Source organism: Oryza sativa, chromosome 5, assembly GCF_034140825.1.
Source record: "Oryza sativa Japonica Group chromosome 5, ASM3414082v1".
NCBI classification, from domain to species: Eukaryota; Viridiplantae; Streptophyta; class Magnoliopsida; order Poales; family Poaceae; genus Oryza; species Oryza sativa.
Genome location: NC_089039.1, coordinates 14,401,496 through 14,473,584, shown reverse-complemented (window position 1 = coordinate 14,473,584; position 72,089 = coordinate 14,401,496). Strand labels below are relative to the sequence as shown.

General features: G+C 45.1%; 3 protein-coding genes, 1 long non-coding RNA gene and 1 pseudogene across 4 annotated transcripts; 3 read left to right on the top strand and 2 right to left on the bottom strand.

Annotated features, from left to right (window-relative positions):
- Window positions 1-23,260: 23,260 nt before the first annotated feature.
- LOC136356739 (uncharacterized) lies at window positions 23,261-25,182 on the bottom strand (annotated as a pseudogene).
- A 7,046-nt stretch (window positions 25,183-32,228) lies between these two features.
- LOC4338382 (probable calcium-binding protein CML21) lies at window positions 32,229-33,064 on the top strand. Its single transcript, NM_001420336.1, has one exon. The coding sequence runs from the start codon at window positions 32,322-32,324 to the stop codon at window positions 32,913-32,915; it is 594 nt and encodes a 197-aa protein (NP_001407265.1). The 5' UTR covers window positions 32,229-32,321; the 3' UTR covers window positions 32,916-33,064.
- A 1,240-nt stretch (window positions 33,065-34,304) lies between these two features.
- LOC4338381 (reticulon-like protein B1) lies at window positions 34,305-37,735 on the top strand. Its single transcript, NM_001420337.1, has 6 exons — window positions 34,305-34,484; window positions 34,694-34,902; window positions 35,324-35,504; window positions 36,050-36,191; window positions 36,275-36,344; window positions 37,187-37,735. Exons 2-6 carry the CDS (start codon window positions 34,704-34,706, stop codon window positions 37,348-37,350), a joined length of 756 nt encoding a protein of 251 aa, NP_001407266.1. The 5' UTR covers window positions 34,305-34,484; window positions 34,694-34,703; the 3' UTR covers window positions 37,351-37,735.
- Window positions 37,736-37,979: 244 nt separating this feature from the next.
- On the bottom strand, window positions 37,980-38,621 carry LOC136356641 (uncharacterized). The gene has a single exon (XM_066310887.1). The coding sequence runs from the start codon at window positions 38,619-38,621 to the stop codon at window positions 37,980-37,982; it is 642 nt and encodes a 213-aa protein (XP_066166984.1).
- Window positions 38,622-66,872: 28,251 nt separating this feature from the next.
- Window positions 66,873-69,837, top strand: LOC107280895 (uncharacterized). Its single transcript, XR_001545887.3, has 3 exons — window positions 66,873-67,768; window positions 67,841-67,965; window positions 69,591-69,837. It is a non-coding gene; the product is annotated as an uncharacterized lncRNA (long non-coding RNA).
- The last annotated feature ends 2,252 nt before the right edge of the window (window positions 69,838-72,089 follow it).

The window sequence follows — 72,089 nt, the reverse complement described above, 5'->3', positions numbered from 1 at the left end:
AGTCGGGTGTGTGGTGACAGCGGCGACGGTGAGGTGATGGTGACCGTGACGGTGGTGGGAGGAGGCATGGTGGCCTCGGACGGCTTGCCGAGGGCGCGGCAGATGGCTGCATCGGCCGGCACAACATCGTTTGGAGGAGTGGTCGGAGACCGGCTGGACGCAGAGTGGCGTAGCCGATGGCAGCGGAGGCTGGCTCGGCGCGAGAGGCGCGGGCGGCGGAGATGGAGGCCGGCTTGGCACAAGAGGCGCAACCGATGGAGGGAGGCCGGATTGGCGCGAGAGGCGCGTTCGGTGGACGAGGCCGGCTTCGTGCGAGAGGCGCAGCCGGCGGTGGAAGAGGCGACCTCGGTGCGTGGTGGAGCTGCCGGTGGGTGTGGCGCGGTCTTCGACGCACGAAGGTTGGCCGGCGGGGGGGCGTCGGTGCAGGGGCCCCATATGTCGGCAGAGTTTGAGTGGTGGTGGAGCATCGGTGCATCAGCCGTAGATTCGCAGGTGGTGAGTGGCGGGTGAAAACCTAGCCCGGTCTTGGCCGGACCGACAACGATGGTTAATTCCCCCTCCTGAGGGCGTTGTCGTGCTGTCTCACCCCTCAAGGGTGATTGCCGGGCGAAAGCCCAGTCTTGGCTCCTTTGAGCCCTGATGGACGGCGGCGGCGGTTTTCCGTCACTTTTTTTCTTGAAGACGTCGTTTTGGCATCCCCTTGTTGTAGGGTGATCTCGTCTGTGTTCCTTTGTTGGTCTAGCGGTGGCCGGTCCGGTGCTAACCTTCTCCTGGTCGTGTGTGTTGGCGCTACCGGTGTGTGGGTGGTGGTATATTTTTTTCTTTCTCCTGGTTATGACCCTTCAGGATTGTAATCTTGTAATTTTTTCCTACTCTATCAATAGAACTTCACACCGTCTCGTGCGAGTCGTTCAAAAAAAATACTCGAATTTGAACATATGCTAGGTCTAAATTAAATTTATGTACAAAAGCAACTTATTTTGGACGGATGGAGGAGGAAGTAATATACTACATCTTTACTTCTTTAATAGCCTTATCGATTCGCTTATTCGTGTAAGAAGCCAAACGTTATATTTGCAAACGAAAAGTAATTTGTGAATAAAACTTTTATATATGTGTTTTTAGTGATCTAAAAGCAAAGGGTAAAAAATAAATTTTGATGGAAAAACCTTAAATTCGGCATCAATTTTAAAGTTGAAAATTTAAATTTTGGCTGATTAGCACATGCATAAGCGAAAATATGAGGCCGTAAATGTTCCATCTGGCGGTGGTGAGTCTGCCTCACCACCACCATCACTGATATTTAGGTCCCATAAAAGTGGGTCCCACATAAAGTAATAGATAAGTGCTAGGCACAATATCCTACTCTCTTTTCCAAAAAAATAATATAAATAAAAATTTCTAACGGTCCCAGCATTCCACTGATGCTTATACTTGAAAAACAAAATTTAAATTTTATGTTGATTTATGATTTCTCATTGTGAGTTATTTTATAGCCAAAATTTGATTTTTAAATTGAATTTTGATATTGATTTTGTGTTTCTTATCATGATTTATTTTATAGCATTTGCTTGATAAGCATACGCATAAGTGAACCCATAGACATCTAAGTTGTTTAGCACGTTAAAAAAATGTTTTTAGTCACTTCAGTTGTGAGATGCATTTAGTGTAGTGACAAGGGGTGTGGGTTTCAACTCCATGGACCTATATTCAATTCCAATACGTTTATAATTTTTTCTTAAAAAAAGTTAGTGAGACATCTCTTCCTTCAAATCTGTTTTTTTTTTACTTCAGTTGTTAATTTTTGAATTGATTTTCTTGAGAAGAATCTGATTTGCTCTGGAATCATCGAAGTGGTGGGAATCAAGGCAATTAGTGCATATAAATGCTTGTATTGTGTACCATCATTACATAAATGCTTGTATTGCACTCCAATTTAAATAAAATTTCTTTTATATTTTGAAACAAGGGACAGGCTCGGCAATCATCGACCTTTATTGCTGTTTTATTGCTGCTGGTCAGCTAGAGGCTTAGGTGGTGTTTGGATCGAGTGACTTAACTTTAGTCTATGTATTTGATACTAATGTCTATGTATTTAGATACTAATTTAGAGTATTAAATATAAACTACTTACAAAACTAATTACATAAATGAAAGCTAATTTGCGAGACAAATTTTTAAGCGTAATTAATCCATAATTAGAGAATATTTACTGTAGCATCACATAGACTAATCATGGATTAATTAGACTTAATAGATTCGTCTCGCGAATTAGTCCAAGATTATGGATGGGTTTTATTAATAGTCTATGTTTAATATTTATAATTAGTGTCTAAACATCCGATGTGATAGGGACTTAAAAGTTTTAGTCCCATCTAAATAGGGTCTTACTACCCGGTTTCCTAATGCTGCGTTGGTTTCCCCTGTTCCCAACTCCCCTCCTCTCTTTTTCCACGTGCATTTTTTTAAACTACTAAATGATACATTTTTAAAAATTTCTGTAAAAAGTTATTTAAAAAATCATATTGATCCATATTTTAAAAAAAAGCTAATACTTAATTAATCATGCACTGATGGACCGTTCCGTTTTTCGTGTGTATTATTCCGGTTCCGGTTGTGAACCTCCCGCAATGAACACGGCCAAGTTCTTTAGGTTGCTTTCGGTAGTAAGGATGAGAACTTAATCCCTCCCGCACAGAAAACGGAACGGTTCATTAGCGCATGCTTAATTAAGTATTGGCTAATTTGTTTTTAAAAATAGATCCATATGATTTTTGGAGCAACTTTCATATAGAATTTTTTTTCAAAAAATACACCATTTAATAGTTTAAAAAGCATGGCGCATGGAAAAAGAGAGAGTGGGTTCCCAGCTCCTCTTGCCGAACGCAGTCTATGATGTACTCCCTCCGTCCCATAAAAAGAGCATTCCTAGCATCCTAATACAAATTTAATGAGAAGTAAAAATAACTAAAATGACCCTTATTAGAAAATATAGTAATGGTGATAGGTAGGTAAAGAATATTTAAGGGATAAAACTTCTCGTTTTATGTGCTAAGGGTAGGTAGGATGGTAGAAGTTTATTTTTTTTTACAAAATTCAAATTCTAGAAATTGAGTTTTTTTTTTTGACGGAGGGAGTACTACTTAGATAAATCTTGTACTTCTAAATACTAGTAATATATCCGTGCTAACGCTACGACAATATTTAGTATTTAGTGTTAAACCAAATAAAAAAAATACATGATTTACAATCAAGAATTATAAGATATATTTAAGATTGATGAAAAAAGAATATAGAATAATTATATTGTTAATTACATAGCCACGCGTCTAACATAACACTGCAACTTTTTTATCTTTTGAAACCATATAATTATTGATGCCCTTAATAAATTCATGTATTTCAAACAGGAGTATTGTCGTCGTGCGGTGAGAGAAGAATTGCACTACTCCAAACAGCTGCCGAAGCCATGAAAGCATTCTCCTCATGCTTCCCTCCCTCTGATCTAAGCTATCCCTGATCAGCATCACAAAGAAAAGGATCCATCATTTTAGAGTGTTATGTACAACATAAAATCTAATGCAACTGGTGATGAGCCACCCCTGCAACATGAAAATTGACATTTATATTTACATGGATCTATGACTTGTACATATTCGAAAGAAAAAAGTACGAATTACCCCCCTGAACTATCGCGGTCGACTGAATTACACCCCTGAACCCGAAAACCAGATATTGTTCACCCTGAACTTTCAATACCAGACGACTTACCCCTCTCGATCCAATTCTGAGCGGTTTTGTCCTACGTGGCATACATGTGGCAACCCAGTCAGCATTTTCTATTTTTAAAAAATGTGGAAACCACGTGCCCTTCCCCTCTTCCTCTCTCTTCACTCTCTCTCTCTCTCATGGTCATGGGGCGGTGCAGGGGAGGATGTGGGCGGCGGGCACGGCTGGCGGCGAGCGGCGGCGGACGGGTGGAGGGCGGCGGTGCCTGGGGGCGGTGGGCGGCGGTGCACGGGGGTGGACGGGGCGGAGGCGCGAGGCGAGGCGGCATCGCCGGAAGCAGCGGCCCGTGGCTCGCGGTCTGCCCGTGGCCCGTGTCTCGTGCCGGCGGTCAAGTACACACAGAGCCCCGAGGAGGAGTTCGCGGAGGACATCGACGACGAGGAGGAGGCGGTGTCACGCCCTGAAATTCCCGAATAGAATTTCAAGAAAAACGTGCATTAAAACCCCTGTCTAGGTCCGGCCAGTGTACACAAACGATAAAGTTGACATACAGATCCACGTCTTACAAACATTATAAAAGTCTTACATAAATGCAGCGAAAATTAAAAGATAACTGGAGCTAAGCCTTGACTTGGATTGCAGCGGGAACACCACTCCACAGGCATCCTCGACAGCACAGACGAAGCCTACTCCTCGGAGAAACCACCATCGGAAGCGTACTTGAACTCTGAGGGTTGGGAGATAGAGCAAGACTCAGTACTACCCACTGTACTCAGCAAGTCATACCAGAACGGAGGGTATGATGCAGGATATAATCAAAGGAGGCTAAAGGGGGTTCATTTGCGTAAAGCTAGCATTTATAAACAGTAGTTGAAAGTAGTAAAACAGTTATAGTAATTAACCAGTATTAAACCAATCACTGCTCAACGCTACACCACGTTGAGACAGGCCCAAACCATCAACTGAACTAATCAGTTCCATTAAGCTAAGCTAGAGGTGAGACTAATCATGATGAATCTGGTTGACCGCCCATAACCACAGGCACGGCTATTCGAATAGTTTTACTCTGATCAGAGGTGTACAACTGTACCCACAAGACACAGCCCCACGACACGTTCCCGTGCACTGACATGCCACTATGACATACTGGAAAGAGGCCGTGATAGGACCCTTCAGATAACCCCCTCTAACCAAGCACACCACACCTCAGGTTTCACCCCCACTCCTCGCAAGGCAGCGGGCAGTCCCCTCTTGTGCCTAGGTGAATCTGGAAGCGACAAAGGCTGTCGCAGGGCCCATCCCGCTCCATCACGCCCACCCTTGCCTGGATGCGTCAGCTAGAGGAAAGCTACACTACAAGCCCAGCAGTTGCCCATGCTGGCTTGTGGTAAGTACGAGGAATTCTTCCAGGGTTTCCCGCGAACCGGTCCTTAATTGCCATGGGCGCGACCAACAGAACCATGTACCCACAGCCCACCATTTAATATATTTTAATTAACCAACACCAAAGCGGTGGCACTAATCCAACATCAATACTAGAATCTTAAGTCTATGCATTAATGTAATTCCCCCATTGTGTACTAGTTGATCTAAGCATGGCTAAGCGATCCAGTAGGTAGACATCCCATGGTAGCATTATAAAACAATGCAATATTTAAAAAGCATTTGCAATATGGGATCAATATGTTCAAGTGACAAGCATGACTTGCCTTGCTCTATGGCCGGAGGAACTTCGACGACTATCTCGAAGTACACCGGAGCGTCGGGAGAGCTGGAATCTATGCGACATACAAAGCAAACAATGCAAATAGGCTAAAAGACAACTGAAACAAAGAACAAAACCATTTTTAATGGATTATTTGCATTTTTCTTGACTTACTGATACTTGAATGGGCTTAAACAGAGCACGGATGAATTTTCTATGAATTTTAGAAGATTCACTGTGCTTTTACTATAAAAAGGAAAACATTAATTGATTTATTGCGCAATAATTAACCCTAGCGATGTCAGCACAAGGGGGCGCCTACATGCGGGCCCCACATGTCATCGGCTCGGGGACGCCGGTCCACGGTGGACCGAGTCCACGGTATCGGGAGAGGGGATCGCCACGTGGCGCACACGTGGCGCCGACGTGGCGGCCACGTGGGCTTGCCACGCGGGCGGTAACGGACGGCCCCGATCTATCTGAGGGTAGATCCGACGGCGGAGGCGGCACGCGGCCGGGCGCGGCGCTAGCGTTGGCGGCTAGGCGGCTAAGCGGCAATGCTAGGCGGCGCGGGAGAGAGAGGGGAAAAGGGGGAGGGGCCTCACTGACGACGATCGATGACGGCGAGTGGTGGAAGGCGACGGCGACGGCGGGACGGGCTCCGGGGAAACCTAGGGAACAAAATGGGCCAATTTAGAAAGGGCGAGATGGTGCGAAAAGGGGCGGGAACGACGGCCGAAGGCAGCGGCAATGGAGGGGTTCACCGGCGCGCGACGGAGGACGGCTCCCGGTGGCATATTTCGACGGGGAAGGAGTGGACGACGTGGCCTGTGGGCTTGCGGAGCCGACAGAGGCGACGGCGAGGCTTGGCGGCTCTAACGGCGGCGAGCGGCGGCCGGAGGTTGCTAAAGTGGTGGCGGTGGGTGGTGCGCGGCGCTAGGGCGGTGGAGTACACGGGAGAGCTCGGCAAGAACAGGAAAAAGGTGGAGGAGGGGACAGGGGTGCTTTATATAGGCGCGAGGGGGAGAGACGTGGCCGGGAGGGGCGCGAATCGGCCGGCGACGTGGGGGAGGTGGGTTGGAGAGAAAGGCGGGATTCAAAAATTGAATCCCGGCCATCTCGGCGCGGGCGTGCGGGCGGGAGAGGGGGTGGCGGTTGCGGGACGTGCGGGGCGAGTGCGAGAAGTGGGCGACATGGCACGGGAGGCGCGGGAGAGGCGGGCGGCAGCGGCGCGAGGCGGCGCCGGCCGCAGGTAGGGGTTGGGCCCGACAGGTGGGCCCCACCTGTCAGTGGCCCGGAGAGAGGGGGCGCGGTGGCCGCTCGCTGGGCCTCGGCCTCGGGCCGGCCCAGCTCGCGCGCGGGGAGGGGTGGGGAGAGGAGAATGGGCCGATGGCCCATTCGAAGGAAAAAGGGGAAAAAGAAAAAAAAAGGAAAAAAGGGATTTCCAGGGATTTAATAATTGCTTGTGCTCATTTTAAATTGGTTAAAATTATTTATAGAGCTCTAAAAATCTTGTTAGCATATTATGACATGTAGAACCCAAGAAAAATTGCACGTGCCATTTCTGATTATTATTTGCATTTATTAAAATAGGGTTTCTCTCTTGCCAATACACAGATAATTTGTTGAGACCATTTATTAATTAATTTAGGCTTGGGAGAAGAACTTCAGGGTGTGACAGGAAGCGGCGGAGCTAGACCTCATGCTCGCCGTGGGCACCGTCGCCAGTGTCAAGTAGAGGTACAACCGCAACGAGCACCACTCCCCCAGGCAGAGCTTCTCGTCGTCGTCATCGACGGAGTCCGACGTGCTCGTCATTGGCGTCCGGGATTGGTAGGCGCCTCACGGCGGCGTGACCGTAGAAGAGCCGCTTGCCTCGCCCACCACCGGCCGCCCGTCGGCGTCCACTCCTTGCCCGCCTGCCGCTCGTAGCCATCCCTGCTGCTGTCCTCGGCTCCTCGCCCGCCGCCACGCCCGCCTCCGCCCGCCCGGCTGCCGTCGTCGGTTCCTCACCCGCCACCTGCAGCTGCCTCCGCTCCCGCTCGCCGCCCATGCCCGCTAGCTGCCGACCTCGGCTCATCGTGCGCCGCCAGCTGCTCGCGCCCGCTGCCACCTCACCTCCTTCGCCCTCGCCGCCGCCTCCCACCGGCGGCAGCGGCTGCAGGTAGAACCTCTCCTTCACCGGAGGGCGGTGGCGGGGGGCCGAGCTTGATGGGCTTGGCGGCCTCGGCGAGCGCCGCCTGCGCGAGGGCACCGCCGGCGATCCCGGTGACTATGAGGCCGAGCATGGTGCGGCAGCCGGTCTGGACGTCGGCGGCAGCGTCGGCCCTGACAGGTGCGGCCTCTGATGGAACGCTGATGGAGAAGAGAGAGAGAGAGTGAGAGATTGGGAAAGAGATAAAAGAGAGAGAAACTGACAGGTGGGGCCCACCTTTTTTTTTATAAATGAATTCTGACTGGAATACCACGTAGGATCAAAACCACCGCGGATTAAGCCAGGGGGGTTATTTGTCTGGTTTGCAAAGTTGGGGGTGAAGAATATCCGGTTTTGTGGTTCAAGAGGGTAATTCGGTCGACCGTGATAGTTCAGGGGGTAATTCGTACCTTTTCCTATTCGAAATGCATGAATCTATCCTGTAAAATGAGATGTTTTGATAGAAGTTATGAGGAAGGAGTTCCAGGGCAGTAAAATCGATCAATGGAATGCTAGCTTAGTACATAAATTTCATGTAAAACATGAAAAACAGTACCAACTGAAAACCTACCAAAAGATGAAGTATGAATCGAGCCATATCGATCTGAGTGGTGTGCGTGTTTGGCAGAAAATTAAAAAAAAATCCAACTCTTATTATCGTCATTAAGGGTTCATATATTAACATGAACTTAAGTTTTTCAGTTTTCTATCAAGCAATCGGAAAGTGAAGTTTTTTACTCTGAATACCAGTGACAGACACCAGTTTTTGCAAGCGGCCAGGCGCCCGGCCTCCCCAAGTGTATGCGGAATTAATGGAGATTGTCCATTGCTTGTTCTTTTCTTGCCACTTAATCTTTTCATGACGTTCCAACGGTATTGTCCATTTCAGTAGTAAGCTGAAACACGGAGATCAGAAACCTGCATACATCATTAGCACTTATTTAAAAATAAACAAAATTTATCAATCGAAATTTCTAGGCAAGGATTGAACATACTTGTTGGCAGAGCGAGGTACCTGAGTATCCTTGAACATGTAGCTTAGCTTGTGTTCCAGTTCTCATCATCACCTGTTGTCTTGCTCCCATATCTATCCGGGAGAAACACGAAACTGAGAAGTGTATTTACTGATTATTCTCAATCCCTCTAATTATCCTCTCATCGGTCTTTTAGCAATGTACAAACATGCATACAGACACTAAGGCAACAGTACGAATATTGACAAATATATTGTTTGTTTCCAGCAATTATATTCATTGAAAGATTACCCTGCACTGGCCACTATTGCATTGATCATCCGCTGTCCAAGACCAAGTAACTATAGGCTTCCTTATCGCTGCAGGCAAAGGTAAGAGAATAACATAATATGGCCAAGCTCTTAAAAACAAATTAAAAATTCAAGACTGAAAGATTTTATCTGAGATGCTTTTGGACACCTGCCATTTGACAATGCAAAGCACTAAGATGAATTGATAATTCCTGCCGAAAAATTGACAGAATAAACAACTGAATATCAGAGACAGGATGCAGGAAGCAAGAAATTTCATAAGCAGTTATATCATCCTTGTTGAATTGTTGAGATATACACCTGCAATAGATTCAAAAGCATATATAGTGAGATTGTTTCGTTGCAATAGATATTTGTACTGTCATATTTTTTTTTCGAACAGTCAGGCCGTTACCGACGTTTTATATAAAAAAGAATGTGTCTCATTTTAAGGAGAAAACGAGACCAAACCTTACAATGCACAGTTAACTAGGGGAAAACTGCGCAAAAACCACAACACTCTAACTTAAGCTACCAACACCGTGGAAAAAGGAAAAATGTTGGAGCCCAAAACAACTATCGATAAAGAGCTTGTTGTAAGCGACACAAAGGCTTCGACTTCGTGAGGCAAATGTTATCGTTACCGGGCTTGTCGCCTAGCGACATAGCAGCTCCGACTCCACCGCTATCACATCATCATTGCCAAAGGCATCACAGAAAACAAGCAACACATTGATTGTCCACTTTGAACATCAGCCCAAGTTACCAGAGCACCACTTCTTGTACACAGCTAACACCAACACCCCTCGAAAACTACAACGTGTTATCGTTGCCTAGCTTCATCGCACCCCAACAAAGCAGCTCCGACTTCACTTAGAAGAAAACGAAGAAAGTTGGACACTCATCACATCAAGAACCGAACCTAGGAGACGAAGGCCTCGCCGAAAAGCTAGGCTTACAGAGCTTCGACGCGGGGGTCCACGAACGACCATCCATGCATGGGAAAGGTTCTTGGTAGTGAGGGAGATGCCATAACAACGCCTCCAAAGAGGGGAACGAAACCTAATGGTGCCGCCGTCGTCAAGCCAACCAAAGGCCAGCACAGGCTTTCGCCAGCGTCATCCAAAACCACACAACCCATCCACACAACGAACGTCGCCGGACCGCCACATCGTCCCTTTAGCCGCCAAGCCTAGCCCACCACCCATAGCTCAGGCAGGCTCACAAGTCCGCCAAGCCGCCGCCATCCACTGCTGCACCGACCACCGGCCGATGCGGCCATGGGACCGGCTGTCGAGGCTCGGCTAGCCATCGGCACCATGAGCGCCCCGCTGCGTCGCTGCCAAGACGCCGGTGGGCGCAGCTGGTGGCCGCCACTGCCTCCGCACACAAGGGCCACCCGCAACCGCCAGTGGGCGCACCCTCCCCCCGCCTCCATCGCAGCACCAGCCCCCCGCCTCCGTCACGCGCTCGTCGCCCGGCTCCGTCCTCCGTCGCCGGCCTCCCACAGCCTTCCCTGCGCTGGCGAGGGCACACCAGTCCCCACCTCGCCTAGGCAGCTCGCCGTCGTCATTCGGCTAGGAGGGCGGCGGATCTGGCCAAGGGGCACTTGATCCGGCTGCCCCATCACCGGGCTGAGGGCCACCACCGCCTCGCAGCTGCCTCGCCGGCCGGGACCCGTGTCCTCCCTCGCCGCCACTCGCTGCCCCACTCCGGCTCCGTCATGTCGCCCACCGCGTTGGCCTACAGGTAGGGGACCAGATCTGGCCACAAGGGCGCCAGACCAGCTGCCCCAAGCCAAACGGCCGACTCCACCTCCGGGCGCGCCATCGTCGGCCATCTCCGTCCTCCTCATGCAGAGGGCGGTTCCGCCGAGCCGTATGGGCCTTGCCGCCGCATTCCTGGCTCACCGCCGGCTTTGCCGCCGGCGAGCTCCGGTGGCGGTGAGGTGGAGGAGGGGGAAGAGGGTGTGGCGGCGCGGGCGGCTAGGGTCCCCCCCCCCACCCTGAGCCGCCCCCATGAGAGCGACGCGGGGGAGTCTTTCCTTGATGAATAGAGATATACTGTCATATATTTTTATTCCATGATATAGCACAAGTCAAATGACTTCAATGTATACATACACAGTTGAGAAATAACAAACATTTTTCAGCTTAGATATATACTGCATTTCCTTTTTGCATCTTAGATTCTTCTGCTTGTCCTATTGATACAGCTAATAATATTTGCATTTCATTGCATATGAGGCGTGGTACCAGTTATACCTCAATTAGCAGAAAAGTTTAGGCAAGTGTATTCCCTTCTAGATTGGTCCAATCTTATAGAAGAAAATTAATTCAGCCAATTGACATTGCAATTCAATTAGTAATTTAATATAGCATTAAACAACCATTCACAGCTGCTCAATTGTCCAGTAAATCTAATTCTTATATTAGTGTTTTGATTAAGAATACTCTTTAGCTAAACTTTCAAGAAGATAGATTTCTCACCAGTTTTTCTCTCAAAAGTACCAATCATGTTTGTGAATAGGTTTGTGGTTGTGCAAAATAGAATTCAGTTGAAATTCCCCAAGATACTACTGTGATTGACTGAGATATATATGAGTGGAACCCATAATTTGTAATTTTTTTCATTTGCCAGACTAATTCTCACTCTCATCGTTGCAGTGTTGCACTGGTTTCGCAAATGATTTCAGTTGAGATTTTTCTGTCAGGTTTGCCCCTCTTGACATGATGATCATGGAAACAGAAAAGAGAATTAAAACAGTGGCAAGTATTGGTCTGAAATGCCTATCGTATATCATGATCCCTAGTGAGCAGAAAAGGGCAGGCAAGTATATATAGGTCAAAATCTAGTGCATATCGGTGCTATCCTGACCTTTTCAGGTTCTGCAGCAAAAGAAACAGCGATTGCGGTCGGACTGATCTGTTCAGATCGCGACCCGCGGCCCAGCGGCTGCAGATCACGACCGGCTTCTTTTTTTTTTATAATGGATTAAACCGGCCTCTACACAGTCTCAACGAAACATACAAAGAGTATATAGACTCACACCCTTACAAAAGGTTTAACACCATCTGAAGCAACTAGACCCGAGCACTTAGGCTCTAGAAACAACAATTCTTAAAAAGTTAATACAAAGTTTCAACCACTTAGTCTCTAGAAACAACAATTCTTAAAAAGTTAATACAAAGTTTCAACCGTACCACATAAGAAAACAAGATAGTATTAATATCCTAATCTTTTTCTTAAGTTCAATCCCTTCATTGCAGAAAAGCCAAAAACTCTCTTCTCCAGCATCAAGCAACCTTCTCTCACTTTTTGGCCATCTTCCTCCTTAAGTAGGAAAGACCATTGTCTTGTCCAAAAGGCCCCCCTGAAAATCACCTGCAACAAAAAAATTAGTATTGGAGCCATCAAAGACTACATCATTCCGGCATAACCAAACCACCCAACACAAAGTTCCCATCCCCACAAGGATTTGAGCCCTTAACTTGGGCCGAACCCCCTTCTGCCAATTCCCGAACATTCTAGCAACATTCCTAGGCGGGTGAATTCCAAAAGATATATAGACTGCATTCCACATGAATCTTGCCAAAATACAATCAAAGAAAAGGCGCTGAATTGATTCGTTAGAATCACAAAAACAACGCTTAACACTACCCTTCTACTTCCTTTTGGCTAAATTATCCTTTGCTAAAATTACTCCACTCTTTAAGTACCACAAGAAAATTGTATTCTGAGTTTCTAAATCATGTCCTTTTTAGAAACGACTTCCCTATACATGATTGCTTTGTACATTGAGTTAACTGAGAAACGCCCATTCTTTTGTGTCTCTCATAAAAAAGCTATCATTCTGCTCGATGACCGGTAGCTGGGCGGCTAAGGTGGAGATGATGAATGATGCCGGAGAGGAGGGGCAAGCCTTTGTAGCAGGGAAGGCCGGGGGCGGCGCACGGTGGGGAGTGCCAGCGGCAGTGTGGAGGGCATGCGGCGACAAGGGGTATGAGGGAGCCAGGAGCACTTTGAGGGAGGGAGGGCAATGGTGGGGCGTCGCGGTTGGTGTGGGATGCACGAGTGATTTCCAGGTGAGAGAGAGAGAGAGGAGGGGAGAGAGGGGGTGTGTGCGGTGCAGGGAGGTGAGGGGGTCCGTGGGACGATGCGAGCCATTGGATTCGTTCATTTTGGATCGTTGGATTTCATGAATGAGGTTTGTATATAGGAGTGCAGTTGGTGAATTATAGGGAAGATGGGTACTTAGGTTTACCAAGTTTTTTCTATTCTATATAAATGAAAGAAACTCAATATGTATTAATCATACCATAATTTAAATCATGACCATCGGATTGTTCTTATAATGCACATGTAAATTAAAACATTCATTCGATTGTCTAGGAGAGAGATAATTGTTTATCTCGTTGTGTAGCCGAAGAACTGACGTCCTTTAATTCTTTCTATTTATTACTTAAGGAAGAGTTCGAATTACCCTCCTAAATTATTTGTGTCACTCCGAATTATCCCTCTAAACTGTAAAACTAGACGTTTAACACCCTCAAGTTTTCAAACCAGCGAAATAACCCCCTCAATCGAGAAGGAGGTTTTAGTCTGACATGTTACCCACGTGGCAGCCTAGTCAGCAATATTTCAATTAAAAAAATATTATAACATCGGGTGGTCCCACATATCATATGCATACCCTTCTACCTTCCACCTTCTCCTCTCTCTCGACACCCAACAGGACAGCAGGCAAGGAGGAGCTGACGGCAGCACTGTGCCCTCCAGATGAGGCATGAAGAAGCCTTCGGTGGCCTCTGTTGATGGTCGTTATCGACCAATTTCGACCGTCAATATTACCCAATTAATGAAGACTAGCTATGCTTGCAATGCATAATTTCCAAATAAAATATCTACTTCCACTATGTACTATGCTACTAACATGTATGCAGGAGAAGCACATATAAATGGAGAAGAATTGACAGAAAATAAACGAGCAATCAGTTAGACGCTGTCGAAATCCAGACTTATGGATAAATGGGCCAAAAACATAGAATTGACATGATCCAATAGACCTTCTAGATAAGGGAGAAGTTAAGAAGGCCACCTGCCAAAACTGGGGGCCAGGTGGGCCGGCCCAGGTTCGGCCGGAGGTGCCTCACCTCGGCCCTCCACGTGGACATCCAGGATACCTCCCTCAATGGAGGTTGCGGGGTAATTCCGACAATTTGCATCGGCAACCGTCATTACCAGCCTATAAATGGACATCACCTCACTCATTCTCAACACACACTCAAGAAGAAGAGCTCTCTCACTCTCCCAAGTTTAGTAGTACCCTAGTGCTAGTGGAGTAGGAATCAGAATAGTATTCTTAGTCCTCGGGTCTTCAGGAGAATTCTGGTATGGCTCTAGTAGCTTTCCTCTCTTCTTTTGTAAGACTTATTGAATTAATAGAATATTTTTCTTTATACATCTTCAATATTTTTACCATTTATATTATCTGAGTACCGACTTCATTTTATACTTGTATCAATATAGTTGTATAGCTAGCCTACCAGAGAGGTGCAATGGTGTGGGTTTAGTGTCCAATTGCTCGGTTGCTTTATGTCATCTCGGGGGATATAGAGTAATATTTAATAATGTAGACGTGGTGTCTAGATTATTAAGTATCACTATCTGGGCATATATGCTGCGGGACAGTAGAGGTGGGCCGCTGATGGTGACAGCTCAGTACGGGTATTCCTCCAGGTTAGTATATATTCATAAGACAAATTCCTGGGGAGGGTACTCCTCCGTATTTAGCTCCGATTGGACGACCATGACAGGTTATCGTAAGGAACTCGTCAACCCGGGATGGTCTCTCGAAACACTAGGAGGGCACTGTTAGGGGGTATTGGTTGCATGACAGTATACTAACAAGTGTAGACTAAATGTGTATGTATATCCGAAGTATAGGAATGAATTCTTTTCTTATTCTTCCTCCACTTAGCTTAGATTATATTTTAGTGAGAGTATCATAGTTCTTTCTTATGTGTGTCACCTACCCTTTGAATTGCTTAACCTCTGCATAAGACCTTGATGTATACAAGTAATATATAAACTATTAGCATAGTACTCTCTTATCATATCTTCCCTTGGGATTAAATAAATACGATACCTTGGAATACTCCCGGGTGAAATGCTACAATGGTATATCCGTGCGCTTGCGGATCATATCTGTAACCATAAGTATGCCATAAATATTTCTACGTCATTGCTGGGAATTATTTTTCTACTTATGTCGTTAAGAAATATCAACAGCCTCCATGAGCAGGCAGAGGAAGGCGACACCAGTGCCAGCCTCTAGAACTGATAGAGGGAGGCGGCAGCGGTGGCCTCCACGAGCAGGCGGAGGAAGACGGTGCCGACGGAGGCCTCTAGAGTGCAGGAGGCGATGAGGGCAGATCCAAGGAGGGAGAGGAGAAGAGCAATCAGCTAGCTTGGGGCAGGAGGCGTTGTGAAGGGGCCTTGCGGCAGCCTGCATGGTTGGGGAATGGAGGGGGTGCTGCCGTGCTGGAGGTCCGCGAAGGTGATGGCTCGACGATTCATCATAGGACCACGAGCTCTCCCAAGGAGATCTCACCCATGTCGTCTCCTGCCGCATCGCGTATTACACGGCTCGCCACAACTCTCCGTCGTTGAGCATCATCGCCAGGCTGCCTTCTCCCTCCACCTGATCTCGATCGCCTCCTCCTCCCTCCATTTTCTCGCCCGGTGGCTCAGGCAAGCGCCCGTGGCTGCGCCCGCACAGGTTGGAGCTCTTCCTAATGACGGGCTTAGCGTACCCTCCGACTTCATTTCTGTCGCTGTCGTGTGCCCCGACACGATCACACTCACCACCCGGTTGGAAGCTGCCTCACCGACTCTCCGAGCTGGAGCACAACGCCTCAGCGGCAGATGAGAGAGAAAGAAAGGAGGAAGGGGAGGAAGAGGAGTTGATAAGGCTGACACGTGGGACCCACATCTTCTTTAACTTTTTTTTGGTTAGCTAGATTGCCACGTGTCCACCACATAAAAGCAATACCGGGTTAAAATCGATTAGGAGGGCAATTCGTATGGTTTGAAAATTTTGAGGTGTTAAATGTCTGGATTTGCAGTTTCGAGGGGTAATTCGGACTAACGCAATTGTCAGGGGGTAATTCAAACTTTTCCCTTACCTTAATAATAGCTTAGCTTCTCATGCATGTATCATTTTATCTAACCAACTATGGTCCACACAGGTTAAACGGTTAAACTATTCGAGTACATCATTTTTTTGATATTCATATTGTTGTAGCTCGAAATCGTATCACTGAAATACTTATGCGATTATGATGATACCGACAATATTTAACAATGTTCTCCCATGTTTAAATATCTACCTAACTCATCATCAATGGATTTTGTCCTAATCAATATTTGTTTCAAGACAAAAACAAGAAAAGGTAAAACTGGCCAACCATAAGCAGTTCTTGTTCTAAATATTGTAGTTAGTAATTTGATGTACTAAGAAAAATATTATTCTAGAGCTAAGTACGAGTACTAAACATCTGTGTTTTTAGTGTGTACCTCTTTTCAAAGTCCTTACTGGATACCCAATCGTCGCACTGCAACATGTTATGTATTAATTAACTTGTTCACTTAACTAGTATTATGCTAGAGCTAAGTACGAGTACTAAACATCTGTGTTTTTTTCATTGTTTTCAGTGTGTACCTCTTTCGAAAGTCCTTAGTGTATACCCAACCGTCCCACTACAACATGTTACGTATTAACTTGTTTACTTCACTGGTTGATACCTCACGCTTTGCTCTCGAATATGTAGATGAATGCATATTATACTTTATAAAAATGATAGATGTATATGTTTACATAATGTGAAAATGATGTGGAGATTGCATGTTGAGTTTGAAAACTACAACAAAATTGTAAATGATGTATCTTGTTTGCATGAGATTTAAGATACTCTAGATAATAATTGCTAGTGGGTGATGATGTGACAAATTTGCATGTTAAGATTTAGGAGTTAGTGAGTACCAACTATATAGTAGAAGGTAGGTTTGTTTCTCTTAAACTAGTAGCTTATCAAAAATTTATGACTGGGATCATAAATTTTCTTATCATGTCTTTTTTTATATAAGGAAGTAATGCTGATCTCAATCAATTGCAACTCCGAGGCATATAACGGAAGAAAAACTTAGGCCGTGCTTGGCAGTCCCTCTTCCTATCTTCATCCCCTTCATTTTCCATGAGCACACTTTCCAAACTGCTAAACCATGTGTTTTTTTAAAAAAATAATCTGTAGAAAAGTTGATTTGAAAAAATTAATCCAGTTTTCAAATTTTTATAGCTGATACTTAATTAATCATACGCTAATGAGGCTAAGTTCTAGTTATAAGCATTATATGCATCCATAAATTTAAGAGACTTCATGTTAGTAAAGTGAAAATTTGTCTGGTTACTCTTAGCATTTTAGTACATGCCTATAAATTCTTGTAGTTATAATTGAGGGCCCTTTGAATCGTAGGAATGGAAAAGCACGAGATTCTAACAAGAAAGTAAGTAAGTGCAATACAGAGGATTGCAACATGTCAGAAGACACAAAAATGACCGTTTGATTGGATTGCAGAAAAAACACAGGAATCAGATGAGAAAGATAGACTCAAAGGAAATTTTTTTCAAAAAGTTGGAGCTCTTGCTAAGTTTTTCTCTAAAATCTTTATGGGATTGTCCATTCCATATATAGGAATTTCAAAGGATAGAATATAATTAAATCCTTTGTTTCAAAGGCCTTCATATGAAATTTTCCTTCAATATTTCTATGTTTTTTTTCTACAAATCAAAGGACCCAATGATCTTCCTTGTTGGTGATTGTAGGAAATCCAAGCAATATATCAAGGGTTTGGAGCTAGTCTATCCGAAGTGAGAAATGCTACCACTAAAGAGCACACACCATATATGATGGCATAATATTGTTTTTGTAGAGTGCTCCAATATGAACTAGCAAAAATTGCCAAATATTCGAAACCTCAAAGAAGAACTCGGCATGCGTCGTCAACTTCTCTCTCTACTCTATTTGCAGTTTTCCACCTATCACAATATACATCCTAGTATTGACATTCCAAACTAGGATTGACCCTAGGTTGTAAAAACTTGTTTAATTTTGCAAGATAGTCACAGTAGTCAACCTAGATACACTAGGCTATCTCTTATATAAATTGCAACTAGGATCTAATTGTTGTTCTTAGTTTAAAAATCCCTATTCAACCCTAAGGGCAATCCCAACCCACCATTGATGGGTAGTGTCTAGAGGAGAGAAAGCATAATAATATATATGTTGACACTATCTCCCAACGCATAGTGTCCATAGCAATTTCTGTAGAGAAGAAAATTTAATAACTCTTTACATGTCATGTAAATGGAGAAGGATCAACTGTGACATGCATCACATACATCCAAAGATCAAAATCAGTAGCTACATTGTACTGTATGTGTCAAACTATCAACATATGAGCATATATCAGTGCTAATCTGAGTAAATGAGAAGAAACTAACACATATCAGTGCATATACGAGTAGAAACTAGTAGATATATATCAACACAAATTTCCATGTTCATACATCTCAGTACAATAAAAGAGAGACATTGATAGCCAAAATGATAGAACGCAAACACAGGTAAAAAGAAACATAGGTTGATGTGACCATAGTTACTACGGATACAACCATTGCTCATATCATGGATGAACAAGAAGGCATCAAGGTCAAGGCCTCCAAGTGTCGGAATCCGATTCGGCCACCTGCTGCACTGCTGATTTCAAACGGCCGCGAAATCTCCATACGAGCTCTGTTTTTGGCCCATGAGTACTTGATGGAAAGCTCTAGGAGTCCTCTTTCCAACGGATCCAGCCTCATTGCGAAATTTCATCTCAATGAGCCACAATTGAAGCAACAAGGTGCTGCGTCACCTGTAATGGGCATATGGGCTTGTAACTTCATCTGGGACCCCGGCCCAAGTGGGGCCCATGTGGGGTGCGCCCCAACCAGGTGGAGCACGACCCTAGAGTCCCCTTGATCGTCCTCCTACCTCTTTAATATAGTTAGGTACCCCTTCAGGGTTTCTCGAGTTTTGTTTAGATTAAAGTTTAGCTGTGCTACTTTGCCGTGTAATCCCGTGATCGGTTAGATTGCCGGTTTACTCGTTACGGAACGCCAACCTATCATTTGTATTCAATTCCTATCTGCAATTCAGATTGCTTTTATCTTGTTCTTGCTTGTTTCTTCGATTTGCTTGCAGGAATAAGGTTGATCTGCATCGGCAAGATCAACAACCCACGGAGAGGTGTATCGATCGCTCAGCCGTAACACAACAACGTGTCGTACGGTTGTAGTCAGGTCGTCAACGTTTCTCCCAAATCGTAGTTATCATCAACTCACCGAAAGACGGGCCAACAACAGCCTTAAGTGTCTCGAGTGGAGCTCAGGGGTCATCAGGTGGTATCAGAGCTTTCGTTGCTCGGTGAGTTTTTATCTACCTATAACCAGAAAATTGCCTAAAAAAATTGCATCATGTACCTAGCCATCTTTGTGCCATTGCATTGTTCTTTTTAGTTTTTGCGTTGTTGAGTTTTGTGTTGCGTCGTCACGTCGTGTTGCTGATCATAGCGTCTAGTTTGTTTAGAGTTTTGAGTTCTAGTCACGTTTTGGACCACAGTCATCGTCGCCTCCGTGTCTCTGTTGTCGTCGGGACCTACGAAAACGGAATCGGCTCACTGCCACGGTTCTATTTTTGTAGTTTTCAAAAGTTTCTGTCGGTTAATTTTTGAATTCTCAAGTTGCATAGCTTCTATTTGGTGGTGTGTCGTGCATGTGTGTGCGAGGAAGAAGAAAGGAATATAGCAGATCTGTTTGGATTCGGTGGGGTGGAAGGAAAGGAAAAAAAAGGGAAAGAAAAGAAAAGGAAAGTTTTTTTTTATTGGATTCGGTTCCACTTGTGGGGGGGCAGGCCGAACCCTTCGACCTACCGTACCCATCACCACCGTGACTAGAGAGAGTCCGACTCGCTCCCTTCAATTTGAGTTGCTAGACACCTTGGTGAATTTTTGTTTGGTGTCGGTTTCGAGATCTGTTTGGAAAAACGGAACCAGTATAAATTCAGCATTCCATTTTTGTATGATTTATAATTTTGGTTTTGACTTTTACAGTTGAGTCCATGTAATTTTCATATTTACATTTGGGTCCCTATGACCTTACATTGATGTCCTTGAGTCAGTTTTTGTTAAAAAAAAGAAAAAAAAAGGCAGAAAGGTGGAAAAAAAAAGAGAGAAAAGAAAAAGCCGCACCGACAAAAAAAAGAGAAAAAAAAGAAGAAGAAAGAAAGAAAGAAAAAGAGAAGAAGGAAGGAAAAGAGAAAATCACTTGTTATCTTCTGGATCGCTTGGATATATCAGTGTGCTTAAGTTGTTCCTAGTGCTATTTTGTGGTACCGTTTGTGTGTAGGCTCGCGTCTCTGGTACGTTCTAGCCTAGGACCAGTACGGTACTTGACTTTGAACAATTATTCAACTTTGCATTCTCTGATTTGAACATTTGCTATTCCTTTGCTACATATTTAAGCCTACCCAGAGCTCCACAGATTTGATTGCAGCCATACAGCAGGTGTTTGCCAAGGCCTCGATACATCGAACCTCCATTGGGGTGCTTGGTTGAGTCAGTGTACGTCACCATTATGCCTGCTTTGGTAAGAACTTGTAAGAGCTTGGTAAAAAAGCTTGAGTGTGTGTGATATTGGAGCTTCCACTACCAAGTAGTTGATAGGAGCGTGCATATTCTTGTGTATGTTTCTTGTTTGCTACTAACCATGACAGGATTGCACAAGGGGAAACGAGATGGTCATGCTCAACATCGACTTCTTCACGATCAACGAGATATAACGACTTCTTCACGCATAGCATATGAGGTACATGATAATGATCTTGCAAGGGTAGAATCTAATTTGCCAGTTTTTGATGGTAAGTATGATTCCACCGCTTATGTTAATTGGGAGCTAGCGGTAGACAAACAATTTGATGAGTATGATTTCTCTAATGCTCAAATGATTAAGGTTGCTAGTAATAAGTGTACCGGTTCTGCATCTTCTTGGTGGTATACTGTTGGCAATAAGCTTGAAACTTGGGATGAATGCAAAACAATGATGAGGAAAACTTTTGTGTTTTCATACTCCTTGAGAAATTAGAACATCTAAAACAAGGTGACAAAACTGTGCGGGAGTACTTTCATAACTTTAAAATTTGTCTCACTTATAGTGGTTTAAAAGAAAGCAATGAGAACATAATGACTAGATTTTTTAGAGGGCTTAATTCCGATATTCACGTTGGGCTTATTAACGTGACATATAATCATATAGGCCACTTGTTCATGCTTGCTTGCAGTGTTGAGAGCAATATTTTAAAGAACCCAAGGGAGAAACAGGTTATGCTTGTGCTTCCTATTACTGACATTTTGCAGGGAGCTCAGAACATTCACCATGAGGAGAAGAGCAATATGCTCGAGATGCCATCTCCATCGCTCACGAAGGAAGAAGAAAAGACTGATGCACCTATATTATCTGAAGAGGGCATAAAAGGTAAATTAAATGGTGCTAATATTAGTCAAGGTGAGTGTGCTTCTGATGAGTCACATTTGTCCACTATCCATGCTAATCTAGAGCAAATTTTGGTGGAAACTACTTCTGATTTGCCTTTGTTACAAGTTGATTTACTTGCTGTTTCTTGTGATAAAGAAGAGTTGTGTGATAATGCTTCACTTAAATCCATGCCACAACTAGTGAATGAACCTGCTATTTCTAGTGTTTCATTGTGTGCTGATTTTAAGCATGTTGTTCACATTGCTAATGATGTTGAGGAACGTAAATTGATAACTTCTTTAAATACTTTGGGCTATGTTCAGTTTGATGATTTTTGTGAGCTCAATAATTTGGAGGAGAAATTATTTGCTAAGTCTGATTTGCCATGTCCAACTAATGCTATTTTTCATATCTTTGATGAATATAATGATAGAAAAATATATTTGGTGCATAGAGTTTTCATTTGTTCGGATTTAGAGAAACATGTTATTCCTAATCACACTACTTCGAGTTTCTCTAGTCTTGATTGGATGAAACATGTTATTTTGAATGGACTATGTGAAGAGCACCATATGGAAAAACCGAGGACGGTTTTCCATGAAGAAGGGGAGTATGATGTGACCATAGCTACTACGGATACAACCATTGCTCACATCATGGATGGACAAGAAGACATTAAGGTCAAGGCCTCCAAGTGCTGGAATCCAATTCGGCCACCTGCTGCACTGCTGATTTCAAACGGCCGCGAAATCTCCATATGAGCTCTGTTTTCAGCCCGTGAGTACTTGATGGAAAGATCTCGGAGTCCTCTTTCCAACGGATCCAGCTTCATTGCGAAATTCCATCTTAGTGAGCCGCAATTAAAGTAACAAGGTGTTGCATCACCTATAATGGGCCTATGGGCTTGTAACTTCGTCTGGAACCCCGGCCCAAGGAGGGCCCATGTGGGGTGCACCCCAACAAAGTGGAGCACGACCCTAGAGTCCCCTTGGTCGTCCTCCTACCTCTTTAATATAGTTAGGTACCCCTTCAGGGTTTCTCGAGTTTTGTTTAGATTAAAGTTTAACTTTGCTACTTTGCCGTGTAATCCTGTGATCGGTTAGATCACCGGTTTACTCGTTACGGAACCCCAACCTATCATTTGTATTCAATTCCTATCTGCAATTCAGATTGCTTTTATCTTGTTCTTGCTTGTTTCTTAGATTTGCTTGTAGGAATAAGGTTGATCTGCACCGGCAAGATCAACAACCCACGGAGAGGTGTATCGATCGCTAAGGCGCAACACAACAACGTCTCGTATGGTTGTAGTCGGGTCGTCAACGTTTCTCCAAAATCGTAGTTATCATCAACTCACCGAAAGATCGGGCCAACAACAGCCTTGAGTGTCTCGAGTGGAGCTCAGGGTTCATCAAATTGGTAGTCTCTATGATATTAGTAGTTCGTCCAGATGCACCGCAACACCAAAATAAAGAAACATATGTAGCCACAAGTCTGCCACACACACCGACACTATAATGGACTCAATGCAGAACATAAGGAAAAAAAATTTCAGTAGTCATGAGTATTTCATACAACAGCACAACACCACCAAAATAGCAGGACCTAATCTTAAAAAAAAAGAGTAATAGACAAGTCAATATCAAAATAATGCGGAAGCTTCACATCAAAAAAAAAAGAGAGAACATATTTAACTGAATTGGTACTGCTAGGGTAAAATGTAGTCGAGTTTGCAACTTTATATGAAGCATACTATCTCTATGTAACATAGAGATTGTAAATTAAACTTCAAATGATGAATAGTCACCTAATTGGTTTGAATTCCCAAACTTTTGCTAGATATGCTCAATCAGATCTGATTGAAGTTGTTTTTACATAGTATGATCACGAGTAGTGGCATCCAATTACGCTCACATCCTGATGTTGAGCAACAAAGGCTAACAATATGCTTTGCTAAAGTTTGGAGCTCAAAAGCAAGGCCTCCATAAGCTGACCACCAAAGAACAGCAAGAAAAGGCAAGTTGATACACTTACACCTAGCCAGATTGAAACAAAAAACAAACAAAAAAAGAGGATGCTTACGTGGATTTTTCTTTGTCTTGTCAGCTTGAGCCAACTTAGAAGAGAAGCATTCACCCTCCTCTCTCACATAATCATCAGATTGCGAGCTTATTTTGCTTTGTTTCGCCTCATCAGGGACCATTTTCCATAACACCTCATTGAACATATGCCTCAGCTTAGTACACAACATTCTATTGGCAAGGTCACTCTTAAGTTCAAAGAACCTTTTTGGATTCAAGAAGTATGCAGCCCCATATAACTTCTGATCCCTTTGGGAATCCCATCGGTTGCTCACAATACCCATCACCTTCTCAAGTAATTTTGCCTTGAGAGACAAAGAATGCTCTAGATCTTCTTCTTAGCGACTTCCATAGCATAACTAACCTTAGCCAAAGCTGCCCTCTCATCACCATCAACTAGCCTTAGCACAATGAGCAGCGCCTGAGATGCTCTCATGCAATTTTCAACCCCATTCCAAAAAACAGTTGTCAGCACATATGAAGAAACCTTTTTCCCTGCCTCCTTTCTAGCCAAGCTGGAACTAGTCCAACATTCATCCACAAAAAGACCTTTCAAAGCAGTGCAATGCTTCCACATAGATTGCAATGTGAGAAAAGCAGTAGCAAACCGTGTAGCTGCAGGCCTCACAATGTCGGCTCCATTTGTCTTCTTCCTCATAGCATCAAGAAGCCTACTGTGACTATAGATAAATGTAGTAACTTTCTTGGCTTTTGCAATAGAAGGGCTCAACATAGGAATTTTCATAATGTCCTCCAACATGAGATCCAAGCAGTGGGCAGCACATGGGGTCCAATACAAAGTTGGAATCCTTTCCATTAGAAGTCTACCTGCTGCCTTATAATTTGAACCATTGTCACTTACAATCCGAACCACATAATTTCTTCGGATAATATCAATTTGCTTCTCCAATAGATTTGCAATCAATTGTGCATCAGCTGCTAGGTGTAATATATCAATAGACTCCAAGAAGAATGTCCCTGCTAGACTATTGACAAGGAAATTGACTAAGTGACGTTTTCTTTTGTCTATCCACCCATCTGACATGAGAGAACAACCATATTCTTGCCAAGCCAATTCATGCTTTTCTCTTATTGAATTTGTCTTCTTCTTTGCCTTTTCAAGCAATGGCACCTGAAGGTCATGATAAGAGGCTGATATGTATCTAGGACCATATTGTCCAATAGACCCACACAAAATCTCCCAACTTCTTGACTTGATACAATTAAATGGAATGCCACATTCATACCAAAAATCAGCACATGTTCATCAACTCTCATCTTCTCCATCTTCTTTGTGATGCTATGGTTCTTTGAGAAGGACCCCTCATATGCCTTTCTTCTACAACTTCTTCTGGGCTTTTCCGAACCATTGAAGCAACAGATTTACCACCTTTGGGTGGCTCTGATATCTTTAACATAGTAGCAACAGCTATTGTAGCTAAACCTTTCTTTACTTGTGGCTTGACTTGCACAGCCACTTCTTCCTCATGGTCTGCAGCAACCTGTCCATCTTCATCACCATCATCATAGTCAACATGAATGACCTTGCCCTTCCTAGAATGAGATGCCAAGTGGTCACCAAGCTCATTCCTCACTTCTTAAGTTGAATTCAGACATTTTTCTACTTCTGGATGACCTCCTTGAATGTGACGCTTTAACCTTGATATTCCACAAACCATATTCTTGTCACAAAGTACACATCGCAATATTTTTTTTTATGTTCCAAATCCGGATAAAATGTATACTTCCATCCCGGGTCCTTCGAGTTGGCCTTCCATTTAGGGTCCTTCTTTGGATCATAGGGCAGCTCATTGCTCCCATTCTGGCCTTGAACGCCGTTAGCTTGATCCATCGTTGTCACTGCCATGCTACCTGTAAATTATTATATTTGTGCTAGATGTTAGCTCACAAATTGACAATATAGTATGCTAACTTGCTAAGACCAAGTTACTAACAGAAGTACAAAACCACAGCACAAGCATGGCACAAACGACAAATCACTAAAAGCCATCCAAGATAAATGAATAAAACAAACAGCAAAGCAACAACACTTGGCTACTTGCCAATATAATAACACTAGATAGTACAAAGCACTAGCAAAAGTAGCAGGTCCACTAGTCCAGTGGTCCACACAACACTAGCAAAAGCAACATTGTAGGCTTGCAGCAAGCACACATGGGCATCCCTACTAGACCAACAAACATATACTATGCAGGGCATATGGCATCTAGCAGAGCACTAGAGCAGGCAACAACTTGCATCAGGCCAATAAATTGGACAGCAGAGTATGAGATAGTGAGAGAAGAGAACTAGCAAAGCAACCAGCAAGAAAGAGTAAGCAAAGCATAGCATGAGACCATAGAAACCTTTAGGGAAAAGGAGAGAAGTTGAAACTAACCTCGAGGTTGATTCCTAATGGATGAACTCAATTGCAGTTGCCCACCAGTTGCATTCAACACCAGTGATTTGGGATGGGAGAAGAGGAAGCCAAGGAGATAGAAGAGGATGAGAGCAAGAGGGAAGGAGGAGGTTGGCTGGAGGCGCAGGCGCACAGGCTTGTGTAGCCAGCGCTCGTATCGCGTCCCTATTCTCTCTCTGCTGATTGCCTGGCGGCGGCTGTGGGAGTGGGACTAGGGTTTCCTTCTCTTTTTGCTATAGTATCCCCTTAATGAGCTAGTCAATATATGGCCCAGTGCCCACCCAATGTATGGGCCAACAAACCATCACTGTCAAAATCACCCGACTTAATCGATCTGAGCACGATTATTCGTTTGACTTAACAACCATGACCCACACCAATGCACATCTCTGGTAAGCTAGCTAAACAACTATATCGATACAAGTATAAAATAAAGTCGGTACTCAAATAATATAAAGGGGATAAAATACCGAAGATATATAAAGAAGAATATTATATTAATTTAATAAGTCTTATAAAGGAAGATAGAAAAGCTGCTAGAGCCATACCCTACTAAAGACTCGAGGACTAAGAAAATTATTATATCTCCTACTCCACTAGCACTAGAACACTACTAAACTTGAGAGAGCTCTTTGATCTTCTTCTTGAGTGTGTGTGAATGGAATGAGAGGAGGGGTATTTATAGGCCATGAGGTGCCTTGGGAGTGTGGAGATGCTCAAGGTATCCAATGAGCATATTCCCTCTTGCTTCACCTCCTTGCGCCAAGTGTCCAGCGACGGTTTCTTCAGGTAGAAACGGTCACAACCGCCTTGGGACGTTGATAACTACCAGTTGGTGAAAAACTGGGCTGATTGGGCTAGCTGCTGGTTCGGCCGAACCCTAGCCTGTCCCAACAGCCCACAACTCGGCAAGTGCACTCCTTGTTGATTCCTCGGCTCAGTAGTGTAGTGCTTGGTCCCAATTGATATTATTTTAATGGGTTTAGAGGCCTATCCACCCATAAGTCTGTTCTCGATGGATTTCATTTAATTGTTCGGTTATGTTCCGTCGATTCTCCTCCATTTATAAATGCTTATCCTGCATATATGTTAGTATCATAGCACATAGTGGAAGTAGATATTTTAATTGGAAATTATGCATTGCAAGCATAGCTAGTCTTCATTAACTGGGTAATACTGACGGTCGAAATTGGTCGATAACGACCGTCAACAACCCCCCCCCCCCCCAAAGCTTTAATCTTTGCTCGTCCCGAGTAAAGGACGAAATGAAACAAACAAATCAGGAGTTGCTGCAATGCTATATATCTAGAATGTTAAAAATGCATAGTATGGGTTCTCTTACCAGAATCATGCCAGTCAGCATGGTGTCTTACCCATACGCCTAAACTGTGAGGCATCATGCTTCACCTTGTCTTGGGCGGTTGAGAGACAGAACAGTTAGTAAAGCACTACTCACCCATTTCTCGTCTAACTTTTATTCCGGAGATTTTCTCAAATGATTTTTTCCAATAAAAAAAACAAGTTCCTCAAATGATTCTCTCAGTCCCTCAGTGGTGTATAATTGTATTCCTCACCAAGATATTGCCATTGTCCCTACTCTAAGGTCAAATATGTGGAGTTTGGTAGGGATCAAGTAAGGCACACTTGTATTCACATTTATTACTAAGTCAAAAATCTTGACCAAAGAAGATAGCAAAACATACTTCTGATCAAGATCATGCAAGATGTGGGTGTGGAATATTTGGTGGAACTAAGACATATTTGGTGGATAAATATAAAACTAAACTTTACTCTTTTTTGATATACCTCTTGGGATGGTAGAAGAGAAACAATATGACGGTTTTTGATGGAGGAAGAGGCGAATCAATGAGGAGAAGGTTTTGATCGTCTACCTTCGTGGGGGTGAAGGCAGGAGCTTGCAGTCAACCCCCCCACAACCGTTCAAGTAATCCAAAGTGAGTTGTTCGATTGCTTGATAGACCGATATCAATTTAGATGTTGTTAAGTCCACATGCAACGTGAACTGTTGGATTGCTTGAACTGTGGATGATGGGCTAACTGCATGCTCGTGCCTTCATGCTATGAAGGCAAACGATCCAAATCCTAAGGGGAGGGACTTGGCAACGCACAATGCGAAGGTCTCCTGGTGATGCGCAACGAACGGAAGGGAATGCACCGCCTGCGATGCTAGGGGGGAGGGGAAGGGGAAAAGGTTGTTGACTGGCTGGCTGGACCATGTGGGGAATTACGTTAGGCTCACAGAGCAAGAGAGAAAGCCTTGAGGGAGCAATCTGCTACGTTGAGCAGAAGGATCCAATGGATGAAAATAAATGGTGACATCACTCAACCTCGAAGTAGGAAATTGCTAGTAACTAAGTGAGCTCAACATAGGTATATATGATAAGAAATAAACTAGCAGGAGTTCATTGAAGTGAAAAAAAATGTCATTCTAATATAACCCATTAATTAACTAACAACATTGATTAACCTATGTCTTTGGGAGGAAAATTTGCACCATACCATTCTGACTTGCCAGGAGACTATTCTGGCCACCATGCACTAGTGGCATGAGCATGTGCCGCAGGAAAACCGACGACTGGACCACTAGCTCGTAAAGCACCACTAGCAAGAGTAGTTGTGTCTGGAGCACCGGCAACATCTAGAACAGGGGCGAGTATTCACTGGCGGCATGATTGGATTTGGATTGGCACTTCTTTAATTCATTCTGTTGTATTCATCCTTGCACATGGCTTAGGACAACTTATTTCTTAGGGATGAGTGATTGAGGATTATTTTGTCCGATTTTAGCTATCAAGCAGAGAGAGATTGGAAAAGATGGGTGATTGGGGGAAAATGGAGGCGGCGAGACAGATAGAGAGAAGGTGAGCAAGATGTTGGCACCAAGAGGCTTGGGAACATGCCAAAATTTCGTGAGGATTCGGTGCACGGTAGAAGAAGCTGGCGTGTGGGACGGAGACAAGAACAGTGGATTGGGAGCTCGAGTAAAATCCGGGTGTGTGGAAGAAACGATGAGTTGCCCCCAACGCTGATTTCTCTTGTTTCTTGGGCCTTGGTGTGTACGCCGAGCCCGTTTCATGCATGAGACATACTGTTTCTCTTCTCTCTCTCTCACCCCTAATTTCCTTGTCACATCAAATTTTTGTTTATATGATAGCCATAAATTCTGTGGACATTGGTAGATGTGGAGGGTTAGGACTACCCTAAAACATCTTTGATCATGCGAACATGAAATAGTTGTGCCAGATAATCTTTATAAAAATACAAGTATATCTTAATCCACCAAAGCTGTACAATATATGAAGCATTGCATCAGTTCCAAAACTATTCATTTCTTGAAATTGTGTGCCAACATATATATATATATATATATATATATAGCATAACTGTTTTTTTTTATTATAGACGCGCATGGTCTCCACTACACATGCACACCACACCACGGGTACACACCAATTAATGAATACATGCTCAAAGAGATGAAAACTCTTGACCCACCAAAATCACTGTTGAAAGTGTATTCGAACCACATTTTTAAGTTAATACTATATATAACTAAAGTTTCCAAGGCCCCGTTCGATGCTTCAAAAAGAAGGTAAATTTTTTGCGGACGCGAAACGAGAAACCTCATTAGTATATGATTAATTAAGTATTAACTATTATAAATTTGAAAAATGGATTTATTTGCTTTTTTTAAACAACTTGCATATAGAAACTTTTTTAAAAACACACCATTTGACAGTTTGAAAAGCTAATAAAAAAGGAGTTGAAGAAAAGAACTAAGTTTTAGGATACACTTTTTAATTAAGTTAATACTATAACAAAAGCTGAATGTGTATCCAAACCACATTTGTAAGTTAATGCTATAACAAAAGTTGCATATTACAATATATACACTTTTGTTGATAATATATGGATTTCCTCCAAAGCCAAGCTACCTAGCTCTTGGATCATCGTCTTCAGCGAAGCTTCCTATGTCCCTATCCGTGTCGATCTTTCCATTTTAATTTATTTCTTCCAACGCGGTTGAACCGTGTGTAGGCCGCGTCGACCAAATATATTATATATACATAAGATATCACAGCATGGAAATGGTAGACTGATAGATAACGACTTGAGCAAAGCTATTTATTTTATTCAGCATGCAGCCAACAACGAGCTTTGCTTGCGTTTCCTACGAAAATTACAAAAGGAGACGCGTTTGTGTTCGTCGTCGTCGTCATTCTCTTCTCTCTTGTTTTTTCCTCTAGAACAAGGAAATTAAATGTGATGGTATATGAATTGCTAGGTTAATTTCCATGCACAAGTACGTACGTCTTTATATACTCCTAGTCCTAAGATGTACTGGTGTATTGACATGCATGTATAAGATTCCTCGTTTGTGCCGCATGTTGGTGCCGGTTTGAGAATCCGGCACCTAAGGCCATAATCGGCACCAAAGTCAATCTCTATAGTAGTGAAACGGAAACTTCCCTGGCTTTAATACATGAGAAAATCCAAAAAAAAAATTACCAAGCTCTAATAAATATCTACAAGTTGTATGAAATGTACACGTAAATTTATCCTAGAAATATCATCGTTGTTAGGATTTCATTTGCAGCCTTATGTTAGATGCTATAGGATAAAAAAGTGCATTTAACGGAGCAGGATGTATGTAACCCTAACGACGAAACGACGATGATATTTCTATGACAAAGTCACTTGTACGGGTGGTATTTTTTAAAACTCGTACTCATCGATGATATGTGTTGAACTTGGACGTTTGTTAATGATATTTTTGGATTTTTTTTTCTCTCAATATATATCAAAAAAAATCGAGGTGAAGGTGTCATGTTTTAGGTTTTTATGTTTAATGGAGCAGTAGGTTGTCGGCTCACGCTTCTTGTGTTCGTTATTTTTAATATGTTAGTATGTTACTCTCTTTTTTTTTACACGTATGCTTACACGTCAATACACTCTTAAGTGCGCCGCATAATAATATGGTCACATACAAATTCCAACCTATTGAAGAAATTTTCTCAAAAAAACATATTAAATAAAATAATATGGATTAATTAAAATTCGTAATAAAAATAAAATAAAATAAGTAATTTGGTCGCAATACAAAACTCCAAAATAAAATAAAATTTTCAGTAAAATTCGGAATAAAAAATATAATAAGTCCCCATGTAAAATACTATAAAATATCAAGAGTCCATATCAAGTGGTAAATTATAAAATTCGGAATAATAAAATAAAATACTATTACTTTATGTCCCTCTTTGTGCAGGTTTATTAGCTTAATAGAATTCGGTCAACTAATCATTTGACCGGCCCTGCTATATAAAAAATATATTAAACAGTGTTCCTCCAGAAGTAGTAAAAATCGTACAGAAGCAGCAGCTGAATATTTTGGATAGATACAGCCGCTGTTTTTCCATACCGTACTACGTACTCTAGCTAGTTGTACGTGTCAAGTTGTCCTTCAGTTTTATATTATTAGTCATTTTAATTTTATTTCTTAGTTATTTTTTTTTGTGTTTGATCAAATTTATAAAAACAATACAGTGGTATTTTCAACATAAGACAAATATATTATCAAAATATATTTAATATTAAATCTAATAAAACTAATGGATATAAATATTTTATATGTTGCTAAATTTTTTAATAAAAAAAATAAATTTGTCAAACTTACTAAGATTTCACTATGAAAAATATCAAAACGATTAATAATATGAATTAGAAGGAATATAAAATATTTTAGCCACTGACCGCGGCCTGTCTCCACTAACTGTTAAAAATTAAGACGATAAATATAAAAAACATAACCCAAAACAAAAAAGAATTTTTCAAGCGCATGCGTACCTGGCGTACCACTCTTTGGCACATATATATATCCGAACAAACAAACTACTCCCTTCATTTTTTTAATATATAACGTTTTTAAGATACATTTAATTATTTAAAAAAATTATATAATTATTATTTATTTTATTGTGACTTGATTTATTTTTAAATGTTAGATATGACTTAATTTATTTTATATTTTGTACAAAAGTTTTTAATAAAATAAATGGTCAAATATTTATAAAAAAAAGTTAACAACGTGCTACTCCAGTAGTACCCTCGACGTGTCGTCGTCGTTGCCCTGTTCCATTTTACATTTTTACTTGCTCTATAAAATAAACCACGCGAGAACGCACATGATGCTCTTCCATTAGATGACCCAACAAGGCAAGCAAACTAGGCTTCCGTACACACGTGCACACATTGGTGAAAACCAAAGTAGCGCTCCATTAACATGCTGCGTCCTCCGCCGCCCTCGTCCGTTCTCACGGCCAGCGCCGCAGCAGCTCGGCCGCCGGCGTCGGTAGTGCAGCCACAGCGGCAGGCGGCCCACCGGCGGAGGGCGGAGACGCTGCGGCTGCGGCGCGTGTTCGAGATGTTCGACCGCGACGGCGACGGCGTGATCACGCCGGCCGAGCTGTCGGGCGCGCTGTGCCGGCTCGGCGCGCGCGGGGAGGCGCCGCCCGCGGCCGCCGCGCTCGACGCGGTCGTCGCGGCGTACATTGCCCCGGGGATGGCGGGGCTCCGCTTCGCCGAATTCGAGGCGCTCCACGCCGAGCTTGCCGGCCTGGGTGGTCGTCAGGCGGTGGCGGCGGCGGAGGCGGAGGAGGAGAAGGAGGCGGACATGAGGGAGGCGTTCGGGGTGTTCGACGAGGACGGCGACGGGTACATCTCCGCGGCGGAGCTGCAGGCCGTGCTGTCGCGGATGGGGCTCCCGGAGGCCGCGTGCATGGCGCGGGTGCGCGACATGATCGCCGCCGCCGACCGGGACAGCGACGGCCGTGTCGACTACGAGGAATTCAAGGCCATGATGGCCGCTGGTAATTAATTCGGACGTGTACGTAGCTAGCGATTGGATTTTCTCGTCTCATATCGATCAAACACTCCTGTTCAAATACATCGTGCAAACTGTGGTTTCAATCCTGTATAGGCTCTCCTTGTAGTAGGATGTAAAAAGATAATAGAAAATCCATTGTGTATCTCGAGGTTTCACATATGAGATCATCGGAGGAGGTGGTTGGGAACCCCACCTCCCCTCCATGCAAATCGAAGTTTGTTTTATTGTATGATTAATTAAGTATTAACTAGTTTTTTTTGAAAAATGAATTAATATGATTTTTTTAATTAACTTTCATATAGAAAGTTTTTTATAAATCAAACCATTTAGCAGTTTAAAAAGCATGCGTGCGGAAAACGAGAGAGGTGGGTTGAGAAAATAGGGAGAAGAATACAGCCTTAGGTTCATGGCAGATGGACTGATCTGGTATAGTGCCCGTCACCAAAAAGTGAAGAAGGTTGAGACCCGGGTAGCAAAAAGAACATGAAAATTTTAGAAAGTAGCATTTGGGCATGTTTATTTTGGAGGATAGCAAGTAGTAAATTCTCCCTTGTTTTGTAGGTAGATCAAGTTAGAATTCATAGCCAAAAATAATTAATAAATACTTAATAGTTCATAGTAATATTATGCTTGCTCCATCCAAATATGATAGGGCATATGTTTGTCACGAAGACCAAGAAAGAGTTAATGCCCCCACATATACAATAACTAACATTATACTCGTCATATCAGGAGCTGCATGCAATGTCGATTTGTTTCCACACATGTTGTGTTTCCTATTACCTATGTCTCCATTGGATATGCTTATCCCGTCTCTGACATTTCACCTCTCGCTAGAGACACTACGAGCATTCATGAAAAAACGACGATCAAACTCGGAATATTTTTCTCCCTTACGCACTAATCATATTTGGACGGAGGGGGGTATACCAACATTGACAAGATGTAAGGATTACGGTAATTTCTGAAAAATTTCATATGAAAACAGTATACCATTAAAATGACCAGAAAAAAATCGCCATAACATTTCCATTCTATTTTCGAACAATCCATAATCAAAATATAACGTTCCGCCACAGGACGAAAACAGTAGCCAACACTTTACAAGTTTCATACCGTTTTCAACCTTAGACCTTCCCTCCTTTCCTCCTTGTTACGTGGAGGGCCACACGCTCTGCAGGCCGATACTCGCGGCGCCCCGTGAGACGCCGTACCGGCCATCGATCGATCCGCCCATGAACCGCAATCCCGGCCGTCCATAGCACCCACGTGGCGAAATCCTAACCGTCCACGTGGATCCTAACGGTCCCGGCGTCAGATAACGCACCACCCCCCGCCTTTGCCTCCCGACCGCCATTTCGGTTTCCTCCCCGCAGATCCAAGAAACGCCACCCAGACGTAAGAAAAAGAAAAAAAAACAGTGTCATTGCTACATAGAGAGACATGAGAGGTGAACAAAACCCCCCAGAATAAACACAGGCTTTCCTTCGTTTCAAGGAAGAACACACACAGAGATAGAGGTGAAGAGCGAGAGAGGGTAATAAACCGTTGTGTCTCACTGTAAGTGTCCATGATCTTTGACCATTGCGTTGTTGATAATTTCTTTGTGAATGCAATGCAACACCTGGCGTTGGATTTAGACAAATTGTATTGTTCTTCTTCTGTTGTTGTTGTTGTTTTTTCTCTGAAGAATAAATTAACGTGTGTGGAAAAAGATTTCAGTCCTCGATTTGATGTTTCGTTTGCCATTGTGTACCAAATCAAATCAGGGGGGAGGGAATGATGTCCGAAGGCGAGGAGCACGGGTCGCTGCTGGAGAAGATCAACGACAAGATCCATGAGTTCAAGAAGGGATCGTCGTCATCCTCGTCCTCGGACTCCGACGACGACAAGAAGCACCACCACAAGTCCAAGTCCAAGAAGAAGCGGCTCTTCGGCCGGACGAACCCGCTACATCACGTCCTAGGAGGAGGCAAAGGTACATACATATACATCTCTAGCCTGAAAATGCTTGTTTCTCTGATGATTCGGAATCCGATCGGTTAATGAACAAATTCTACTTAAATTGGATGGATGTTTTGAACATTTCCAGCGTAAGAATCGATCCTGGAATGTCTGAATTTTCTTTTCTAAGTTCATCGCCGTTTCATATTTTTTTATAGAAGGATATTTTTTACCCAGGCCCGGCTCTACATCTAACTAAATATATGCACTATTTTTAAATTGGAAACTTAGCCTCTTAAACAATCCAATCTAAAATTCGCTCCTATAGTGGAAATTTCGAGTCTTTTCAAATTAGGAACTTAGTTCCTCAGATAACCCAATCTAAAATTCGTGCAACCACTAAACTATATGCGCTTTTGCTCGTGGCCGTTTGATGTGTAATCTTCTCTCTTCAGCTGCTGATCTTGTGCTGTGGAGGGACAAGCAGACGTCAGGGAGCATCCTGGCGGGAGTGACCGTGATCTGGTTGCTGTTCGAGGGGATCGGCTACCACCTCCTCACCTTCTTCTGCCACTCGCTCATGGTCTTCCTCACCGTCTGCTTCGTCTGGGCCAATGCCGCCTCCTTCATCAACAGGTCACCCCCATGATTAGTTCATTCTCGCTTCTTCTACTAACAATTTAGCTTCGTTTTGTTCTTGTCAGAAGAATCGAAAACTGGTCCTCCTACAAAAATCTATTTGTGGCTTGATAGATGAATATTGATTTAATAGAATGGTTAATTTCGGAGCTATCTTAGAAGTAACTGAAAAAAAATAAAAGCACGAATATATATCTGGATTTGATCAGTTTACTCATGTCATTTCTCTGTCATCTTGGTGCTATTCATGTTGGTCTAATCTTTGTTGGCTCTAGTTGCTTTTGCCTAGCTAGCTGTTTATTCTGAAGAATTCATTTCTATTACAGTATATAGTTTTCTATATATTCAATGTACAACTGCACTGCTCAACTGTATACGTTGAACTCTTTTTATTTCTTCGAACAAAACCTATACATGTACAGTTTTAAAAGAGAACAATTTTGAAAGAGATTTCGGCCCTTGTTACCAAGTAATGGATGGAGAGGAGTAGAACAACAAATTCATGCTTTGTGGAGGCTGATATAACATATTAGAAATTTCAGGGGTCCTCCAAAGTTCCCAGATGCAATTCTGTCTGAAGTCCAATGCCTGAAGATTGCTCATATTCTGAGGAAAGAAATCAATGAGGCCTTCTTAACATTACGCCATGTCGCCTCCGGAAAAGACCTCAAAACATATCTTATGGTAATTTTTTTTTAATTTTATTAATTCCCTTTTCATGTAATTGACGCGCAATGTGATACTGGAGCATCTTCTTCTTCTTCCAGACAGTTGCAGGCCTCTGGTTCGTTTCTATAATTGGGAGCTGCTTCAGCTTCTTGACTTTGTCTTACACCAGTAAGCACATTGTTTACTTTCTCAGATTTCACTGCAAATTACTACTTCCTCCGTTTCACAATGTAAGTCATTCTAGCATTCCCCACATAATGAATCTAAATAGATATATATGTCTAGATTCATTAACATCAATATGAATGTAGAAAATGCTAGAATGACTTACATTGTGAAACGGAGGGAGTAGTAGTTTTTTGAGGTGTGTTCTGAAAGAATTGTGAAATATGCTCCCATATCTATTGACAAAAAATTGAAGTAAAACTCAAAGGTTTCCCCTTTGCATATAGAAAAACTGTGTGATAAAGTATGTACATTAATTTCTATAATTTTACTCACCCTTACCAAATTATGAAAATTATGTTGATTGCAAAACAAAATTGATGGATTTATTCACGAATATCTGAATTTGCATTGGTTACTGTTTGGGGAAAAAACAAACACATGGGAATGCACAATATTGTGTTCTGATGTCTACTCGCATTCGCATCAGATCGAATATATAACAATACCTTCTCACTTTTGAATTTGTTACATGATAGAAAATTACTACTCTGAGTTTTGTTTCTTCCATGCACGTTTAGGGAAAGTGTCTCCACGCAGGTCAGTCAAATAGTAATTTCGATAAAAAAATTCATTACGGTAGGATATTGAATTATTTAACCTGTTAGTACTAGGTAATGTTGAAAAGCTATGATCTTACACTTCTATCTCTTCTCTTTGGATGACCTGGAAACTGAAAAGCCTGAATCTGAAAATTATGATCAGAAATGCAGATCAATAGATAACAATTTGTATCTCTATCGCTCATCGTCGTTTGAGACACTCAATTTGATGCATGTTTGCAGTTTTCCTGATGGCATACACACTGCCAATGCTGTATGAGAAATACGAAGATGAAGTCGATGTCGTGGGCGAGAAGGCCCTAATCGAGCTCAAGAAGCAATATGCAGTGCTTGATCACAAGCTTCTCTCAAAGATCCCAATGTTAGCTGAGAAGAAACAGCACTAAACTGATGCTTTGAAGACCAAAGCCCCTTAATTTGCATGTTTCATCTTCAGCTCAGCACATCACCAAAGTAGTCTATTTGGGTTTCCTCTGTCATCTTATAGCAATATTTGGGATGACATCAGATAGAAATGGTTTTGATTCTCGAGCATCCGAAAACCGGGTTTTTTTTTGGAGCACTAGTACGGAGAACACTGTAGACGGTCACATGGAGTAGTTGCTTATGTTCCAGTAACTTTCAGTTCATATTTTTGAGCTTCTGTTTGGTCACAAGATACATATGACACACAATTTACTATGATTATTATTTGCATGTATTATTTGAGGTATTCTGAATGCTGAAGACCATACTAATTAGCAGATTAATTCATTTTGGTCCTTTCTGTTGATAACTGACTGTTGCATGCTTGTTCTGTGATCAATGCACATACTTCACTTGTGTGTTGCTCATGCTTGATGTGCTCATTAACTTGGAGGTGAATGAATTGATTTGGACATATTCTTCTGAATTTCAAGTTACTAGCAGCGATTAACACACATTAAGAACCTTAAAAACTTGAATGGATTCAGATAACACTAGACATTTAAATTTTGCAACTCTACTGAAAATGGTAAAAAAATCCAACATATGGCTAGAGTTTGGTGAGAACCCGACAGGACGAGCTGTGCGCGCCCGGCCGGCGCACGCTGAGCGCGACGTCGCACGCCGTGATCACCACCGCGTGGCGCCTGAACACGCCAAGGACGGTGACCGTGCCCGGCACGGTCGTCCGCACGGTGAGCGACACGTCCCCGGCGGCGCCGACCACGTCGCCGTACAGCTCCGGCGCGCGCCCGGCGAGGCGGTCGGCGAGCACGGTGAGCCTGACGGCCAGCGCCTCCGAGCCGCGCGGCGCGACGCGCCCGGGCGGCACGTCGGCGTCCGCGGCGAGCGCGCCGCGGTAGTAGACCTCGGCGCGGCCGGCGTCGTGCGCGAACGCGGCGACGGGGCTGGGGTTGCGGATGGCGAGGACGGCGTCGAGGGTGGCGTTGACGGAGCCTCCGGGCGAGACGGACAGCGAGGCGAGGCGGAGCGCGGTGACTGTCGCGTCGGCCGGGCGCGGGCGGGCCGCGGCGACGGCCAGCACGGCAGCGGCGACGACGGCGGCGAGGAGGAGCGCCGTGACGGAGATGGCTACGCAGACGCGGAGGCGGCGGCGGGACGCGGTGGGTGGTCCGTGGTGCTTGCAGAGCGTGGCGGAGGAGGAGGAGGAGGAGGCGGCGGCGGCGGCCATGGCACGCGTGTGCGTGTAGAGTGGTTTCTTGCAAGGTGGCCGAGTGTCCAAGCGGGAATGAGTGTGAACAGTGGCAGAGCCCGAACCGCTAAAACTTATTTGTTGGAGGGGATCCATAAGTCTAATATTATGAAATTTCACAAAATCATAACCCTAACCTCCTTGTGGACAACAGTTCTCTCATACCTTTCTCAATACTGAAGTTTTATTAGCATCTTCGAGAGAGACTCAAAACTTCAAAAGTTAGTTCCTAAAACCTACGGATTGGAATCATTCATTCGTTCCAAAAAAAAAATATTTTTACTAACCGGCTTCTGTTACCGCCAGAGAAACCCTCGCCGAAGCACGGTGGTATTGGAAGACCTCGCCTCTAAGGCTCTAATATGTGGAGAAACAGAAGGCCTAGCTGATCCTCTACACGAAAATGTCATAAATCAGGTAATATGCTAGGTGACCGTCATGTTAGAAATTTCTCATATCAATCACGTTCTACTTTTTAATTTGATCTGACAATGTCGTTAGGGAAAAAATTATTATATTGTGATGAATAATGGTTTGGCAGTTGATCCGATCTGTAATGAGTTATCCTCGCTCCTTATTTCAACAGCTTCTGGATGAATCATCATCCAACGATGATGACGATTTTTTTTTTGCCGCAGCACAAATCATGCATAGCTATTCACATTGCCAATGCATCAAAACATGGCGGGTCTTTCACGGGACATGAAGTAATTGATCACAACAGATAAGCACGTCATTTGAGATTATACCAAGACTACTTCTATGATAATCCTACGTACGACCCAGTTTTATTCGCGTACAAGTTTATATTGTTGGAATTAATAGATGGGCCTTAGCCCATTCAAAGATTAATTCTTTGAAAAATCACAAAAGTACATCTCATGGGATGACATGCATGGGGAGTTTAGTACCACCTTGCTTATTCTAGGAGAGAGGGACCTCCTTAAAAGGGAGGGTGTCCTTCTAGCCAATTGAAGCATGTGAGGTGGAGAGAAGTGGGGGAACATACGCGCGCTCGCTTGCCTCGCCTGGCAGGCGGTGGGCATGCACGACGTACGCGTCGAATGGTCTAAAAAATTGGTTCCTCACCCTTGCGCAGATGCAGTTTTGTTTTGCTGCAGAAATTGCAGTTTTGTTTTGCTGCGGAAATTCGGATTTGTTTTGTTTTGGAAACATTCCGAAAAATCCGGTGCGTGAAAACGGCGTGGAGTCCGGATAAGTTACACGCGACTTATCCGGTTTGGTTACGCGGAGTGGAGATCGTGCGGGCGCCTTGATCAAGCGACCTATCTCTATATAAACCAAGCCGCCGCCTTCACGCAACACACACAAAATCAATCTAGGGTTTGCCTCCTACTCTGTGCTGCGCTGTCACTCGTAGACTACTCCATCCCGCTTGTCGGCGTGCACCGGCGATCGGGAGAGCAGGTCTCCGGAACCTCTACCTTCGACGTCCTGCACCGGGAGAAGGCGGCAATAAGGTTTTTAGGAAGCGCTTCGTGCGACTGCTCCCTGTTCGTCCACGACAGCTTGTATTCCTGTTCGCTCGCGTGCTGCGTGCTTTCGTCAACGCCCGGAACGGCGAGTAATTCCTGCTGAGCAACCGGTCTTTCAGCAACCTCAGTAAGTGCTCAATATGTTACGCATATTTGATCTATTCATGTTATATTGTGTTGTTTACAAGTGTAGATCTATTGATGCGTTCATGCTAGTTTACATCTTGTTAACAGTGAAATTTGGTAAGCTCGGAGTAGTCATCGGCTTAGAGTCAGCATCGGCTTCGAAGTCCTGAGATTAGCCGATGAGAGTTGTCAAGTCGTCAGTTGTCGGATTCTTGCATCGGTGTTCGATCTCCGGCTAAGGGGTAAGTCCAATATTCCACCGGCCTAGGCAATTGTATCGTTTACGTCGGCGTCGTTCAAGGCTGCATCAGTACATTCGACATGTTGGATTGCTCTGGTTTGGATGATATATTTGCCTACCTATTTATCATATGTCTCTGTTAATCTAGTCTTAGCATATCAATTTAGCTCTATCGGCTGCTTCTCGTTTTAGGGTTTCTGCCGGTATCGGCTAAATCGCGTTGCTAGATTAGATTAGCTTCGACATCTACCACCCTGAAAATTCAGTCAACAGCTTGATTGTCTAGATATTATGTTTCTTTTCATACTTAATGTTGCATCAGTTAAGTTTGATCTACTAAGTCGTGCTTAGAACCATAATCTCTAGCCTAATTCTTGATTGCCAATAAGGGTTTCATCGGGGTTTCAGCCGGTGAGTTATCTGGACGTTGCATCGGCTTATAAGGATTGCATATACATATAAGTTGGATTTAGCCGATGACAACAAAGGTTTCACTGTTTAATCTAATCTTGTGGATTTCATGACATCAGACCTCCAGCCGATGTGTGCTTTAACCTTCGGATCTATGCTTATTTATCATATCATTATTTGCCGATTGGTTTATACTGGATTATATTGTTATTTTATTACATCATCATCAGCCAATTGCCTTTATATCATTATCTACATTGGACATATAGCCGATTGCTTAAACCCTATCGCTATCGGCTGGTATCGGCATCGGCTATTATCGGCTATCGGCGGGAACTACTCCATCGGCTTGTCATCCGATCGGCTGTTTTGATCTACTATTTGCATATCTTGTCAGTTGCAGGATCAAACTGACTGGCACGCCCGCATCTCATCAAGATTTAGACCTGCACAGGAGCTAAGCAGATCTCCCAGGCCAGTGTGTTCGATTTTTTTGTCCAACACATATGCGATGTCGTGATTTATTTATGGGATAAATTAAATCATTATGTGCTTATAATTTCAACAATCCAAAAATCTTATTATAGGCACTGTGGTTTTACTATGGCTGGTTTTGCCGATGCATTGAGGTCGGATAAATTCGCCGGTGTGCACTTTAAGAGATGGCAGATCAGGGTCACTCTGTGGCTGACAACTATGAAATGCTTATGGATGAGTGCTAGCAAACCTATGGTAGTTCTTGCTGCTGACCAGTAGAAAGAATTCGATGAGGCTACTACTCTCTTTGTGGGATGCATTCTTAGCGTCCTTGGCGATCGTCTGGTCAAGGTGTATATGCATATGACCGACGCTAAGGAGTTGTAGGATGCACTGAATACTAAATTCGGTGCTACTGATGCTAGCAATGATCTGTACATCATGGATCAGTTTCATGACTAAAGGATGGCTGACAACCTTTTTGTAGTTGAGCAGGCTCATGAGATACAGACTATGGCTAAGGAACTCGAACTCCTTAAGTGTGTCTTACCCGACAAATTTGTAGCCGGGTGCATTATTGTGAAACTACCTCCATCTTGGAGAGGTTTCGGTACTGCACTCAAACACAAGATACTGGAATACTCCGTTGAGGGGTTGATAGCGTCTCTTGATGTTGAGGAGAAAGCTCGGGAAAAGGATGCCGCGTCTAAGGGCGATGGTGGGCAGTCCAGTGCCAATGTTGTGCACAAGGCCCAAAACAAGAGCAAAGGAAAATACAAAGCTCAGCAGACCACCAACTTCAAGAAGAAGAATATAAACAACAATCCTAACCAGGATAAGATGACTTGCTTTGTGTGTGGCCTACCTGGTCATCTGGCGAAGAAGTGTCCACAACGCAAGGGGATGAAGGCACCTGCAGGGCAGACTTCTAAGTCTACAAATATGACTATTGGCAACACTGTAGATGAAAGCGGGTATGGTATTTACCTACTGTTTTTTCAGTTAATCAGTCTATTAACTGGTGGGTTAATACTGGGGCCAATATACATGTTTGTGCTGACATCTCATTATTTTCTTCTTATCAGGTCGCACAGGGTTCCACCGTCCTAATGGAGAATGGGTCACATGCTTCTGTTCATGGTGTTGGCACGGTAGATCTGAAGTTTACTTCGGGAAAGATCGTGCAGCTGAAGAACGTACAGCATGTCCCTACTATCGATAGGAATCTTGTTAGTGGCTTCCGTCTGACTAGAGACGAATTTAAGTTAAGTTGGTTTTTGAGTCGTTTTCCCTGTCAACAATCCAGGGCGTGGCGTGGGCCTTTTTCCCATCTCTGTCTCCTCCGCATCACACTAAACGCAAATATTCCTGAGCCCAAAAAAGCACGGCGGGGACGCATAACAAGATAGCCATAAAGAAGAGGACCTCCCTGCAAAAGAACCAGCGATGACGCGGACGCACGATAGGCTCGCGAAATCAACCTGCCCTCAGGCGCGCGCTGACATGCCGCGACCCAGCAGCAGCAACGCCCGCGCAAAAATCAGAGGGGCGAGCAGCCGGGGGGAGGTTTGAAGTCTTTAGATCTATCCATTTAGAATCCTCCAATAGAAAATGATAACAGGTCTTCAGCTTCCCTGGTCTTTGGCCCGAGCTGTACGAGGCAGAAATTCATCTCTCGTATGGTTCAGAGGGTAGTACGTTGATCCGGACTGAATGATGCACTTTGGGCCTTCAGGAAAGATGGTCCTATATTGTAACAAGAAATAATTATTTACTCCATCCATCAAACTAATTCCGGGTTCAAGGATACTATATGAAGTATTTGAAACAAGGGAAGGGAAAGAAGTACCTTAGGAAGTTAAATTTATCCTATCTATTGGATGGTAATTTATTTTTAATCCTAAATGGAGAATCCCAACAAAAAGTTTTAGGGAAGAGATTTTTAAGTATCTCTTGGTCATGCTCCCCCATGATTTCTTTATGAAATCCTTAACCCCACATTGGCATAAACCGAACAGTTTTGTGCTATTTCAGTTTTGTGGAATGATCAAAAAGAAAGCATCCGGTATGCGGCTCAAGCGTGAATTCTTTTGGTCGTTGCCGTGTATATGACCTAAGATGTATCTCCGAAAGCTTTAATGTATAAACTTTATATATGTAGGCCCAAAATTTTTAAGAGCACAAATATACCTGAAATATACCTGGTAGAGACATTTTCCTAATACTATAGAGGCATTTTTAAAATGCCTTTACAGTGTTATAGAGATATTTTGAAGAGTGTCTCATAAGTGCCTTTTGGTGTATTGTCTCTACGAACTAAGAGGCATTTATAAAGATGTCTCTATGCAAATAAAGACACTTCGTAGAGACATTAATATGTTATGACAACTATAGCAAATCAATATGAAAAAAAAAGAAAAACATTATCTCTTACCAATCCTTGAACTTGAGACATCTTGAGTTGACATTTTTTATCTTCAATGCACTAACCATCTCAACCTCATTTAATTACATGTAAATATGTGATTTGTGTTACTTATATCTAGTTACTTGATATATATTAATATTTGGAAAAATATCTTTATATTGTTTAAAATGCCTTAAGAAAATACCTTTACATATGAGGCAAATTTTAAAGTGCCGAAAAGATGTCTCTACAAGATAAATTTAATAAAATATGCTGAAAATGTCTCTAAAGTGTCTCTAGAGTAAAAATATTTTAGGCGATTTTGAAAGTGCCTCTAAAAAATATCTCTAGACTATAGAGCTTTAAAACTTAGAGTCATTTTGAAAATTGTCTGTTCAAGAGAGCCTCTATATAAGGTTTTTGTTATAGTGGCGATTTGCACTTTGGACCTACATTTATTACCTAATTTGTATATTGGACTAGGTGATATCAAATCTTTTCATTTTAGACCATATCTTGTTACCAAGCTTTGCACCTTGGACTAGTAGGTCCACACCCCAATAATTTAGTCCTTGCATCTTCATCCTCCTCTAGTCCTTGTACCTGATTCAAGGCTGCTCCTGCAGCTTCTCCATTGGCCAATGAGCTTATGTTCTCCTGGCATTGGTGAGACCATCCAAATTCCCCAGGTGAATGAGCAAAAGCCCCCAGGTTAATGAGCAAAGCACAAAGATCTCTCCTTTTCCAATTTTTGCTTCCAGCCTACAGTGAACAAGCAAAGACAGAGACATCTCCTTTTCTATTTTTGTTTCCAGCTAGTAATGAGCTCGATTTGCTCTGTGTCACAGTCACCCTGCCCAGATCGTCTGTTGGCTCTTGGAGACGAAAGACATGAGAGTTGGAGTAGAACGGGCCTAAACTGAAACGTTATGCAAAGATAACTAGTCTAAAGTAAAAATTATAGTTTAATCCTAGTCCAATATGCAACCATGGTAATAAAAACTGGCCCAATATGTAATTCACTCAATTTTTAATATACAAATATTCAAATCTCAATTGAACAAGTAAAGTTTTGGTGTATAATTTGTCAGAAAAGAAAAAAAAATGTGGTGTAAAAAAAAGAAAGAGTGGTTCGCTCACGTGAGTATGCCATGCAAAAATGTTCTTGAATTAGGCTACGTTGTTTATATATACTTTTCCAACTTCTACTCCCTTACTTTCTTTCCACATGCGAACTACTAAACGGTCTATAGAAAAGTTGCTAATATTCTAGTTCTTCACCCTACGACCTGACAATTTCTGATGAGGTTCTCGGTTCCTCGCGGAGGGACGAATGGCCTCGAGGGGCCATGATCGACACCGAGGTGAAGGAGAATCTCAAATGTGGCGCGCTTGAACCACACGATATTTCATTACACTGATGAACGCCGTTGGAGGAATCCACTAGACCACTCCAAGTGTTCTGCTAGTTTTTTTTTTTTTCCCTCAAAATGGGTAGGAAACAACAACTCGAGATTAACACTAGGGCCTTATGTCAACTGGGCTGATTAAACTCAACTCTCTGCCAGAAAAGGCCCAGTTACATTTCTATACAAGGCTGGCCTATTAACTTATTAAGGTAATGGAATGAGGATGGCCTGCAAACATTTGTGCTCAAATATGTGAACATTGCTAAGATCTAAATGTCAAGTTGTTAGACTTTTTTTTCTTAAACTAACTAGGTTTTGCAAAATTTGTCTTGAAAACAAGTCTATGGACGACGCAAGTGCAGCCATGTTTATCTTTATGAAATTTTGCAAACAGAAAACAAGTTTCAGAACTGAATTCATTCTCCACATGGGAGAAGAATGAAAATGAACAATCCTATCCTCTCTTACTATAATAAAGTTATAACTCAATTCTAGAGTTTAACATGCAAAAGATATCACATCATTATTCACAAACAATTATTACATTTAAGCATCATGCAAGCACACTATATTATCTACAATTTTATAATTTATTAAATTTTAGATATTCAAAATGCAAACATGTTAAATTATCCCACATAATATTTGAATATATCTCTCCATCTTTTTTTTTATAATATCCTATATACTTATATAGTCCATCTTCACTTAGTTAATGTTATTTCTCTTTTATCTCGTTCAGTCATATCACATCGATTGTTTTTTAGTCTTTACATGATTAATCTATGGTTCAAATTATCTCTCTTATTTTATTCTTTCACTAAGCCATATCATCTCAATTTTTTTAGACCTTATATGTATGATCTAAATTATATTCCTTCTTTTGTTCTCTCGTAAAGCCACATCATCTTACTTTTACATTTAAATCATCATTTTATATACTATTTAAATTTAAATCATATCAATTTATGTAAGCTTATGTTTATGTAAGCATGTGTTGTTTAAGCTATCATAAACATTATTTTTACTGATAACACCTGGTTAGTAAATATAATCGCGTCCTTTTTCCTTCTTGCTGTGGATTAGTGGATAGGTTCATATGTAAAATTTGAAATTTTGTGGCACGAAAGATCCTATTTTAGTTTATTTCCCATGACCTTCTCCACCATTGGAGGACCATCCCAAGGGTTACTAGTTGGTGCAGCTACACTAGCGAAGCAAGTCGCACACCACCATGCATCCCTTGCCGGTTTTGGTTCAGCTTCACGTGGTATTTTAAAAAATCACAAAACTTTCATTTAAAATATAAGAAAACATTTATCTCAAAATTAATCACAAAATTTTCAATTTAAATCTGAAATTTTCATCTCAATAATCGCAAAAACTTTCAATTCAAATCTAAAACTTTCATCTCAAAATCACAAAAACTTACGATTGAAAAATCCAAAAACTTTCATGTAATATGTAAAATAAAGGTTTTTGATTATTATTCTGTAACGAACAATTGGCATCGGAGATTATTGGTTTTGATATTTGGAATTTATTCACGAAGTAGTTTTGGAGATGATTGGATTTCACAGGTGAATCTACAGGTACTGCTGGATTGGGTCCGGTCAGACCGGGCAGGTGTTGCCGATCAGACCAGCGGTATATGCGCGGTCAGACCGGCGCAGCCCGCGGTCTGACTGGCTAACGCTGTGTCGGTTTCGGTTTCAGGTTGTTTGTTTGGATATCCGTGATTGTTTCATTGTTATGGCTTCTAGATGGATACTATACATATGTAATACTGTTGTTTACTACTAATGAGTCAAGTTGGAGATAGCTTGGTCTCGGAATATGGTTTCTTTGTTTATTTCATATGTAGGTGACTCGATGCCTCGGGAGAGTATTTGCGGTGATGGACCGGGAGTCGGCTTGGGGATAAGATAACGTCTGTGGTGGTCAGAGATCATACGGGATACTTAGGCTAGAGTTGATGCACGTGGTTGATGGAGATTCCATATGGCATACGATGGAGGTATTGTATGCGTATGGGATGCGGAGTCGAATTTGGAAGGAGTCCAAATTTAGTATGATTGGTTATGTAAAGTTTGTTTCTTATACTAGAGGGTTTCCTAAGGTGTTTAAGACTCCTAGTATGAGTTTGGTTCGTGGCTTTAGGTTGCCTACCTCGGGTATAAATAGAGGGGGAGTGTGAGGCTTCCCGGTATCGCTTTTGAAAGCAATTGAGTTGAGTTTTGAGTTAGGGTTTCGAATTTAGTCGAAATTTTTGTAAGAAGTGATGTTGGTGCTGTTTGTAAACACAGAGAGAATCAATAAAGTCATCATCCACTTTAAGAGTTCATCGATTTGTGTTTCACTGGGTTTCGGCGGTCTAACCGACGACTCACCGGCGGTCAGACCGGCGGCAAGGTGGCGGTCAGACCGGCGGGAGCGAGGCGGTCAGACCGGCGTCGACAACAGGCGCGGCTGGCGATCTCGGCGGTTCGACCGAAGTTCGATCTCGGTCAGACCGACGTATTCCAGGCGGTCAGACCGGCGCATTCACTTCGGTCAGACCGCGATCCGTTGAATTCGAGGATAACTTTTATTTCCGCTAAAAGTTTTCGGTTTTTGGGTATACCAACCATTCACCCCTCTCTGGATGGCTTAGTTATTATGATTCGATCCTTCATAATACTCAAAATCTATCTTCTTCTTTCGCAATGGCCATCATTTTCCCGGTCATGACCACAGGTATGACCATGTAGTTGTGCCTAGTGTTGCTACTCCTGCACGTGGTGGATTGGTGACGGCGGAATCCCCGCGCGATGGCTGGTGGCCACACCGCTGCCCTCGGTGGCTAGAGTTTAAGAGCTAGGGCATGGGGGCGTGGCATGGCCCGAGGAGTTGAGCCAGAGATGGAGAGGAAGATGGGGAAGATAGAGGACGGACGGGAACGAAGGACAGGGACGAGGATTGTGGCCAGAGACAGGTGAAGATCGATGGCTGATGACGAGCGGCTCTGTTGACTGGGATTGCAACTACACCAAATAGGAATCCTTGACCCTCCATTATGCAGGGTGGGTCAACTAACCCAGCTATAGTTCACGCCACAACCAAACCCCTAGACCTCCCACTTAGTCCTAGGTCTAACCCATTAGCCAGCAATCCACCATCAACCTATTAAATCAATCAAGCATTTCAAGTAGGAATGAAAATGGTGACTGAAATTCCCGACCAACTGAATATATATTATTTCTCTATAAATAGTGCCATTTTTTACCATTTCCGATTTGGCTATATAAAAATTTGAATTTTTTTATGTTTTCTTTTAGCATCATATTGTAGTTCTCACTAAATAGTTAGACTGTTAAATATGAAAATTCCCAACCGACGTAAGTTGTCTTTAATAAACAATGTTGTTTTTTGCCATTTTCATCCCTAATCCAAGCATAAGGCATCCATAGTCGTCTTGTCTGCGTGACCACGCTCACCACCTTACACATCAGACGCTGATATTCATTCAAATGTTTATTGATATTTGTTCAAAAGTCTATTTTAGGCCCTGTTTAGTTCGCGAAATGAAAATTTTTGGGTGTCACATCGGATGTTTGACCAGATGTCGGAAGTGGTTTTCGCACACAAATGAAAAAACTAATTTTATAACTCACCTGGAAACCGCGAGACGAATCTTTTGAGCCTAATTAAGCCGTCATTAGCACATGTGTGTTACTGTAGCACTTATGGCTAATCATGGACTAATTAGGCTCAAAAGATACGTCTCGCGATTTCCATGCAAACTGTATAATTAGTTTTTGTTTTTATCTATACTAGAAAAAATACGCGTGCGTTGCAACGGGAAGAAAACATGAGAAATTTAAGAAAAAATTAAGAAAGATTTACATTATGTAATTAATTAAAATATAAAATCACAATTACACATGTATACGATGTTGAATAAAAGAAAGGCTCATGAAAATCAAGGTAAATGTGGGAAATAAAATTTTCCAAATAAAATATGATTGGATTTAATTTTTATTAAATTCTACATGATAAATTACACTATGTGAAATGTTTTTAGAATTTTCAGATCTTCATTGCTAATTTTAATAATATAAACATCATTTTCGTATTTATTAAAAAGCTTCCTTTCTCCCTGGGCTATTTTGAGCCCATTATCCGCAGCCGAGCCGGCCTGTTAACCTCCCTCCTCCTCCCCTCCACTTCCGCCCCACAATCGCGCATCAGGCCCATCAAGCAACATGTCTAATGATCATCCCCTGCTCCCCCTCTCACTGTCGCGTGGGTCCCAGCGCTGCAGTGTCGTCATCTACCTCCGGCCGGACTCCCATCGCTGACAGAGAACGCCTGAAGCTCCCTCCTCCGTGAAATCCAACCGAATCCTTGGAGGTAATTCAAAATTGATCGAGGGGTTTTGATTCTTATCTCCTCCTTTTTCCGTTTTCCCAAGAATCGGAGCAAAACCGTATCATATCGCGCATGAAATCGAGTCTTATCCTACACAACCGAACCCTAAATTTTCCTGTTTCAGAGTCCGTTTCGCTTGAAAAAATTGTGTATATCTATGGAATTAAAGTTGTGTATGAATAGAAGAATCAAAACGGTCTTGTTTTCTGTCCGTCTGGAACAGCCAAATTGAACGGAAACACAACACGTGAACTGGAAGGGCAAACGTACATCCGCCAGGGCTGTCGCACGGCCCAGACGTGGTGTGCAGTGGAATTGCAATAGGATAATGGCAGCGAGCGAATCGGACGACGTACCGAGACTACGGCAAAAACATCTTAAAATTTTATAATAGGTAAAGATTCAATACTCTGTGCATGTGTCCAAAGATTCGATGCGATGTTTAGGGGAAAAAATTTGGGAACTAAAGCAGGCAGGCTGGGTTCGCCATCACTGGATCCCAACACGCACAGTGCTCACAGAAAACGAAGCGGTCCATTAGCATGTGATTAATTAAGTATTTATTAATTTTTTTTTCAAAAATGGATCAATATGATTTTTTAAGCAACTTTCGTATATAAACTTTTTGCAAAAAATGCACCGTTTAACAGTTTGAAAAGCGTGCGTGCGGAAAACGAGAGTAGGGAGTTGGGAAAGGGGGATTCCAAACAGGATTGGATGGGATGTTTTCTTCTATTATCCAGATTCATTGTACTAGGAAATGTTCCATCTAATAGTAGGTTGGTTTTTTTTGGGACGGAGGGAGCAGTTGTTAACTCGCTCAATGTTTGCCGTTGTGCTAGTGATATGAGCCAGTGACTGTGGCTTACTATGTGCGGTGCCAGAGCCATACATCATTGTCCTAGCCAGCAGCTGGCTAGGGCTAGCTCCTTGCTTGAACCAGCCCCATGTGTAAACCTACGTTCGGCGCCACTGATCTCCACCAATGTTTTTGTCAGGGTTACGGGTAAAGTATACCCTCGACCATTCGATATACGTCACGTATCGATATGGTATGTTTGCGTGTATATGGATGTTCTCAGCATAGGTTAAGGAAGTCCATCATGGAGTCTACAGATGGAAAGAGTCCTACTCGGATAGAACTGGGTCGTCATTATATCGTGTCGGGTTCGATGTCTCCGAGTCTTACTTGGAGACCAGTTGACCTACAGTATAAAAGGGACCCCCGGGAGGACCTAAGGCATCGAATCTCAGAGCCAACACATCCACCACAGCCTACGAAGCCGGAGCTTATCGAAACCAAGTCGCCGGGAGATCTAGTCGGATCAACTCGACTACGATCTTGTCGGTATCGTCGAGCTTTATTATTCCCTTTATAATCTGTGGTTTCCATCATATAATCCCACATCAACTGGATTAGGGCTATTACCTACCAAGGGGCCTGAACCAGTATAATCCCTGTTTCCTGTTTGCTTGATGTCGTACTACGTAGATCCTCGTACCAGCGTATCCCAATACCCTCTATATCCGGTCTACGGGTATCCACCGTCGACAGTGGCGCGCCAGGTGGGGGACTTGGTGCTCAAGGTTCTACTACTATGACATCCAGCTTCGTTGACAACAGCGTCAACACCAACCTCAACCAAGGAGTTCCTACTTCAACAACACTGGTGTGGACTCAAGTCAGTGAAATCGTCTTTCCGGTTTACACCACAATGCCGATCTCAACTGGTCCGCCAATGGCCGGAAACGAGAACGCAGTGGCTACAACCCGGGGCGACTCCATGTCGAAGGATCCTCCCGCCGAAGCAGAGATCGGAACGTCGACGACATCCGAACCCGAGAAGGATCCTAGTGCGGCCAAGCCTTGTCTTTCCGACAGGAATCACGAGCCGACGAGGATAACTTCCGAGGTGACAAGGTCCTGGTGTCCTATCCACAAAACCAAGAAACACACCCTGCAAGCCTGCTGGGTCTTTCTCAACGTCCATGCTGAAATTCGTGCCTACAAAGAGCGTGGAATTCAGCGTACCTCTCCAACTCGTGATGTCTATTGTCCTATTCACAAGACAAAGAATCACGACCTCTCGAGCTGCAAGGTCTTTCTCACCGCCATGAAGACGCCACCTCCTAAGGTCCAGCAGTCACACATCCCCATCAGAGATGAGGACAAGGAACAAGGAGTGACGCCGATTTCAGATCAATTTGTTGGGGTAATCGACATCGATCCCCATGAACCATCAGTCTTGCACCTACTCGAAGACTATGGATCATCGACAACGAGTACGCCGCGTGAGGTATTGGCTATCGACGATGTCGGCACGTCAGCGCGCACCAATGCGGAAGCGGAGAATCAAGTGACTACTCCGGCCCAGCACATCAGAGCCGTCAACGCAATACTAAGGGAAACCCCCTACGATCCCGTTCTGAACGACGATCTCGCACATTGGACAGAACGACTACGGGAATCAGTGACCAACCTCAGCAACGCGTTCGAAGAGGCCGCTGCTGCAGCGCACCCGGAACAGCCACCAACTGGCGATGCAAATGGTGAAAACCCTGAACGGCGGGAATCGCCTCATCGAGCGACCCTGCCACCTCGCGGCACCGGTGATCTCCGCGATCACTTGAATGGCCGCCGAGAGGCACGACGCACACGAGACAACGAGAACCATTCCCGGCGTCATATCTCTTCACGGCGTCACGATAACGAACATCAAGGAGGCCGTTCAAGCGAAGACCGAGACCGTGATAACCGCCACAACCGCCACGATCACGACGATCGCGAACGGCGGTTGCTGGGCGATACTGGTCGAGGACGTCGCAATAATGACGACGATGATGGAGATCGGCGCCGAGACAACAGCGGGAGACGACGACATGATTCTCGAGAACCCGGCCGACGTCCCCGTAATCATACGCCGGAACCAAGCGACCCATCGTCATCGTCATCATTGTCGCGTCCCAAAACGACTCTAAAATACATCCTCTAAATTATGCATAGAATAAGTAAAATCCATGTGAAAGCCTCCAACAATTAAAATGTGCAAAGTTAAAAGTCAAATAAGGCTTGGAGGATTTTTGTTTATTTCCTAAAAGCCTAAAATGCGTAAATAAATTTTAGTGGAATTTTCAGAGCACAAATAATAATTAAGAAGAAATAAACAAAGTTAAAATGGTTTTATAAAAAGAAAAGCTCTAAAAAGTCTTTTCTCCCCCCCTCCCCCTCTTGGGCCGGCTCGGCCCATCTCTCTCCCTCTCTCTCCTCTCCCCCGCGGCCCATCCGGCCTCCTCCCCGCGCGCGTGCCGCTGACGGGCGGGCCCGCCCGCCTCCCTCGCTGACGGGTGGGGCCCACCCGTCATCCCCTTCCTCCCGTCGCTCCCGCCGCCTCGCCCGCGCCCTAGCGCCGCCGCCGCCGCGAATCCCGCCGCCCCCGTCCGCCCCGCGTGCAATCAATAGGGGGGAAATATTCCCCGGGATCCCCTCCCCCTTTCCCCCCATTTTTCCCTCTCTCTCTCCCTCGGATTCGTTTGGAAACTTTCCCCCTAACCTCGCCGGCGCCATCAATGGCCGCCGGATCTTCCGCGCCCGTTTCCCCCTCGTCCGGCCGCCCTCTCTCACTCCCAACCCTATATAAACCTTCCCCGTGCCTCCCTCCACCGTTTCCGCCACTCGCCGCTCTCTCTCCCCGCCGGAATCGAGCTCGCGCCGTCGCTCTCTCTCTCCGCCGTCGCCGCCGAGCTCCGGTCCGCCGCCGTCGTCGCCCCGGACCATCTCCCGCCTCGGCGCCGCCTCCTTCGGCTTCGCCGCATCCTCGCCGACCTCGTCCACCCCTCCGTTTCGCTCGCTGACCGCCGGAGCACCGTCGACCCCGTCCACCCGAGCCGCGCCGCCGCCTTCCTCCGCTCCGGTCGCCGTTCCCGTCGTCGCCGTCGACCCGGGGTGAGCCGTGGACCGCCGATTCGTTTCCCCCTTCCCTCCCCTCTCTCGGCCGCCGCTCCGCCGTACCTATGGCCGCCGCCGGCGACCATAGGGGCGCGGGCGCGCCGCCTCCCGTCGGCTGTGCCGGCGTGGCCGCCTTCGGGCGCGCCCCGCGGCTGCCGCGTGGGGCCCGGCTGTCAGCCGCCCGCGCCCTTAGGTGCGGCTGACGCGTGGGACCCACGGCGCCGGCCGGTGCGAGCCTGGGTGCGCCCGGTCCACCGTGGACCGTGAGGCTGCCGCGTGGGCCCCACCCCCGTGGACCCGGTCCGCACGCCCCTCCCCTCGGCTGACGCAATAAATCCATTTTAAATTAAAATTTAAATGAAGAAATTCGCAAATATTCATTTAAAGAGCATATAAACTTCAAATGGCCATAACTTGGCCATTTGAACTCGGAATTGGACCGTTCAAGTCTCTAATTTTTCCTTAAGAAGTCAAGAACCCATTTTTGTGCTTTGTTTCTGCTTGTTATATGGAGTTTATTAGAGTAAAAGCCTTTTCTTTTCCGTTGGTCGTGTAGACGCTGCAGCTTCGGAAGATCCGCTCTTCGTGGAAGTTGAAGCCGACGTTTGGGAAAGCGAGCAAGGCAAGTCACATCATCTTTGAACATATTGAATCCCAGTTTATAAAATTATGTTGCTTTAAATTATTGCATTATCGCTTTATTTAAATTCCCGCGTTATCACTGTTTTATCTAGCCATGCCTATTTACCTTTGTTATGACCTTATTATTGTTATTGTTATTATCTCCTTGTTCACCCTAGAATAAACAAAACCCCAACTAGTGGACACTCTACTCATGGTACCACTAGTATGATTTTAGGTAGATGCTTCGCTATTTTAATTAGGTAACATTAGGTGGTTTTTCAACTCTTGACTTTGGGAATATTCATATCACCTGGACACTATGGAATGGTTTGGTTATTGTGGAATTGGATTCACACCGCCCCCTCTATTCAAAATCCCCAAAATGGTTTTAGGCTGGGCTCGGGGTGCATGGTTTTGATAGTAGCACCTCGGCCATATAAGGACCGGTCTTCGGGCCTCTGTTGCAAAGCACTACCGTACTTCCACATGTCTAGTGGGTAAGGCTTAGTTTGTGGCTCAGTCTGGTTATAAACAAAAGTACACGGATGGAGATGGAAGAAGTCGGGGGTCGATGGACATCTCTAGGACAAATGAAGGCTACACGAGCTGCGGCCCGGTAATCGAGATGTCATGGCACAGGGCTGGTGTCCTGCTGCTAGGGGCTCAGTCCTGCCTGCCTGTCCCGGGGGTTCCGGCCGTAGGTGGGATTGGGTCGGTACTCTTGTCTATGGCTAGGATGGGTTGGAAACTATGTCACGTCTTCCGTCCGTATACCGTGGTGGTATGTGGCACGTGGTTACACGTGAGGAAGATGTGTCTTGTGGGTAAATATGTACACCTCTGATCAGAGTAAAATCTATTCGAATAGCCGCGCCCTCGGTTATGGGCAAGCCGAGCAATGTACCCAAGTTAGTGTTTTAATTCTTAAAACCTGCTTAACAACTAAAATGTGGAATGGTTGGCCTGGGTTGGCTTGGGACGAGCTGGGACCCAGGGTCGGGTTGCCAGTTCGGTCTGAATCATCGTAGGCCTTGGGTTAAGGCAGGTTCGTGTGGGTTCACGGCCTTGATAAATAATATTGTATAGTTCTAGAATCGTGTTTCCAAAATAGCTTTGCGCAACTAAGTGTCTTTAAATGCTATTTACTGCAACCCTAACCCTTTATATTATAACTCCTTTGTACTCCCTTGCATTTATTCTGCACTTGTGGGTGTGTCTTGTTGAGTACGGTGGTTGTACTCAGTCTTGCTCAATTTTTCCCAAACCCAGAAGAGGAGTTCCTGGAGGATGAAGGCTTTGGTGTCTAGCTCGTGCCTGCCGTCAAGCGCCTGTGGTCGTCGCCCTAGTCTTCCGCTGTTTCTCGTTTGTCTTTGTGTGTGCTGGGCCTTCGTTGCCCATGTAATAAATTATCTATTTACGCTTCCGCTTGTTAAACTCTGAATTGTATCAACTTTTGGTGTACCTTGCCTCCTGGGACAAGGAATAATACACGCACGTAAGGAACGCCCGTTGGGTTATTTCCGGTCGTGACAATCATCCTCGTCATCTTCATCATCGGATAGACATCCACGAAGGACGCATGATCGCCGACAACCCACCGCTCCCAGCGCTGGGTGTAGAGCTTTCGGTCGTTCACTTCGGGATGTCCGATGGCCCGAAAGATTCTGACCTGGAGCAATAGAGAAATGCGATGGGAGCACCGACCCAGAAGAGTTCCTTCAGGTTTACTCCACGGTACTCTACGCTGCCGGAGCGGACGACAACGCGTTGGCGAATTACTTGCCAACCGCATTGAAAGGCTCTACACGTTCATGGCTGATGCATCTTCCCCCCCTACTCAATCTCTTCGTGGGCAGACTTGTGGCAGCAATTCGTAGCCAACTTCCAAGGAACTTACAAACGCCACGCGATCGAAGACGACCTACATGCGTTGACACAGAACCCGGGCGAATCCTTGAAGGATTATGTTCGGCGCTTTAACGAGTGCAGAAACACAATCCCCGAGATCACCAATGCTTCTATAATTCGCGCTTTCAAATCCGATGTCAGAGATTGCTATACTACTCAAGAGTTGGCAACGAGGCGCATCACGACTACTCGGAGATTATTCAAAATTGTCGACTGATGCGCTCATGCGGATGACGCATTGAGACGCAAGAACGACAAACCGAAGACCGGAGGAGAGAAGAAACCAGCCAAGGACGCACCTAAGTCAAGCAAAAAGAAAAATCGCAAGAGTGGGAAAAGGAAAGCTCAATCAGAAGTTCTCGCAACAGAATACGCGGACCCTCCCAAGCACCCAGACCCACAAGGCAGCGACACGAAGAAAGCATGGTGCCCTATACACAAGACGGACAAACATTCTCTAGAAGATTGCCTCGTCTTCAAAAAGTCGCTCGCAAAACACATGGCATCGGAAAAAGGCAAGCGAGTACGCGTGGTTGAGAAAGATGCTGAGGCGCCTACTCAGGAATTGGACCCAGCATACCCAGATTCCGATCTCCATGTCTCACACATCTTCGGAGGTTCCACGGCATACTCCTCAAAGTGAGAATACAAGAAAGTGGAACGTGAAGTCTGTTCAACGTGGCAGGGGGCTGCACCCAAGATGAAGTGGTCCGAGCAGAAGATAGAATTCTCAGAAGAGGACGACCCCAAGACTGCTGTCATCCCAGGGCGATATCCGATCGTGGTCGAACCCACTATTTGTAATATCAAGGTCGCCCGAGTACTGATCGACGGCGGCAGCTCAATCAACCTTCTCTTCACCAGCGCCTTGGACGCGATGGGGATCCCATGAAGCGAGTTGACACCCACCGATCAACCCTTCCATGGAATCACTCCTTAGTTATCGTCCAAACAATTGGGCAAAATTACGTTGCCTATGACTTTCGGCCAAGCAAACAACTTCCGAATGGAACAGATCACCTTTGATGTCGCTGAATTCGATACAGCATATAATGCCATCATTGGGAGAACTGCACTCGCGAAGTTTATAGCCGCATCTCACTATGCGTATCAAGTGCTCAAGATGCCAGGACCGAAGGGAACAATCACTATTCAAGGGAACGCTAAGCTGGCAGTACAATGCGACAAGCGGAGCCTCGACATGGTCGAGAACACGCCCAGCCCGCCTACCACAGCAGAGCCACCCAAGAAAGTGAGCAAGACAAACAAGACGCCGAAACCAGACGGCGCAATCAAGATCGTTCCACTCTCCAGTGCTAACCCCGACAAGACCGTCAAGATCGGGGCATCACTAAGCGAGAAATAGGAACTCGCGCTCATCACCTTCCTCCGCAACAATGCTGACGTGTTCGCTTGGCAGCCGTCCAACATGCCGGGAGTACCCAGGGAAGTGATTGAGCACAAACTCATGGTGCGACCCAATGCCAAGCCAGTAAAGCAAAAACTGTGGAGATTTGCACCAGATCGAAAACAAGCCATACGAGAAGAGCTCGACAAGCTTCTCAAAGCCGGTTTCATCAGAGAGGTACTCCATCTAGAGTGGCAAGCCAACCCAGTCATGGTACGGAAGGCCAACGGAAAGTGGAGAATATGTGTCGATTTCACCGACCTCAACAAGGCGTGTCCCAAGGATCACTTTCCTCTTCCTCGAATAGACCAACTGGTGGACTTAACAGCCGGTTGCGAGTTGTTGAACTTCCTCGACGCTTACTCCGGTTACGACCAAATAAGCATAGCAAAAGAGGACGAGGAGAAGACAGCATTCATCACGCCGTTCGGGGTATTCTGCTACGTTAAGATGCCGTTCGGACTAATAACCGCAGGAAACACTTTCCAGCGCACGGTCCAAGGTGCACTTAGCGACCAGCTCGGAAACAATGTCGAGGCCTACGTTGATGACATTGTTGTCAAGACCAAGACAAGCGACTCATTGATTGACGATCTGCGGGAAACGTTCGACAACCTCCGACGATATCGCCTCGTGCTCAATCCAGAGAAGTGCACGTTTGGAGTACCATCAGGCAAGCTACTCGGCTTCCTCGTCTCTGCCAGAGGAATAGAAGCAAATCCCGAGAAGATCAAGGCAATCGAGAACATGAAGTCACCTAGAAGACTCAAGGAAGTACAGAAGCTAACCGGATGCATGGCAGCACTAAGCAGGTTTGTCACTAGGATGGGAGAGCGAGGACAACCTTTCTTCGTTCTATTGAAAAAGCAAGACAAATTTGTATGGACACAGGAGGCCAAAGAGGCATTCATTGCACTCAAGCGCTACCTATCAAATCCACCTGTACTTGTTGCCCCCCAACCTAATAAAGAATTATTTCTCTATATTGCCGCCACGCCATATTCCGTTAGCACTGTCATTGTTATCGAGAGAGAGAAGGTGCAACGACCAGTCTACTATGTTAGCGAAGCTCTCCACGACGCAAAGACAAGATATCCATAGATCCAAAAACTGCTCTACGCAGTAATCATGACATCAAGAAAGCTACGCCACTACTTTCAAGCCCACAGGGTCACAGTTGTCTCCTCCTTCCCTCTCGGCGAAGTCATGAGAAACAAAGACGTTGTCGGCCGCATTGCGAAATGGGTAGTCGAGCTAAGCCAATTTGATATCCACTTCGTGCCACGAACAGCCATCAAGTCCCAGGTACTCGTCGATTTCGTAGCCGATTGGACCATGCCTGATAACAGGTCAGACAACCAAATCGACAATGAAACGTGGACAATGGCGTTCGAAGGCGCACTCAACAGCCAGGGAGCAGGGGCAGGATTCATCTTGACATCACCTTCGGGAGATCAATTCAAGCATGCAATTCACCTCAACTTCAGGGCAACCAATAACACAGCCGAATACGAAGGACTACTCGCCGGGATAAGAGCTGCAGCTGCACTCGGAGTCAGGTGACTGATCGTGAAAGGGGATTCCGAACTAGTCGCGAACCAGGTGCATAAAGATTACAAGTGCTCTAGCCCCGAGTTATACAATTATCTCGCAGAAGTCAGGAAGCTGGAAAAAAGGTTCGATGGGATCGAGGTCTGACATGTATACCGTAAAGACAACATCGAACCAGATGATCTAGCATGACGTGCGTCCAAACGAGAACCACTTGAACCTGGCACCTTTCTGGATGTCCTGACGAGGCCATCAGTGAAAGAGGCAAGCGGCGAAGATAGCCCGGTCGCCCCCGACACCAGCTCGGGGGCTACGGAGGTAGAGGACGCCGTTGCCGATATCGAGACCACGGACGACTGGCGCACCCGACTCATTAAATTCATAAGCAGCGAAGAGTTGTCCGAGGACGACGCAGAAGCCGAGAAAATATCCCGTGAAGCAAAAGTCTACTGTATGATCGGCAACGATCTATACAAGAAGGCACCAAACGGGGTACTCCTAAAATGCGTCTCGTCCGACGACGGCAGACACCTCCTCCTCGACATACATGAAGGGATCTATGGGTCACATGCCGCCGGTCAGACATTAATCGGAAAAGCTTTCCGACAAGGGTTTTTCTGGCCAACCGCCCTCAAAGACGCCTGCGACATGGTTCAGCGGTGTGAAGCCTATCAATTCCACAGTAAACACACAAAGCTGCCAGCGCAAGCACTCCAGACTATCCCTCTCACTTGGCCGTTCTCGTGCTAGGGGCTAGATATACTTGGGCCATTCCCACGAGGACAAGGCGGCTACAGGTTCCTATTCGTAGCGATCGACAAATTCACCAAGTGGATTGAAGCGACACCCACGGGGGAAATCAAGGCCAACAACGCCATCAAATTCATCAAAGGGATATTTTGCAGATTCGGATTGCCCCACCGTATCATAACAGACAACGGCTCCCAGTTCATCAGTGCCGATTTCCAGGATTACTGCATCAGGCTGAGAGTCCAGATCTGATTCGCCTCGGTTTCTCACCCTCAGAGCAATGGACAAGTCGAGAGGGCAAACGGCATAGTACTACAAGGAATCAAGACCCGCGTCTACGACAGGCTCATGTCAAACGACAAGAAGTGGGTCGAGGAACTTCCATCAGTACTATGGGCCGTGCGTACTACACCGACAACGTCCAACAAGGAGACACCCTTCTTCCTCGTGTACGGCTCAGAGGCCATCCTCCCCACCGAGCTATGACATCAAAGTACACGAGTACATAAGTACTCCGATAAGGATCAGGAGGAGCAGCGATACGACGATGTGAATCTACTCGAGGAACATCGCGAACGAGTTGCTGTTCGAGCAGCCAGCTACCAACAAGCCCTTCGCCGTTACCACGAGAAGCGCATCCAAGCACGCACGCTTTCGATCGGCGACTACGTCCTCCGACGGGTTCAAAGCCAAGCAGGACGCAACAAGCTCTCACCCAAATGGGAAGGACCGTACACGATCACACAAGTTCTGCGGCCAGGCGCATTCAAAATCGCAGACGGCGATGGCCACGAGTTGGCAAATTCCTGGAACATTGATCAAGTACGTAAATTCTATGTTTAAGTCAATAGTATCCATACTTGTAAGACATCTTACAGCCTCAATAAAGCCTATTTTTTAAGTACAGACGACAATCAAAGTGTTCCTTCCCGATGATCCCTTACCCAGATGACACCTAGCGTTGAAACCTATCCTCATGTCCCTTTACGCCGTCTTGACAAGGCCTCCGAGGAACCTAAGGGAACTTCGGCTGGGGACGCCCAGAGCCGATAAGGCCTTGTCAGATCCTGTAGAGACGAAAGACCATGTCAGATCTGGTCGTGTAAGAGTTCTTGCCGTGCATATTAACCAAGCCATGTAATCGGAAATAAACTTTCCAACTTCACGGCTGAGGGGCTAGGATCAGTGCTTGTTCAATCGAGGCAGGTCAAAGGTCCAAGAGCCTTATCTTCCGAGAAGAATTCTCCGATGACAAGGCTGGGGGCTAGGGAGAGTGTATAACTCAAACGACTGATCGAAGTCGCGAAGTTAGATAGATTTCTTTTTCTATTCCACAAGTATTTCTTACAATTCTATCAAAATCCAAAACTATATTACACTTTTTCCAAAGACATTTGTCACAGGACATGGAGACTACCAGGAAGGCCAACACCAGTCCATCGACTGGAAAACCATCTCCGCCAGCGGCGCCATCGACTTCGCCAGGCCATCTATCTCCGTAGGAGTTCTCCGAGAACGAGAAAACCCTTCGCGGAGGAACTCGAGGTACAGCTGCGGACGATGATCTCGTATATAGGCCAGCACGTGCCCCCCGGCATATCGGCTTGAGCGACGACACTCCTGCTTCAAGGCCTCGTCGATACGTTGACCGATGCCTTCGAGCTGAGCGCAGGCCCCCATTCAGCCACGAGATGTATCCGGCCGCCGATTCCTCGGGATCCCCACGGGGTACTCGGAGCTCTCTACAGACTCTCGACATGAATGTGCAGCAACTCTTCAGATACGAGTTGAACCACACGTCACGACCCCGGAGTGTCTCTACGGCCTGGTCCTTTCTCACCTCCAGCATAGTCCTCTCGAGTTCCGCAACCTCAAACTTCGTCCTCCAATACTAGATGCGACGATCCTGGTCAACAAGCGCACTCTCGAGATCTGCTCAGCATGGAAACGACTAAGTCAAGCTGCTCTTCTATCCCGAGAACACAACAAATCAAGTCGATCTAGACGGAAGGGCAAAGGAAATGGTAACAAAGACAACCAACCTAAGAGAGTCGCCGCCATGCTCGTTTCCACAGGCGAACTTCGATCTACATCGCCTTCCGGCACATATGGTTCGGACGCAAGTAACGGAACGACCACTGGCAACTCAGGCTGCCCGCGCTGCTGGACATCCTCGACATCAACATCTCTACAAAGGACAACAAAGTACTCGAGATCAAAATGCCAAACAAAGCTAAGGCAATGACCGCACACACTAGGGCGGTTGGGACCAATAAAAGTTTTACAAGGCATGACTAAAGAGTACAAGAGAGCTAAGACCCTACTCTTCAAAAAGCGGGAGGACGGACTCCCCCAGATCGTCGACCTCCTCCATCACATCCTTGCGCGCGTCGCTAGCCGCCCCCTGATCCAAGATCTTCCGCAGATCGAGTTCAGGGTGCGCAAGCCTTACACACGCAAGGACGTGGCACGCCCCGGTGTAGATCCCGTTAGACGTCTCCTCTCCGATCCTGGCCGCATGCTTGGAGGGGACCTCCTCCGTCGCCATCACCAGCTCCGCAAGAGAAGACGTCAGCGAGAACTCATCGGGATTCGCCGGGATGGTGGACTTGATACCGCACTCCCCGGCGAGCTGGTGCAGACCAGTATAGGTGACCCGCAACGAGCCACGGATTTCCAACAAGTTGTTCTCAAGCTCTGACATGCGGTGCTCGAGCCCCTGCCGTTATCGCTCGTTGCCGGGCACCAGTTCCCTCATCTTCTGGAGGTCCTCGCGAACCTCCGCCAGATCGCGCGCCAGTCGATTGGCGCGCTCGTTCGCCGACAACGCAGCCGCCGCCCTCGCCTCCGCGATCTCGAGGCTAACACCGCGAACACCAGCCTCGAGGAGGCGCCCCATCTCAACCTGGAGCTCCTCCCAGGTGAGGACGGCAGCCGGCGAACCACGACCAGCCACGAGATCGCTGGCTGGGCCACTAGGTGTCGCCTCACGGCTCCTGGGCACGACCACGACATCCGTCGAGGCCACGGCAGGAGATGCGCTGGAGGTCCCTCCAGACCCATCTTGCGCCGCCTTTGCTCGCACCGCCCTGCGAAAGGCTACGATTGAGACAGAGTTCGACGAAATCACGAAACCTCAAATTTATTCACTTACTTCTCGCTGAGCGTCACAAGCCGCTGCTGTCGCGGAGGCGGGAGAGACGCGTCCGAGGCCTGGAGTACAATCGATATGATGTGAGGTGGAAGTTTTCCGACTAGGTGATCAAATAACGGGAGAACTTACCGAGGGAGTGGGTGTCTTCCGACGATGTCCGACTACAGAGGAGAACTTCCTCCCCTTTTTCGGAACGTCGCCGCCACTCGTCGTGGCAGCGGCAACAGCAGCGTCAGACGCCTCCTTGGCGACCTTCTCCTTCAGCGACGCCGCCACCTGATGGTCCACGAGCGGCCCGATGATATCAGTCAGAGGGAGAGCCTACGTTTCATAAAGTCATAATGCGATCCCGGAAGAAAAATGCAAAAGGACAGCTAAGTACACTTACATTGATGGCAGCGTCGTGCTCGGTTGCCCCTTTCTCGCAAAGGGGGACGGGGACGTTGCTCGCCGTTGTCGGGCCGCTGATCATCAGTTGGCCGACGCGGCGCTCCACGGTTGCGCTATTCAAGCCTGTAGATCGAGAACAGAACCCGATAAGCCGGGAAGAACACGCGCATAAGAGAGTCAATTTAACTAAAAAGGAAATACCCCGAGGAGAAACCCGGGTCGCGTCCTCTGGCCCAGAATAATCAAAGGCGGGATGGGCTCGAGCCTGAAGCGGTTGGATCCGCCTACCAATGAAGTCGGCAGCAACTTCATACCCCGACAACCCCCGTTCTCGGAGGTCGTCAACGATATCGATGAAAGATTGGAGGGACGGGGTCAAGGCGGGTTTGGTGGTCCAAGATGGAATCTTGTCTGGCTGTTCCTCAGGTAAAATGAAGACAGGATCCGAATCCTCTATCTGAAGACAGAACCACCTCCCCCGCCATTTGCTGCGAGATGAGGGGCACTGAAAGGGGATGTATCGCGACTTCAGGCCATCCCGAAGTCGGAAACCAACACACCCGGACACCTTTTTGGATTCCATCCAGCGTAACTCATAGTAAAAGCGGAAGAGGTCAAGAAACGGCTCCACCCTAATGTAGGCCTCACAAAGATGCGTAAAAATACTCAGGAAGGCGATGGAGTTGGGGTTCAAATGGAGCAAGGAAAGACCATAGAAATTCAAGACCAAAAGGAGAAATTCAGAAGGCGGAAGAAGAAAACCACAGAGAATAAAGTCCTCAACCGCAACCATGCGACCCAGGACAGGCTGGGGTTTAGTACCTCCTACTTCCCTCTCCGCGGCCCCGCGACCGGGAAGGGCGCCATCCTCCTGCAGTTTCTTCAGTGATGCACTGGTGGAGGTAGACTTGTCGAGATCCATGGCCACCGGAGATCGCCGGAGAAAGGACCGAGACGAGTTGGCTATGGTTTTTTTGCAGGAGCGAAGAAGACGAGGGACGCTTGGAAGCTGGAGAGTTTTTTGAATAGGCTGACCTCAAATGGGATCCCCAAAACTCCCTTAAATAGACGCACCTCCGCCGGTGCGAATTCCCAGGAAAGGAGAGAGATGGCCGCCGGAAATTTTTAGGTCCGTTACGCGCGGCAGTTTTTCGGACTTCAATTTAAATTCACTCATGACCGTTGAGCTTCACTCGACGTTGTCGATCACTCCTTGTCTCTTGGTCCCCACACCGAGAACAACGACAATTTTGACATCAGAAGTCGCAATCGATTTCACGAGTTCATTTAAGCAGAAGTCGGGGGCTACTGTCAGGGTTACGGGTAAGGTATACCCTCTACCCTTCGATATACGTCACGTATCGATATGGTATGTTTGTGTGTATACGGACGTTCTCAGCATAGGTTAAGGAAGTCCATCATGGAGTCTACAGATGGAAAGAGTCCTACTCGGATAGAACTGGGTCGTCATTATATCGTGTCGGGTCCAATGTCTCTGAGTCTTACTTAGAGACCAGCTGACCTACGGTAAAAAAAGGGACCCCCCGAGAGGACCTAAGGCATCGAATCTCAGAGCCAACACATCCACCACAGCCTACGAAGCCGGAGCTTATCGAAGCCAAGTCGCCGGGAGATCTAGTCGGATCAACTCAACTACGATCTTGTCGGTATCGTCGAGCTTCATTATTCCCTTTGTAATCTGTGGTTTCCATCATATAATCGCATATCAACTGGATTAGGGCTATTACCTACCAAGGGGCCTGAACCAGTATAATCCATGTTTCCTGTTTGCTTGATGTCGTACTATGTAGATCCTCGTACCAGCATACCCCAATACTCTCTATATCCGGTCTACGGGTATCCACCGTCGACAGTTTTGGAAATGGTGCTTAGAGGAATCCAGGGATGAAGCCCAGTAGAAGCCCGTGGGTGCAGATGAACCCCCCAAAAAATATCTTTTAGTTATTACCCCCATATCTCGGCCCTATATGCACCCCCCTCAGCCCAATATAGTGCACCCACAGCCCAAACAGCAGTCCAGTTAACGTGGTAAGCCCATGAGCAGGCCAGTAGGGTGGAAGCCAGATCGATGTTTTCTCCTCTCGACTTCTTGTATCGTGTGCCGCGCCGCCGCCAGTCTTGACAACTCCGCCTCGCGTCTGTTTGGCTTCCACACCGCTGCTCTCAATCAGCCAATCCCAGTCAGCACTTGCCCATCTCGGCATCTCACCGTCGCCGGTCGCCCTCTTCTCAGTTGGCGACCGCCGCGGGCAGGAAGCCGACAGCTAGGCAACCAGGAGCTAGCGTCACAAGCCAACAACGACATCAGTCCATCTCCACCAACTGATCAGCACACAACCACACTGTGCGTTAGTAGAGCCAAGGTAAGAAAACATGCTTCATCTATTTCTTTTTCAATCAATTTGATTTATTAGATACGAAGCCCTAAAATTTTTATTGGTTGTTAATTTTTATATTGTAGGATTAGGAGGCCACCAAGCTTCAATTTGGGGTCCTTCAGAATCGGAGTAAGATTGCAGATTGGAGGAAAAATTTGAGAATTTGAATTGAAGGTGCAATTTGGATGTAAGTCATGTCAATTTTCATTCTATTTCTTTAGTTGAATGAATGATAAAATCTCTACACATTTACATCTTCATGAATCATCTTTTGCTCATGGGTCAGTAGCCATTTATCAATGTTATTAGTGGTTTTCTTCATTTTAAAAAAACAATGTTTTCCACTTCTTTATTTTATTGATGCATGTATGTCTCTATTGTTGATGTCAAAAATTTATCGATCAGCGGTTGCATTGAAAATTTAGCTTGAAGTTATATATATATATATATTGATATACTTGTGGTACAATCATGAACCCCTCCATTTCGCTCTAGCTTCGCCCTTAGAGGAATCCATGCATTTGGGTGCTATAAGAGCAAGTTCAGCAGTATAGTTAATTGCTAGCTATAAAGATTAATAAATCACTTACATCTAATCTATAGCGAACTCATATAATATATCGCTTTAGATATATATATTCCATACAACATTATTAATTAATACATATCCCACGTCTTTTTCATATAGATTATTGGAGCACATTCTACGATTGGCCAAATCTATAGCCCACTTTTTTTTCTTTCTCCTCTCTCCTCCACCTTAAACATAAATCTATTTGCCATCAAGATCAACGAGTTTATGCGTACTAGCTAGAATTATTATCTTTTTTGTCTTTGTATGTTTTTGGAATTAATATATCAGATACCAATTTTTGTTACCATTTAAAAAAATCAAAATTATTTTGATTATATATATATATATATATGAGTAAAATACACGGCCGGTCCTTAAAGTTGAGTGCGGGTGTCACTTAGGTCTATAATCTTGTAAATTGCACATCTAGATCCACAATCTTATTTAAGTGACTCATTGAGGACCAAAGGATCTCTGACCAGGTTGACTGGCTTATGTGGCGGTCCAGCGTTGCAAAATATTTACATTTTGCCCCCTATTTTGCTTCCCGTCTTCCTAAATCTCTCTCTCTCTCGGACACAGGTCGGCAGGTGCGCACGGCGAGGCGTTGGTGGCGAGCGGCGAACGCCGACATGGAGGGGCGGGCGGCAGATGGTGGCGCACGGGGCGGGCCCCGCTGCCCTCCCGCGCGGCGTCGCCGACTTTGCCCTTCCGCTCCGAGAGCAGAGGAGGAGGTAGTGCGAGCGGCCGGCGGGGGAGGCGGGCTTGCTCGGGCGCCGGTGGCGCGCTCGTGTAGCCGGCAGCGGAGGCGGACGTGAAGGCGGGTAGCGGCGCGCGGGGACGGGCCAACAGTCGGCGCGCACGACGGCAGACATGGCGGAGAGACGGAAGTGTCGGCGAGGCGGGCGTGGCGGAGAGGCGGGTGGCGGTGTCCACTCGATGGGGAAGAGCGGCTCGTGCAACACCCCGCGCACGTCGCCGGCGCCTCCTCTCTCGCCGCTCTCCACCCCTGAGCCAAAGAAACCGAGAGGGAGAGCTCCATCGTGTCCTCCTCGCCTTCCACTCCATCGTCGGCCGCCGAGAAGGATGCATTGCCGATTGTCGTCAAGCCGCGCTCGCCATTATCTCTTTCCTGTTCCATATTCTACTCACCATTCCGAAGATTTCTCCTTTTGATTTCATCCTCTATCGTGCAGCAAATCAATGGGAACGCCACTGTGTCATCGCCGGCCTTGGGACGTGCTCTGCGCGACGTCGTCGTGATCTCATCGCCGTTCCCGTCGTTCTGGACCAAGTCAAGCCGAGCCACCACGCCACTAGTATCCCCACACCATCACGACCAAAACCCCTCAAGAACCGTGGAGAATGAAGCATCATGGACGGAGATCGGCATCATCTTCTCCAACTCTGACTGCCGGCTACCATCGTTGATTCCGCCTCCTCTGGTGAGCCATTGTCCGATTCCTCGCGCATACACCATACCTGTCACCTCACTAACCTCGTGGACGTCATGCTAGATCTTGGAGCCGTTTGAGCTGTCACCGTCATCCCGGAGGTTCTTACCGCCGCCGCCAATGTCCATCCATCGCCAAGTCCTCGTCGGGCCTCTCCAAGCCACAGTCAATCTTCAGTGAGCCTCCTGGTAAATAATAGAACCACATGCATGCACGCATTTAAGCAATACATGGTCGTAGGCGCACATGCACCACCACCCGAAAACGTCTTCCGCTCGGACTCGCCGCCGGCGCTACTCCGATGTCCACTAACCGAGAAAAGTAGAGGAATGGAATCACAGTAACATGCTCTTCATTTTGTCTTTTGGTCGCACCCCGAAACGAGCCACCTATCGCCGCCGGCGAGCTCGCCAAGCTCACGGCCTCGAGGTGCTGGTAGAGCGCGGCGACGAGGAAGAGCGCGAGCGGTGAACTCGGTGAGTGCATACGCCGGCGACGGCGAGGACGGCGCACGGCGGAGCTCCTCCACAGTCGGAGCCAGAGCTCCCGGATCCGCGCGGCGACGCAGTGGCGCTTGGCGAGGCGCCACATTCGGAGCCAGAGCGGCGCGCAGGCGCAGTTGCTGCTGCAGGGGCGGGACGACGATGCTACTATTGCGGAGGGGCTTGTTTGTAAATTGGTGCTTGCGTGGCGTGTCACGTTGGCGGTCAGACCTGGTCAGAGGTCCTTTAGAGCTCAATGAGTCACTTAAACAAGATAGTGGATCTAAATGTACTCGTGCTTTTATATATATATATATATATATATATATATATATATATATATATATATATATATATATATAGCACACTCATATGGGGCACCATGGTGCCCGGGCACCATGGTTTCAAATGCACAAAATCACTTAAATTTTTCAAAATTTTCAAATTGTGAGTATATACCTAGTTATAAGAATTCGATTCATACCTATACCTATCAACAAAACAACTCAAATTTAACTTTATTTCACAATCCATGATTACATACCTAACTAATTATATGTATGGATGCTATATACCTAGAATCAAAATCTAACAAAAACAAGTTCAAATTCAGTTCAAACTTGCTTTCAACTAGTTAGTAAAGTAGTTAATATTAATACCTAAATAATTGAAAAAGTTTCATGCTCATTTGAATTGGGTATATACTCAATTTCAACAATGGTGCCCGGGCACCATGGAGCACCAAACAAATTTAATATATAGGACACTCATATGGGGCACCATGGTGCCCGGGCACCATGGTATCTAATGCACAAAATCACTCAAATTTTTCAAAATTTTCAAATTGTGAGTATATACCTAGTTATAATAATTTGATTCATACCTATACTTATCAACAAAACAACTCAAATTTAACTTTATTTCACAATCCATGATTACATACCTAACTAATTATATGTATGGATGCTATATACCTAGAATCAAAATCTAACAAAAACAAGTTCAAATTCAGTTCAAACTTGCTTTAAACTAGTTAGTAAAGTAGTTAATGTTAATACCTAAGTAATTGAAAAAGTTTCATACTCATTTGGATTGGGTATATACTCAATTTCAACAATGGTGCCCGGGCACCATGGAGCACCAAACAAATTTAATATATATATATATATATATATATATATATATATATATATATATATATATATATATATATATAAGAGGGATGTCCTTAAGTGGCATAGAAAGAAAACATCTCCCTAGAAATATGCCATGCACATGTTTAGAAATCTGGACTTGTTGTCACTCTTAAATTAACACGAGTTAATTTGCAGATGAAACCTATACCAAGCAGTACGTATTGAAAAGGACATCGATCGATGGATCAAACAGTTGGAACATGCATGCTACTAACATTCAGGAAAGTCAGAACGTCTAGAAGCGAAGAAGCGAAGAGATCGAGATCGTTGGCGAGCGGAAAAAACAATTCAATTAATGGTGAAGGAATTAATGTGACACTGACACACGTCATGTAGGATATGTTAGTTCTCATCTTCTAGACATGTGGAGGAATTTACGTAATATGGTCATATTTAGTCCGTTAAAAAAAATTAACCTCGACGTAGAAGTATTCTCTTCTAATACAATAAATATATATATGATCCTATCTTAAACCGCTTTCACAAAATGAAATATGTATTATTATATAATTAATTAAGTATCAACTATTTTTTTAGAAATAGCTTCGTATGATTTTATAAAATAACTTTCATATAGAATATTTTTAAAAAAACACACCACGCGTGAAAAATAAGAGAGATGATGAGTTGGAAAAATAGAGGGAAGAATATATACAGCCATATGTAGTCATATCTTTTTTAGGTTAAGTTTTTCTGAGACTCAGAGATTACCTCGGTAGCACCATCATCGAAACCACCACCGCTATTTGGTTGCTTTTGTTGGAATTAATAGATGGGCTAAAACCATTCGAAGATTAATTCTTTGGAAAATCACAAAAGCCCACCTCATGAGATGGCATGCATGTGGAGTTTAGTACTACCTTGTTTATTCCAGGAGAGGGGGACCTCCTTAAAAGGGAGGATGCCCTCCTAGCCACTTGAAACATGTGTGGTGGAGAGAAGAGGGGAAACACGCGCACTCGCTGGCCTGGCCTGGCCAGGCAGGGCAGGCGGCGCGCGTGCACGACGTACGCGTCGAATGGTCCGCAAAATTGGCTCCTCACCCTTGCGCAGATGCAGCCTCCTTTTGCAGTTTTGTTTTGCTGCGGAAAATTCGGATTTGTTTTGTTTTGGAAACATTCCGAAAAATCCGGTGCGTGAAAACGGCGTGGAGTCCCGATAAGTTACGCGCGACTTATCCGGTTCGGTTACGCGGAGTGGAGATCGTGCGGGCGCCCTGATCAAGCGACCTATCTCTATATAAACCGAGTCGCCGCCCTCACGCAACATACGCGAAATCAATCTAGGGTTTACCTCCTACTATGTGCTGCGCCGTCGCTCGTAGACTACTCCATCCCACTCGCCAGCGTGCACCGGCGATCGGGAGAGCAGGTCTTCGGAACCTCTGCCTTCGACGTCCTGCACCGGGAGAAGGCGGCAATAAGGTTTTTGGGAAGCGCTTAGCGCGACTGCTCCCTGTTCGTCCGCGACGGCTCGCCTTCCTCTCCGCTCGCGTGCTGCGCGCCTTCATCGACGCCCGCAACCGTGAGTAGTTCCTGCCGAGCAACCGGTCTTTCCGCCACCTCGGTACATGTTCGATATGTTACGCATATTTGATCTGTTCATGTTTTACTTCTTAGTTTACATGTGTAGATCTAATGATGCGTTCATGCTAGTTTACATCTGCAATGTCATGATTTATTTGTGGAATAAATTAAATCATTATGTGCTTATAATTTCAACAATCCAAAAACCTTATTATAGGCGCTGTGATTTTACCGTGGCTAGTTTTGCCGATGCACTGAGGCCGGATAAATTCACCGGTGTGCACTTTAAGAGATGGTAGATCAGGGTCACTCTGTGGCTGACAGCTATGAAATGCTTCTGGGTGAGTACTGGCAAACCTGAAGGAATTCTTACTGCTGATCAGCAGAAGCAATTCGAGGAAGCCACTACTCTCTTTGTGGGATGCATTCTTAGCGTTCTTGGCGAACGTCTGGTCGAGGTGTATATGCACATGACTGACGCTAAGGAGTTGTGGGATGCACTGAATACTAAATTCGTTGCTACTAATGCTAGCAATGATCTATACATCATGGAGCAGTTTCATGACTATAGGATAGCTGACAACCGTTCTATAGTCGAACAGGCTCATGAGATACAAACCATAGCTAAGGAACTCGAACTCCTTAAGTGTGTCTTACCCGACAAATTTGTGGCCGGGTGCATTATTGCGAAACTACCTCCATCTTCGAGAAGTTTCGGTACTGCACTCAAACACAAGAGACAGGAATACTCCGTTGAGGGGTTGGTAGCATCTCTTAATGTTGAGGAGAAAGCTCGGGAAAAGGACGCCGCGTCTAAGGGCGATGGTGGGCAGTCCAGTGCCAATGTTGTGCACAAGGCCTAGAACAAGAGCAAGGGGAAATACAAAGCTCAACAGAACACCAACTTCAAGAAGCAGAAGAAGAACAACAACAATCCTAATCAGGATGAGAGGACTTGCTTTGTGTGTGGCCAACCTGGTCATCTGGCTAGGAAGTATCCACAGCGCAAGGGTATGAAGGCACCTGCAGGGCAGACTTCTAAGTCTGCTAATGTGACCATTGGCAACACTGGAGATGGAAGCGGGTATAGTAATTTACCTACTGTTTT

Coding starts and splice junctions, on each gene's coding strand:
- LOC136356641 (XM_066310887.1), bottom strand. CDS start 38,621: ATGGCCGCCGCCGCCGCCTCCTCCTCCTCCTCCTCCGCCACGCTCTGC.
- LOC4338382 (NM_001420336.1), top strand. CDS start 32,322: ATGCTGCGTCCTCCGCCGCCCTCGTCCGTTCTCACGGCCAGCGCCGCA.
- LOC4338381 (NM_001420337.1), top strand. CDS start 34,704: ATGATGTCCGAAGGCGAGGAGCACGGGTCGCTGCTGGAGAAGATCAAC. Junction 34,903..35,323: donor CGTCCTAGGAGGAGGCAAAG/GTACATACATAT, acceptor TTCTCTCTTCAG/CTGCTGATCTTGTGCTGTGG. Junction 36,345..37,186: donor CTTGACTTTGTCTTACACCA/GTAAGCACATTG, acceptor GCATGTTTGCAG/TTTTCCTGATGGCATACACA.